The sequence below is a fragment of the Hippoglossus hippoglossus genome, chromosome 24, assembly GCF_009819705.1.
Source record: "Hippoglossus hippoglossus isolate fHipHip1 chromosome 24, fHipHip1.pri, whole genome shotgun sequence".
NCBI classification, from domain to species: domain Eukaryota; kingdom Metazoa; phylum Chordata; class Actinopteri; order Pleuronectiformes; family Pleuronectidae; genus Hippoglossus; species Hippoglossus hippoglossus.
Genome location: NC_047174.1, coordinates 16,121,027 through 16,193,115, shown reverse-complemented (window position 1 = coordinate 16,193,115; position 72,089 = coordinate 16,121,027). Strand labels below are relative to the sequence as shown.

Here is a 72,089-nt window from a genome sequence, read left to right as displayed (position 1 = left end):
ATTTGGTGTGGAAAGTAAAGGGACTGTTGTGCCCTGGCGGAGGTATGCACTCTAATGAGTATCGTTCCAGATGACTAATGGTTTCTGCTCTTGAAGCTTTAGGTTAGCTTCATTACAATAAGTGACTCAGATCAGATAAAAAGCATTCTTCCTTTCTCCTTGTTGTGTTTTGAGGGTGTCCTGCTCCTGAAGCAGCTACTTTCTGCTGCAGCATTTACTCTTCCTCCCTTTCTCATTCAGAAGGGACATAAATTCCCTCTCTTGATCTATGAGTGGTTTCAGAGGTAGAGGAGGAAAAAACCCCGGTGCTCTGTGAGTTCTGCTCCTCTTATTTACATCAGTGTGTCAGAGGTCGCTGCGCTAATTCAGCTGGTTCCAGTGTTTCTGGGCGGAGAGTAAATCACTTCAGTTTGGGTTAAACATCCATTACCGAGGCCTGCTGGCCTCCAGGTTTGAAATTGTTTACACACTTGCCCAAACTTATCACAAGGCCGGGTGCTTCTCCTTTGCCTGGAGACGCTTTGGGGCTTGAGAGGACGTCGTCGCTTTCATCTGTGAATTCTCTGCAGCCACTAACTTTATAATTACATGTTGTGAACTGCTGAACTCAGATTACAATAGGCAGAGTGCTGTAACACATTTTCATCTATGAATGAACCTTCATTTGCACATTAACTATTAAATTAACTCACTGAAAATTCATTGAATGGTCTCTTTCCGTAATTTGTCTTCTGTTGATTTCAGATTGAGATGCTTTTACAGTCTAATGTCAGCAGGTGATTTGTTGAAAACACACGGTGAGCGTCGGCTGAGCTTGGTTTAGCCAAGATTTTCAATCTCACATACTGTAGAACAAAACACAATGTGAAACCTATGGAAAGTACACATTTTAGTTACACTGCTGGCGTTTAGGACAGTACAGTAGTACAGTGGCACACAGTGAGGAAGTTTTTTTCCTCTGGACTTTGAATGTTCTCTCTGTCTGTGTGGGTTTCATCTGGATACTCCAGCTTCATCCTACAGTGTAAAAACATGCAGATTGGTTGGAGGTTATTTGAGGTGTGAATAAGATTAATGGATTTCTGTACGTTGGCCCTTGTGATACGCTGATGACCCCAATTTAAACTACCATGAGATGGATTGCTATGAAAACAGTTTATTGATGTTCATGGTCCCTGGAGGAGGATTTCTAATGACTTTGATTATCCCCTGACTTTTCCATTACAATACATGTGCTATTGTAATGATGAGGTCCATATTTGTGATTTTGAATTAAGAGTCTCAGCTTTTGGCTGGATTGCCATGATATTAAGTCCAAACATCCCTTAATGTTTGATCTATGATCAAGTCAAATTTCATTTTCTTCTCTTTTAGAAAAAAACAAAACAAAAAACTAATGACATTGTTTCCATCTGCCCTGAGCTGTACTTTGTGTAGTTAGCAAATGTTATTATAGTAACACAATGATATGGGATCTAAAACATTACGTTTGCATTTTAGCATCGTGATGTTAGCTTTTACCTCAAACCAGTGCTTTGCCAATGTACAGAGCTGCTAGCATGCCCGCAACTTCTAGTATTACTGAAAACAAAAAAGACTGCATGTCAAATCAATTCACGTTGTGCAACATGTGCAACTCACTTCACTATTATTGAAATTAAACTATGCACTACGAAGAATAAACCCTTAAAACCACCAATTTAATTTTTCCATTCATGTTTTTTAGCTAGAAATCACCCAAAAGGCTGTTCTAATGTATCAGTGAACATTGAATACACAACTTTTTTTTTTTACATAAAATATGACATCAATACTCTTAACTTGATTAGGTTGTGCCAACGCTGCAAAACCTCTGCGATGGACTGACATATGTGAGCACATGTTCGTTTTAAAAGCCTCCCAGAGGGTTGGAAAATCAGAAATTGCGATCCAGGTCTTATTTTGATGGCTCAGATTTCCAATAAGTGATGCACTGAAAGCCTTGTCTGTCTGAATAGCCCTGACTCCTTGAGATGAGAAATGTATGCTACGAGGCTCGGTTTAAGGAGTGTGAGAATAAAAGAGGATCTATTCTGGAGACCAGTGTGAGGTATTTGAAGTTGAGATCTTAAAATGAATCAGTAATGGAGGCTGTGACTTCACTTTCCTCCCATAAGTGTGTGAAAGCACACTAAACGATAGCATTCGGTAACTCCACCTCAAAATGTAAACTTGATTGATGGTAAAAAAAAAAAGTGGCTCATCCTTTTTAAAACGTGCTTTAAACCCATTAAAGCTAAACTCTGTTTGACATGAGAAACAATTGCTGCTCTCTCCTGGGAAAGGAAACAGCTTATAAGTGACAAATGAATGCAGGTATTAGTAATAAATAATGTGGCGGTAATAAATGGAAGTGACATATTTTCTCTCAGAAAGCTTTGGGAAAAAACCTCCACTTTGTTTTGTGGCTCGGGATTTTTTTATTTTTATTGATGTGATTACTGGCCACCAAGAAATGACACAGAAACTTTTAATTAAGTCCATTAATTAAAATATTTGAAAAAAAGCCACAGTCCATTGGCAGCTGTACGCCGCTCTGCCTCCGTGCCAGATGACATCAGGTCACTATCAACCCGCTTGATTATTGCCTTAATTGAAACCCGCGTTTGGTGTCTCAGCTTGTCGTTTCACATTAATCAACATGTACTTTATTGTGAACAAAAGATAAAAAAAAGATCCAATGACATGGAAGTTAATGGTGTTCATATTCACAAGGTTCCAGACCCCTGTTTGTGATTAGAAAGAAAGAGTTCTGCACAGAACCAATGCAGGCACGAACAAACAGACTCTGCTAATAGTTTATTTTGTAAGGCCGATGCTAGTGTTGTGAAGTCTGTTATTATAATCAGGAGAGGGTAGAAATGTCACATATGGCCATTGTCTCCAAAACACAATAGCTGTTAACATTCCCATGATTTCAGCAGCCTTGTGCCACCCTGAGCTCCACTGAACACAGGACCGATAGACAGAAAGGCATATTCTCATGGATTCAAGCTAAATGGCAAAGTTCTTTCCACTTCTTGTGACTTTCTCCGAAAAGACTCTGGCCTACTTGGGGAAGAAAGATTAGAAAAAGACAGAACATCCCACATGGACTTAGAGTGATTTTCTTCCCCATCACAGTGCCCACAACTCGGTAATTGTCTTTGCATCCAGGCTCTTAAGGGAAACGGGAGAAAAACCCACTCCAGCCCATTGCTCTATTTGTCCCAACTTTCAATCGGATGAAGGAATAATGTTCTGAGCAGCCTCAATCTTTGAGCTTAAGAGAGGGTGATTGAAGCCCTGCTGGCTTAACAGATGAGACAGGCAGCTGAGTGCCTGAATGTTGTTTCCACCAATTTCATGTGAAGCACAGACCAAAATATTCTGCTACTACCAATATTCAGCTCATAAATAACAAATATACCAATAAGTATATACACTAACATTGGGGGAAATGCATTTCATATGAATTTTTTTTTTAAGTCATAGAGTAAAGTAGCTTTCCAGAAGTTTGTGATGATGGAGTTTGTAATTCTTTGCTTCAATAAAGTCACAGTAATTACTTGTTTTATATTAAAGTGAAACTTCAACCCCAAAATTTTGCTGACGTGCATTTTACCTGATTCAAAAAATGCCTGATGGCTGATTTATGCTTCTGCGTCCAAGCTGCGCAGTAGGTGCACACGTAACCTAAGCACAGGGGCCGAGCATTCATAGTTGTGCGTAGGTGTATGTGAGACACACTGCAATTACACCACAGCATATATCTATTAAAAAAGAGCAAAGCATTAAGCACCGAAGTCGTCCATGACTATTGGACTAATGAGGTGGGCAGGAAAACAACTCCACAATAACTTGGCTTCATAACTGTCGGGTGTGTAAGCAAGTTTGCCAAATTCAATTTTAGGTGATAATAAATCAGTGTTGACAGCCTGTGTCCACATCCGAAGTGCCACAAAAAGAAAGTTTGAAGTTAAGTTTAAAGTCATTAAAGAAAGTTCCCTAACTCTGAAACAACTTATTTCCAGCTGTCCTTTGTGGGGAAATATTGGAATTGTAAGGTGAGCGCACATGAACGAGCCAGAAAAGTGAGAAATGCATCTCTTAAAGTTTAAACTCTGGGTTTGTTTTATTTTCAAACACAGGAAATTTGGTTTTATTTATTATTTATAATAGTTCTGCCTGCACAATGAAATTGGGATTACAAAGAAAAAAGTGAAAACAAAAAAGAGCAACAGCAACTTTAATGAAAAATGTAAATAAATTCCTCCCTCCAAAGTGTCAGCCAACCTCGAGCCCTCAGTGAGAAACACTACCAAAGAGCCTTTGTAGTTTAATGAAGGCTTCATCATCTCCACACGCCTAACAAACATGTACTGTAAATATACTGAGATGTAATATGAGTAGGTGTCCCTGGTGTTTGTCTGCAAACACAAACAACATTTTGACTGAGGAACAAAAGCCAGGGAAGAATAAATAAAGCCAAACATTTACTCAGGAATCAAACAAGTGAAAAGGCCAAGTTAATCTGATAGACTATGATCACATGCCCTTTGATGTGTGCCAGAGTTCAAATTTAAATACAAATATATATATATATAACCATTGATTTGATAATGTATTTCAAGATTTAGATTTATTATCCAGTCACATACATTATTAAAAATCTAGTCTAAGCCTAGGATATAGTGGAGACTTAATGACAATACAATCAATGCTGTGTTTCCAGTCATGAATGCCAAACATTCTCAAAATTGAAGTATAATTATGTGATGACACAGCCGACGAGTTTCATGTTGCAATACTGAGAATATTTAGAAGAGGAGTTATTGAACAGCAACTTTTTGCTGGCAGCAGCTTGTTATTTGAACCACCAATCCCAATGAACTACAACTGTATAGTTTTGTAACTGATTAAAGAGCAATGTTTTAAGGAGAGATTAAAGGATTTAAAATATCTACGGATTAGCTACAGTTTATAGTCGTGTAAGCAGCCCTGTGGTCTCAGCTAAAAGCTTATATGCTAGCGATGCTAATGTGTTTGATATAGCAGTGCTAGCATGCTGATGTTAAGCGGGCATCTACCATGGCATTTACTATCTTGGTCACTTTGGTTTAGCACGTTGCTCATTGGCTATATGTTTGTTATGGTAACTGTATCGCATATCTGTCTCTATAGTATTGTTAGGTCTCAACCCTACTATAGGAAGTGTTCGTTGTGCTATGATGCGATTCGGTGTTATACAATTTTATTGAAATGAATATAATTTCAATTTGAAAACTAGCACACGGACAGAGTCTACCAACCCTGCAGCCCTGTTGTTAGCATGTCTGAGAAACTAGAGATTAGTGATGGTTTGTCGGAACCTACAAAAATCTCTGTAGTGTCTCAACATCTTATACTGTGTGTGAATGACAACCCCTGACCCTCCTCCTAATAGGTAGACTGAAAATGATTACGGACAGTTTAAGAGGTCAGCTTCTCTCTCTGAATCTGATGAAGCGTAAGCCAGTGTCAGACCTGGCAACGACTTCCCTGCTGACTCCATGAATGTCTGCATCCAGCAGACAGCACACACCAATCCCCATCAGCTACAAACCCAACCCCGGAGCGATCATCCCAGGCAGGCCTCCTCCACCCTCTGCCAACCGCAGCTGCCGCCGAATCTCGTGCCTTCCCCTTTAAAGTTCACCCGCAGATGATGTGAAGCTGTGTCTGTTCATTCCTGCTTGTTTTCGTTTAGCACTCTGTAGCTGCCATAAAACAACCCGATCAGCACTCTCTGCAATTACCGAATAGACTGAGGAAGCAGTGGCTTGATTTAGCAGACTGCGGGGACTGCCATTTTCTATTATCCTTGGGTCTGTGATGATTTATGCCGCATGTGTGCGAATGCACGTGTGCTCGCCTCTCCTTCTGTCTCACACACTTTCTCCTCTTCCCTTTCCTTCCTGTCTGTCTTTACCTCTCGCTCCCTCTTTCTCCACATGCTAATATCTCATCTTCTCTCCTGAGCGGGGCCCCCGACCCAACATCCACAATACCAGATGTCTGTACGACTTTAGCAAGAGGAAGTCCTGGCTTCATGATATGGAAATGAAAACTAAGATGGTGTTCGATAGCCCTCATGCTGTTCTGCTGAAATAAACAATAGACTGGAAGCTGAGATATAATATGAACCATTCCTCTAAGGATTCCCACACAAAGCAAATAATTTCACCGTGTGACTGTTCCGTATACAGTTACATACACTACAGAAGGGACCCCAGTGTGTTAGCTACTCAGTGTCACACAGACTGCAACAATTGCAAGCTGTTCACCAGTGCCCTGGGGAAAGGAGCATGCGCCATACTCTATAATAAATCACGTTTCCTATTCTGTAATTAAAGTATCTAAGTACATACAGCTAAAAACAACAGAACGCCTAGGGAAGGGCACATTATGTTAATATTCATCACCACATAGCTACGTTGCACCAAATTAAATGACAAATAACGTATATGAGCCTGCAATCAAAGCAGCTTAAGTACATGGTGTGCACCACTTCCTGGTTGGGAAAGGAGAGCTGCAGAAAGACACAGAGCTGAATTTAGCCAAAAGCGTTGACATACTCAAAACCTTCCAGTAGCCACAAGACCTTCCTTCCTGCGTCTCCCCAAACTCGACCCAGCAGGCCGTGCTGTTCCAGTAATTGAGCGAGTAATGGACTTATTCCGCTGAGTGGTTCTCTGGGTGTATTCAATACCGGGATGTAAATCCTGTGGCAAATGGCAGATTAGAAAGGGAGAGGGGGGAAAAGAAATACTTGAAAGAAATAAATAAAAGTGAAAAAAGAAAATACACAAACAAAAGAAAATCCATACTGCAATTATTCCCACGCAGTAAATTCAGCTGAGGTCTCAGCTTCGGCCCCTTTCATCAGCCTTCTGCTCAAATCTGAGGAGTCCACTGTTCTCTCCTCTTTTTTTTTTGAGGTTGTCTGATGATACTGCGGAAAGACCACTGGGTTCGCGTTCATCCTCTCTCTGTCTCCCATATAACCTCCTCTTTGTCCCTCCGTCCAAACATACTATCCTCCAAAAGCCCAGGCTGAACACTGGACTTCTGCCACTCATTCCACCGGTGGGATCCACTGATCGGACTAATCCCTTTTCTCCAAACGCACCATGCAGCCTAGATCCTCTAACAATTAGCTCGTACAATAAACCCATTATCCATAAATCCATCAGAGGTCTCAGCTCCAGCCCATCCCTACCAAGTCCTCAGCATAACACAGCCTTGTGTGCTTTCTTGTGGCTTCCTGTCACTATTAACTAACAACACATTGAGGTTTGCATCTGGATTACCACACATCCTCAAAACGGCGCTCATCATCTCTCAATCTGTCCACCTCTCTTCCATTTCCACGTGAATGAATTACTCTATTATTCCAGTTTTCCTCCTCTGTATCTTCCTCGGCCCCCCCTCACTTTCTCGGCCCGGCGACCACCCTGCTTAAACAGCGAGACCCACACCATACACTTCACTGGAAGAATCGGCTGATTGAAATAATCCCTTTCTTCAAAACACACCATTCTGTCCAGATCCCCTCACAATTAGCAGCCCAAGGCCACGGAGCCTATAGTGAAAATAAGCGTCCTCGAGTCAAAACAAACACATGCAGGCGAAGGGTGCAGAAACCCACAGCGGGCCGCCAAGCGAAATATTTTTGGGCCGACTTGTCATGCAGATGCTACAATGGAGATGGTAGCAGTGATCTCATCTGCTAAATATTGTTTTTGCCATGTAGGCTACGGGATCGCTTTCCCCTTGTTCTGCACACACAAATGGAGTGTATTCTTAACGCCAGGCCTATAAATTAATGTTTTTGTGGGAGCCTGTTGCTAAGGGCTGGAAAGGTTTGCGGAGCGAAGGAAGGGGGGTGTGGTGGCCGGGGGCCAATTAAAATACAGATGTCTGAATGTCGGTGTAATTCCATTCAGCCATGATTTACATTTAGAACAGTCAACCAAGGCCTGCCACTCTGTGCTCGCGCAGGAAATCGAAGCTGACTCCAACCTAATGAGAAAAGTGAACCTCCCGAACTTTTACGAGACTCTCGTCTGAAAGGAGCCCTGCAACTTTGGCCATAATATGAAAGCCCTCTCAGCTAATCACCCATTGACGGGAGGGGGGGGACCGGGACCGGTGTATTAGGAGCACAGCAACCAATTTCACTTTGTGCTGCTGGTGTGAAAAATGCATTGCAGGAACATTGTCCTTTGTTCATACTCCAGCTGGGCTCCTATGGATAATCTCAGTCAAATCGTTTACCTCATTTGGAGCAGCATGCTCAAGAATGTACTTTAGTGGGGATAAAGGACTTTATTGAGCTTGAAAGACCAAAATAGCCCTTTTGTTGTTTTTATTTTCATTAATAACTTCAAAATGTGCACATGATCCCCATGTTGGAACACTAGCATTTAAGATTATGTATATCCTCTCTTGCTGGCTGCCTCCTTCCAGACAGAATATTTAAAAAGCACAATATATTATGTGGTTATACCAAAGATCAGTGAGGGAATAGGGAGGTTAAGGAGGAACGAGGGACAGAGACCGACTGACACATTCACTATCACTTTTATGAAAACGTATTTTAGCATTAAATAAAAAGCTCACCAGGGTCTTTCCAAAGGAAACCAAACTTGTCTGTGTGTACCTCCTAAAGGTTTTATATCTTGTCTGTTTAATCTGTACAATCAATAATGTTCTGTTTTATGGGGGGGATATATGTCTGAGAACAATAACTTGGGCTTTACACTTTGCTGGTTGCCTGGCAACTCGTCCCAGTCAAGGAGCAGTTTGGCACATAATCCCTCGTAAAAACGTTGAACTGTCGTTTCTGCGGATGACTCCAACGGGATACAACACCTTAATTAGAACGGTTTAGCTGTGTCGGCAGGGAGATTTTCTACTTGTTTACAGTGTTGGTGATAAACTATGATAACCACCTGTATATTCAGATGTAAGGTACAAACAAAAGAATGGTTTCAATCTGGGAAGAAAGAGAATAAGAGCATTTCCAACAAAAATCTAACATTTCCTTCGATCCTCTCAACATTAAGGAGATGCATACAAGCTATGAGCAGCAGAAAGGATTTTTGTGCTTATTATGTGAGTTTTGTTGGGAAATTACTTTCATTACCTTTATATGCCAATGGGCATCTATGTAATAAAATTTATAGCACACACAAAAGTTCTGTTTTTCTTCTCTAATATAGAGTGGTGTCTTGACTTTTATAGGCACTTAGCCACAGCACATTTGGTCACGTGAAGGCCACATAAAGCACACTGAGTACATGCTGTGCTGTGCTTGTCAATAACGGTAATCCCGTATATGGAAAGGAGCAGGATATATGCTGTCCACGGCAATAACTCACAACTTTCTTTACCATCCGCTGTTTTATATCAGTGCTTTACTTTAATAAAGTGTCCCTGTCCGACAAATGTCTTGATAGTCCCGGCCAAAGCCGCCCTTTCATTTACACCCAACCTCCCGTGCAAATCAGCTCTGGCTTTTGATTCCCATTTTTATAAGGAAAGGTCAGTACAGCAGTGATTTATCATCCGTTCTCGTGTAAACTCAACAAGGTAATCCATCAACCTAAAAAAAAAAAGAGCTCCATAATAAACATTTGGCTCCTCAAAAGCCTGTGTGAGTGAATACTCAGGAGGGGCATGTTTTCATATACAAGATTGAGAAATATATTTGACATTCAAAAAACATCCAACAAAAAAAGATTCTGCACAGGAAATTCAGTGCCGCTAAAATCATCTGCACAGACAAAAGAAGGTTGGCCGGTTGTCAGGAGACTGATTGTTTTGTTTGGACATCTGTTTATTAATTTCTTTTTTCTTTATTCCTTATCTGCTTTAAAAGTCCCAAATTCGAGGCACGACCAGTGTAATCAGAGTCGCTGTTGCCAGCCATTCTTCTGCAGCTCATCCAGCTGTAATAAACAGGATACTCTCCTCGGACAATGCAGCCAGGAAACACACTCCTGTCCACTGGTCCCTGCGGAGTTCATCCGGGGCACGGGGGCACTCGCACTTTCTACTCTTCACGGTCAAGATGTGCAAGTCATGCTCAAAAATAGAAGATGCACTCAAAGCCGGTGCAATGCTGAGCTTGCCTTCAAACAATACCTCTGACCTAACCTCTGGTGTAAATCATCGGGGGCTTTGACTGGATGTGGAGAACAAAGAACGGTGATCTCAAATGGTATTTTCTTTGTCACAGTCCGCGGAGGGGGGGCCGCATGTGTTCGCCGAGCTCCTGCACTTCCAAAAAGTATTACTAAGGGGGGAAACATGAAAACAGTAAAAGTTGTGGAACTTTTACTGTTTTCCCCGCGCCTCCTCCCTGCAGACATGAAGAAATTACATCTTGTAAGATTTTCCCTGTGCTGCACATTCCTGCATGTGGGCGGCTTGTGGGATTAATGCAAACGGGTGACTTGTCTTATTGATCAAGGAGGGAGAGCGGCTTCGTTGCGAGGGAGCCAATCTCTGAACATAATATGACCCTTTGGATGGAAGAACCGAGGCCCGCTTTGGCACCATATCCCACATCTGAGCTCGCGAGCGTGGGCCCTCATCCCTCTTTATGCTTTTCCTGTGCCCTGCCGCACAGCGTGGTGCGGCAGAGACGGACAGACAGTGACAGCGGTGAGCGAGGGCAGGCGGCAGGAACTTCTGAGGCGAACCTCGTCTCTAATAAAGGGGGTGATCAAACATGTTCTTTCCCTGTGAAGGAAAATATTATTCTAGAGAATGGCAGAACGGGGGTGATGAAGGAGGGAAAGGCCGCGCTATGTGCCAATTTTGCCTCCAATGCGATTGCTCTGATTTGGTTTCAGGGATCGTTGCGGGAAATTGAAAACAAATGTGCAGCTTTTGATGCGCTACCCCTCATGGATCCCTTTCCTTTTTTCTCAGCTCCTCTTACTGCCTTGTTTTGCATCACTTCTTTCCTGGCTGCTCTTCACAATGGAAACTCGCATTCCACGTCCAACAAGGCCATTCCAAAACACACATTTTCCCACAAACAAAGACTTTCTCTCATCGCACTCAAAGTCTGACGGACTGCGCAAACAAGCAGAATATCCATAGAGACAGATCCTCTTCTTCCTCTCAGGATCCTCGAGTAGGAAGTGCGTGACTGGTGGAATTACACTATAATTTTATTGTTGACATGGTGGAGCTGCCATGTGAAGCAGGTAGCTTCAGTTTTGAAACCCGGACGTGGTAAAAACAACCTTGAATGCTTTCTCCAATGCTCTTTTTAATATATTCACTATGGTGCATCTATGTCATTGTGGTTAGCAGTACTTTCCCAACACACATACACAAACACACAGAGCCTACACCCAGCTTACTCAGCAGGACGGCAGCGATGATGCGTTCTCCGGGGCAGGGACACACGTGTGCGGAGGAGCTGACTGGCGTCCAGCTCAAAGCGGGATGACATCATCCCCAGGGCGCTAATGATTGGGTGACCTCCTCCCACTGGCTACGCCGCCTGCCGTGCACATGCATAGCAGACAGTCTCCTCACACAGCCTCCTCTGTGCGACTACTGTACTTACTTTTTTGACGCGTTGACTCACGCTCGGGAAAACCCAACGCAGCAGAGCCAAACAGCGCTCAGCATAGGTCTGTATTATATCTGCAATCTGAATCTAATTAACAGAAAACCCCACACAGAGTTCAAGCGCCGGGGGGTTGGGACGGGGGGGTGCAGGGAGGGCGGAGGATGGAAGGTGAGCCTGTGCGTGTGTGTATCAGGGAAGGCAGCGGTGGAAATATCCTGGGAGATGAAACGGCAGGAGAGAAACAAATCACACCATCTTTCCAGCCTTTTATTGAGAATTCTTCAGCCCTTTGTGTGACATTCAACAATAGCTTTGGTTCTCTGAGAAGGGGGAAGGCGGGCGAAGGCTCACCTTTATCTGCTGAATTCCCCGACAGTACCAAAATGGCAAAGAACAGAATCCCCCCCCCCCCTTCCTTTATTTAATCTCGCTTTTCATTCGCTGGGTCACCGGAGTAGCGGGGAATCACTCCTCTCTCAGTGCCAGGGAAATGAAAACAAAGACATGTTTGCATGCACGTTTTCTGCTGTTCTCTCATCCTCTGTTGATACGGGGACATGGCCATCACACACAAAAGGCAGAATAGATGAGGCAGTGACAGCCTGGGCTTGACTGTGCTGCGGCAGGATATGGTAATGTGAACCAAATGAGTCTCATACGCATGGTGAGTGGCCCTCGAGACAGATCCCTTCCTATGAAAGGGGTGTTGAAACATACAGTAATTGCTTTCAGTGTCGTTTGGCAGCCGTGCCCCTCCTGACTTCAGGGGCTTTTTATAGACAGGGTAATTCTCCATTATTCTGCCAGCGTTACGTTTCAAACGACGGGAGACGATGGGGAAAACCGGGGCGCCTCTTACTTAAAAAACTTGAGAAGTGATAAAAAAAAATGGGAAATTGGGGAGGTAAAAACACTTCCAATGGAAATAATTCATGTACTGGTTTGGTCACGGCACAGGAGCAGGCGCTGTTACTCAGGACCAAAGGGAATGTAATTTTTTTCCATTCCTCTGATAGAAACCTAATACTTTAGAAAAGTGGCTGCACCGCGAGTTGAGAGTAGGACAATTATACTGCAAGGTGCTACGGTAACAAACACTGAGATAAACACAGAAGAAAACATGGCTGCCTCCTGTCTGTGGATCTGAATTATTAAAGAACTGCAGGGAAACAGCAGCTGGCGAGTTGAGCAAGACCCAATATGTGTTTTTGTGTAGCAGCTTTTTTCAATTTTCTCTGACTTTCACATCTCCGGCACACATCTGAGTCGACTGTCTCGAGACGGAGTGAGTGTCAGCCTCCTTTTCATGGCAAACTGATTTGTGTGAGATTTTGACACAAAATGGCTGCCATGAATCACCCGCGCAGGACTGGCAGGTTGCTGGACGGATGAAGTGCCTTCCACTCCTGCCTCACCTCCGTCTTCACATTCTCAGATGCGGAGAGACCACCTTTATGGTTCAATCATAATGCAATCAGCCTTTGTGAATAATGCCAGTGGTTAGCGCTATGTCTCATCACAGCTTGAAGGAGGAAAGTCTTGCTGCACCTCATCACTTTCAGGTTCCGTCCTGTGAAATGTCACCATGTGTCACTGTGCAGAGGATTTACTTGAGAGGTGATGTGTTGTACCGCCGGAGCAGATCATTTGATGTTGGACTAGTTTGAATCCAGCACTTTGTGTACATGTATCACTTCTCTTTTCCTCTTACTGTTTCCTCAACACTACTCCAGTGTCTGGCAATGCAGAGTTGGCATTGAAGTTTACTTTATTTTTATTTTTTTTTAAAGGATGACATCAGGAGTGGAGATGAGAAATGCCTGGCAGCGTTCTCGGAGGCTGCGGTCATGGCTGAGTGAAGTGGAGCTCCATCCTGAAATGCAGACTGGGAGCCAGGAGGCTGGAGAAGACACCATGGTACGTCCAACACGTTTGATCAGGTTATATAAACTGTACCAGAGATATACTGGTGAGAGATGGACACACAGATAAACAGCCTGTCTCTGTTGTGATATTTGTTTTATTTACATATTTACACATACATTTGATTTCAGGTTAATAAGTGCCCCAAACCCGCACCACGTAATGATTCTTCACAGGTTTGGTGTGTGTCATGGTGTTCGAAATATAAAGGTGGCATAATCACGTATATGCAAAACACACAGAATACATACTAAAGTGTCAGTGGTCACTGATCTCCCACAGTGCAATGCACATATAGGAAACGAAGAAGCTGCTCGCTGCTGAAAAAAAAAGAAGAAAAAACCTGTGAAAGAAATTAAAATAAATAGCTACTGGTGGTGTGACAACCCCAGACAATTCTTGGAAACTAAAAATATAATATTAAATCGTAGGAAAACATTTTGCTGTCGATTTGTGAACATTCATTTCCAGTGACATTGTAAAGTCACGGTTGACTGAGAGCTGATGTTGCACACATGGCATCACTTCATGTTGGTGTAGAATTGGGACATGTTTGAGCTGCTGAAAAAGTATATAAAGAGTATAGTATATAGTACGAAGTGTAATCGACGGTAAATGTATACTATTGATTTTGGTCACACTATAGCAGCATGGCCACACAGAAGTTGTAGCATTACAGTTTAGCATACAGCATACAGTACCTAAAGAGTCAGTCCCAACAGCTCTATGAGGCGATGTTTAGACCTCCCTATATGATCTCAATGACAGTGCTAATGTACAGCAGGTGGCGGGTTAGCAGCATGCTAACATTTGATTAGATTAGAGACAATTGACACTGATGGAAATGTCGTTAGTTTTGCAGGGGTTCGGTCATAAGTTTAAACAAGGCTACTGGGAAAAATACAACTTTGACCAGACACTGTTGCCAGATGAAAAGTGCTTGATGACGTTTCAACATGAGGGGAACATTAACGACGGCACCAAATTTCATGGCGATCCACTCGATAGCTGTTAATACATTTGTGTGAAAACCGCAAATGTCCTCCTCATGTCGAAGGATCACCAGACTCAGGAGGGCTCTCTCTCTAAGGAACGAGCATGTGTGAACAGCATTCAATGGCAATCTGTCCAATAATTGAAATTTCCCATCGGACCAAAGTGGTGGTTCTACTGGCCAGCACTAACATCCCTAGAGCCCCATTGCTACCGTGGCTCAACAACAGCACAACCGATTTCAGCTGACACAGTCATATTTTGTAAGCATGTGATTTTCAGATCATTTCTCTTGGGTTACATGTGTGTTGTCTTTAAGCTTATATTCGACAATAATCTACACCATCGTAATGAGTCTGCCTACTTTTATTTACAGAAAAGCTTTAGAATTTGAAATTATTAGGACGCGTATCTCACAAATTTTATTTTGGAATCTATTTCCTCCTTGGACTCTTAACCGTCCCAACCCAGCCGCTGTAAAAAAAAAAACGTATCAGATGATCGGAGTGGTATTTAAATGTCTCAGTGTGATGACGTTGCACTTCCTCACCCAGTGGTTCAGGCTTCTGAAGCGGCACAGAAAGTGCAAGCAAAGTACTGTGAGAGAAGTGGAAGAGTGGAACAATGTTTGTCAGGGAGATTAGTGTAACATAAACAAGGAAAATCGTGAGAGTGATAAGCTGCTCACAAACCATTTGGCTGTCGGCTGAAAAGTAAAGTTGACCAGACCAATCAAATGCGTGGCATTCAGAAGAGCTGAGAGGAGCTGGCCAGGGAAAGTAAATCTCTCAGGCTCATAGGATTTGACGCTGATCCAGGTAGGAAGATGCCAAAGTATCAAAACACAGCATTTCAAACAGCTTTAGAACATAAGACGAAAACCACTGTTAAAACTCAAACTTCCTGACAGCTCATGGAAGAAATGACTCACTGCGGTGGGCTGTTTATCGGCTCCTTTTCTTAATTATATGCTCTTATTTTCTGTTTTCAAACAGCCATGGGATTCTTTGTTACAATAAAAATGTATTGTAAATGTTATTTCCATCATAAATTTGAAGCCTGTTCATAAAAGCCTGACGAGCCCTATATCTTCCAACAGTTCCCACAAGTTCCATCACAGCCCTGCTATCTCTCTCCTGCACTTTATTACTCCCAGATGCTATAAAACTCTGCAGCCCTGTTGTCACCCAGGGTGACGATTACAATCATGCAACAGCTCCTTTCCCCGTGACAGACAGTCAGATCTCACGTACAGTATCATAAACATTGTCTTATCGCGGCTCGTCATTGACGGCCTCATTCAGGGAGCCTCGGCTGCCTCCCCACTTCAAATACACGGTTTCGTACATACCGCACATTCCTGTGCTGCTCCTGCTGCTTGAAAAATGACAGGTCTGCTCTTCTTTTTTGCATTTGCTCTAATCCATGTTTATATACTTTGGCATGCATTCAGAGTGTTGTGTGTGCGGTTGGGGAGAGTGGATGCCTGCATATGTGCATGTGGGAGTGTTTCTGCGGAGGAGAAGTAATACAAATGTGTGTGTGTGTGTAGGCACTGTGTTTCCTGTCAGGTGCTTGATAAGTCCATCACTGTAGGCACTGTGTTTCCTGTCAGGCTCCAGGGCTTGATGGAAGCAAAGTCCATCAGGCGGCCCGGCAGCAGGCAGGCACTGCTGTGGGCTTACTGAATGTTGGTTCAGGCCTGCAGGGAGGGACTGCTCAGGCTTCCTTAATCACAGCACAAATGCCTTTATTCATCTTCAGAACAGTGCAATTAATTTCAGTGCCGGTGTCAGAACCTTTGGGGAAATCTGACCTGTTATTGGCTCTCAGAGCCGTGCATGTTCTTTCTCTCACTCCACGCACCAGACAGGCATTCTAAACTAATTTCAAGGCTAATATTGTATTCACATTCACGGCTTGCGGAGGCCTCACTAAAGTTTCTTTGTTTTACATGGACAACGGAGCTGTTCATCACGGACTCGGCTATTGTACAAAAAAGCTCAGAGAACCAGAACAACACTATTGAAAAACTCAGCTTGTCAGCACCTAAGTGGGTTTCTGATTAATTAAAAAAGTATACTTGAGTATACCAATTGTGATTCAGGTTACACTCACACAATCAATCTATAAGGATACAGATGAATTATTCTCAAACCTGTTCAATGTCTTATTTTTCTAACTTTCAACAGATCTCACTAAATGATGAAAAGCCCTTTGTTGCCACTGAAGACAGAAATCTATACATTCTGGTAACAAATAAATCGTTGTATTAAACAGCAGCAGTGTGTGTGAGACATTAAACACAGTACCCAGGTCATTTACTGACATTAATAATAAATAGAGATTATTACCAGTTATCCTGAAAATGATTGATTATTATAATAAATTGATTATTAGACTTTGTAGATTGTAGAAACTGCGTTTTAGCTGTAATATCATGTTACTGAATAACCAATAATTATTGATAACTGAAATTTGTTTTGTCAGATAAACATTTGCATTATTAGGAGCAAAAAACCATAACTGGAGAACAGAACCACAAGGAAATGGTTTGGTGGTTATGTTTTGAAAACATCATCTGGTAGCTTGATAATTAATTTGAATCTAATGTTTTGATATCTCATAGAATTATGTATTGTAGAAGAAGAAATATTAAAACATAAGCCTGCTTGCTCTTTGTACCATAATTCCAGTAATTTATTGCTAAACTAAATACCACTAAATACTTACCAGCTTCTACAAATCCCCCACTTTGCTTCTGCACTAAAACTGAATGTCAGAAGAAAAATATCTTTAAGATAAGCAATAATTCTTTATACAATTAAAAAAAAAATATATATATATATATATATATAACAAAATACTTTCCAAGATTGCAAAACCGTACAAGGCTGTACTTGTGATCTCTGGAGATTCTGATCCTCAAGATATTTGAGGGCGTCCAAGCTGCGGTGCTGTTTCTCTGGGTGAATCATGACATAGATTGATTTAAACCTGAGAGAAACCAGATGCAACCACAGCAGTTATGAATAACTGGGGCCCAGATTTCTGGCCATACGGCTTCAATAACTGCCATAATCACCAGCCTCCTGAATATTGAAGTGCTTCATGAGGGTCAACCAAGGTTATTAAACATGCAACGTGTTATTTATAGAAGATGATATGCCTGGGTTTTACGGTGCGTGTGGACATGGTGAGATTTGCTGATATGGTTTATGGCTAAATTAAAGCACTGAGTCATAACCATCATTCTTATAGGTCCAGTGTGTAGGATTGATCGGAGCATAATAGTAATGGAATGTAATAATTATTAATTTATATTTTCATTTGAGAATTATCACCTTCATATCTACATACGGAGCAGGTCCTATCTCATGGAGCCCTTCATGTTGACATCCATTTCCACAGTAGCCCGGAACTAACAAAACAAAGAGAGGCTCCAGAGAGGTCAATTTGTATTTTTACATTTCCTACGGTCACTGTAGATTCTCCTACACGCTTGGAAAGGTCAAGATTAATATTCTTCTTCAGTTTTTTTTTTTTAAGGTGGTTGGAAAACAACCTTTAGGCGCATTATTCCCCTTTTAAGTACCAGTCAACTATATAGAATAAATAGGAGCTAATACTCAAGCTATCATGGAATAATTCTAGTTGTTTACCTCTAAATACTCTATTTCATCACACAGCTCAAGCCCTCTTGATAAAAGCACAGTTCAAAAAGTCAGTTCACTCTCGCAGTGTTAAATATTTGCTACCGTGTTGAAAGTGTTTTGCTCAGGCCCAAACAGGAGCCAGGAGACAGCTCCGGGAGTTGACAGGACAAATATCAAGATGCAGGGAGAAAAAAAAACAAAACATGACTCGTCCTCCAGTGACTCCCAGAGGATGTCTGCTGAGGGTGTGTGTAGTTGTTATTGTGCATGTGTGGATTTGTGTGAGCATCTGCATGTGTGTACAAGCATGTGTGTGCATGCTGTTTATTAATGCGCACACGTGTCTGCCAAACATCTGGCCTCACCTCAGTGTTTGAACATTTACACAGTACACTCGGGTCAAAACAACAACTGCCAAATAAGTCATTAGGAGTGAGTTTATGAAAGTAACGGCATATGTTCCCAAGAGCCATTCGTTATTCACCTCCATGTGTTTCCTTCCTCCAGATTTTGCCCAAATCACTTATAGATGACCCCATTTTCATCCACTCGTCTAACAGGCAGTAGAACAGCCCAGCTCGCTGCACACTCCTAATATTTACATTGTAATGGAAGGTGATCTGACGTTTTTTTGTCCAATCTCTTTTTTCCAGACAAACGATTCTTTAAGCAGCGAGAACCCAACGTGCACAAAAAGGCATTTCATCTCGCGTCTGTCATGGCACAGATCCTGCTTATTCCCTCATCTCTTTCTAATTATGCAGCACGACGTATTTTAAATTGCTCCATAAAATGTGTTTCATGTAAAAAAAGTAAGGGCAAAGAACCCAATTAGCGCTGGAGCAATGAGAAAGCATGCTGTTCCTGCTCAATAGAGTCAATTATAACTGGACGTGGAGGTGTGTGTGTGTGTGTGCGTATGTGTGTGTGTGTGTGTGTGTGTGTGCATGCATGCGTGTGCAAGTTCGTGTGCGAGTGCGTGTGTGAGTTTGTGTGTGTGCGTGTGTGTGTGTGTGTGGATGTGGGTGTGGGTGTAAGAGTGAAATGAGCCACATGGGACTCGTCTCCACCTGAATTGACCGAATCACACAGCCAGTGCCTGGGCCATATTTTCATGGGGCATTAGGAACTGGTATTTAATTGCAAGCAGATCCAGTAAATTGATTTTGATTTAAATTGACCTGCAAATGTGGTATTTAGTACAAAAGATAAGCTTGATCTAGTAACTTATTCCCTTTAGGCTGAACAACCCCCCTGTCCTTTTGATTTAAGGTTGAATAAATGTAAGGCACTTCTGATATGGTGAGCACATGAGAGAGATGACTGCTCCAACCTAGCTTCTTTATTTCTGCTTAGTTATGACCAGGTAGGAATACTTTCAGGTTTACATCTAAAGTTCAGCTAAGAGTTACTTTTTGTGTTGTCGCCATAGACTGTATATAATGTGACATGACAGCTCCCGAAAACTGAAGCCAAAACATCTCGATTGAGCGCTGCAAAAGATGGTTTCTGACATTTTAACTAATTCTTGTCACACTGATTTACATCCATGTGTTCATTTTTCCAATATGTTTGGTTTTATTGTCATTATTATGTATTTGCCTTGAAATTAGTTATTGATGCTGTCAAAATGGGAATAGTCATGTGACAGACTGACTGGTGATTGGTTGAGCGTATCTATCGGTGGAACCTTGTGGCTACACTCCATGATCTGGTGCTGGCTCAGGTTGTGGTTCCAAATGATGTCAAAAGCTCAAAATGGCGGCACGTATATATCCAGGATATTTCGACTTAACTTTTGTACAGTGGGAAGAAGTGGAGATGTGTCACCCATCTTGGCTGTCACTAACACTTCTTCTATCTTATAATGATGAATACAGTGTTATTGTAATTGTTGGCAAACACAGCAATTATTCTATTGTGTTGCTTTAAAAATCAACTCTCTCCTCCTTCAAGGTCTCAAAAGTCATCTTCAGCGAGTGTGTATTGAGCTGTTTGGAGCCTGTAGGAGGGTTAAACTCGTGTCTTTCACAGCTGGGTCCTGACAGAACCAAACTAGTGTCATGTGCACAAGCTTGGTTTTTGTGAATGAGGGTTTTGATTTTGGTTTTGATTGTTTTCTGCTGTGAAAATAACGGAAGAAAGAAAAAAAACTAAAACATTTTCTCTCCAGGGCCAGTAGCAGACAACACTGTTGCCATTACTGATTTCATCTCGCGGCTTGGTCTCACACAGAGTGATGCACACGCGTGCGCACACACACACACACACGCACACGCACACACACACACTGGCAGCCAGATAGGTTGTAGTTAGCCATTCTGAGGCTGTGTGTTAGCAAGGATTGCTTTGGCTATTGATCTTCTCTCCTCAATAACTAATGCATCTCCTGACCTTGGCTACATATTAAGCGGAGTTTGGCCCATTCAGAGTGGAGAATGGGAATGAAGCATCAACAACTGATTTGGCACAGACTGCCTCACAGAAGCGATTAAAGCTCCAGATTTCAATGAGCCATTTAGCCCCTTCCTTTGCTTTCGGGTGGAGCGCTCAATGTGAGATTAATTGTTCTATCTGAGCCACAGTGCTGGAGATGACTACAACTTTCTTCTTTCTCACTCTGCAGCAGAGGGGGGGGGGACTTTGTTCATCTTGCTAATGGTCACATTGTCGTTACCTGTTAACGTGCATGTTTGTAACTGTCTAGCCTGCAAATATGTTTTTACTGACATTTAAGTGTTACTATGCTCTATTAAGTATAAAATTAAGTATAAAAATACCTGGCATCACACATACTCATTTATGTGTTGTGTTATTTATGAGTATTTATTAACCTCCACTCCTTTCATTAAATGTAAAAAAATTGAGAGAAAATGAAGATATTCACATTCTTAACTCCCCCTGAGTCAGAGTACATTTGTGTCGACGAGGCAGGTGCAGGTCAGTCGTGTTAATCATGTCCTTCATTCTTTTTTTCCATCTTCATTTTTGCACCTCACTTCCCGCTGCCACTCCATTCGCAGGTCAACGGCACTATTGATTTACACCCCTAACCTAATCACTTAGGTAACATTTCCCTGGCGGCTGCTTTTTCCCCCTCATGATTCATAGCCAAGCAGTGAAATCTCCCAGTTGCCACTAATTAAGCGTAAGGTCAGCCTTTAATCATCACCTGCTTGTGCAGCGGCAGCGACTGCCCTTGCTGATCCAACGCCTTGCTGAAAGGCTCTGCAAGATGAGACCTGTCGCGGGGAGGAAAAAAGGGCATATTTTTACTCAAGCTGTGATGAATGATTATAAGTTCTGTCACTTCAGCGGCTTGAAAGGCATCCATTTTGTTGTTGGGGGGGGGGGGGGAGCGAAAGAAACAAATGAAAGAGAAATACTGCGGAAAAATGGATATTTTCTCGGCTTGATAATTGAACTTGATGCAAGCAGATGCTTGACTGACTCGTCTGTCTGCTTTTAATCTTCTCTGCTTCTCTCCCACAAGTGCACACACACTTGACACACACATTCACCAGTATGCATATTCTACTGGCTGCCCAGGACCAACTCATTCCAACTGACGTTTATGCGCTATAAGTGCCACTTTGGTCCTATGTGCGATGATTTAACCGCTTTCGACTGTAGCCAAGAGCCTCCTCTCCCCCTCTCCTCCATCTCACACCCACACACACACATATTAGCCGATCCACACCGGGAACTCTGTAATGAGTGACTGCACGCATTAGAAGTTTAACCTTTAGTGTGTGTGTGTGTGAAGAGAGAGTGAAAGAGTAGCCTTTTATTTATCCCACAAATGGGAGTTCTCGCTTTGCTCTCCTGATTCCACAGGGAGGTCAAAGGTCAGGGCAGGCTACAGAGCTGATTAATGTTCTTGGGGATTATTGTGACTCTTGGGATTTCCAATAAACGCAACTAAACATACAGATCACGTGTGGCCACAACAGCCCCGGCTCATTTAATCCATTCATGTATTCATTCATTCATTCATGCCAACAGTCGGTATCCTGCACAACCGTACATGTCTGACATCTGTGTAAACAGCTTGCTTTGTCATTAAGAATCCAGGCAGTGTGATATTTCCTTTCAGATGGATTCATGTGCCATTTGGGATGTTATACTGTGTCATTTGTCACACACTACATTTGCAATTGCTGTTATTTACATCTTAGCATGCCTGCGAGTCTTTTCATGATAAATTGAAGCTAAAATGGGAAAGCTCGGCACTTCAAGCAAGATTCATTTTTCATTATTTTCCAGCCTTGCATCTGCAGTTTTAGAAATTGCCAGCAAATCCGGAAGTTTGATTCAAACAAAAAATGTTTTGCCGTGAACTAGTTCTCCTTCAAAGCCAAATGAGTTCCTGCAGTTTGGTCACAAATCTTAGTTCACTTCCCATGGCACTCTCAGGGGGTCAAACATTGGTGCTTTATGGAGGAACACTGCAGGAAGGGAGCATTTAGAGCCACATATGACTGGTCGCTGGCCATCACAATCAATTCCTGTAGTGGCAGAACATTGGGGGAAAAAAAGTCCACCAGTGTCCCAGGTGATGTATGTCTGTGCAGGGGGTAATTGCAACAGGCACAGGGAGATGACTGCAGTGCACGGAGGCAGCATACGGCCAGCGAAAGCAGCAGACAGGCAGGGAACAGGCGTAGAAGTGGTCCATCCGCTGGGGAGAGGGCTGGTGATGGATGGGGTGCAGGAATGCCAGACTCCCTCCAAGAGATTGAAAGCCATTCTCTCGGTGCCAAAGTGGCAGAAACAAATGGGTGAGATAGAGTTTGGGTCACATTGTTAAGAACTCCCAGGCACTGATGCCTTTCAGGTCGTGTGGCCTCTCTGGGGGTTTTGGGAGACCTGGCTGACTGTCGAGACACATCAAACCCTCTCAGCAAAGAAGAGGGCCAGACTCAGCCAGTATTAAGTGCAGTGGGTGTCTTCATAATCATGACCATTTCCTGGCAATGGCTGAGGCGGAATCATTTGACATTCTTTTCCTAAAGTGAAAATCCATAATCAAACCAAGTTCACATGTGTTTTTCTACGATCTCGGGAAGTTGAGGGACTTTTTTTTTTTACAGTAACAAGGTCCTGGCCCCCAAAAAAACAGGGGCAGAAGAAAAACATTAGTCTCCAAATGCATCGGATGACCACACTTCATTGAAAATTGAGTGAAAATGATTTTGCGGCCACTGTGACAGCACCCATGGGTGACTGGTTGAATATGAGACATGTTTCTCACGTCTGGTAGAATCGAAGCCAGATGAATATAAAAGTGAAAATTGCTCCTTAAAGTACATTTTTAACCTAACATCAAATCGCGAGTCGGCATTTTTGGTTTTGACTCATGCGTGTTCCAAGACAAGCAACTATCAAACTTGTGTCATTATTTGACTTAGAATAAATCTAGCCGACAGGTACAGGTGGTGGATACATTGTTTTCAGAGAGGGAAAGTGTAAAGACATTAAATGGCTACCGCATAATAAATGCCAGTCTTAAATCCTGTCAGAAATTGGGTTTGACATCGTAAAAATGATACATAAGGATTTACATTTTTAATATCCTAAGCTTTGCCTCAAGTATTTCTCCATAAAATGTAATATTCATGACTAAATAAGCAACACTTCAAATTTTGTAAGTTATTGATGAAGAGTTCAGGATTTTAAAACATGGCTAATCTTCTTCATCAGGACTGTGTGTTTGTCGTTTGATCAGATTTGATTGGCTGGTGTCTGCCAACCGGCACAGACATTTGTGAAATCCTCTTCAAACCAATAAGAAGAAAGACCCAAAAAAAGAAATGATAACTACATATTTCATGCGAAGCCAACAAAGGAGAAAAAAAGCACAAGGATCATTAGAATTCCAATCTGCTTTCGCTTGATATCCTCCTTTAACATGATTCAGGTTGTTAACCCCAGAGGACGAACCAATTCATTATCCCAAAAAATGAAAAATCAGAAATGTGCGGCAAACATTTCCAGGTGATCATCTCTCTTCCATTTCCATATTGGAAACCTATTCTATCGGACTGATTTCCCTGGGAGACTTGTCAGTTCTCATTCATTTTTCAATTTGCAATTGCATCAGCGCAGGCCCGCAGCCTTTGTTGAATCATAAAAAGGCTGTTTTCTTGGCCGCTGCTCTGCATCCCAACAGCAAACCTATGATCTTGCTGCCAAATCAACCATGTGATATATTGCTCTGATGCTGAACTGTGACAACTTAGCGACAGATAGCAGGCTGTCTGAAAAGACAGAAGGGACGACGCCAGTCCTCAATTGTTGTCTTTGACATGATTGTGCCCTTGGTTGATTTCATTCCTTAGTGATTTTGGGTGCTGTTTAAAAGTCTGTCCCCATTTCCCTGGCTTCTTTCTCGCTGTCAAAGACAGACAGGCTCAGAACAGCCTTTGTCTTGATGTATTAATTACATGGCACTTCTTTCACCACCAGCACGAACCAAAGGGGGGACGATGGGGGCTGTTCCTTTCGAGCATGGGGAACAGTTCTGTCCTCCTCCTCTCACCACAGTGGCAGAAGGTGCAGCAGATTAGGTGTCAGATGATATTTAATGTGAAGAGGGCCTGTCTCTTTCCCTGACATCCTCTCCTGGGTGCACTGCTGCACGGCACCGATACTCCACTGCTCTCAATCCAGGTCTCATCAAATGGCACTCAAGCCGAAGGCAGAGAGAGAGAGAGAGAGAGTGTGAGGGAGAGAGTGAGAGCGAGGGAAAGTGAACATATGGCAAGGAGGAAGAACAAAGATAGCCGGGGACAGAAAAAAGAGGCTGAAGAGAGGAGGAGATGTGAGATGGGGAATGGAAGTCATTAAGAGAAAGTGAAAGAAAGAGAAAGAAAAAGTAAAAGTGTGGACGAGAGATGTGAAGGGAAGGCACACTGAGAAGGCAGGCGAAGAAAAGAGCAGGATGTAATGTTAGAAGAAAAAGGATGGAGGGAGAGAAGGAAACATTCCCAGTTTTTCTGTGGAAAACACTGTGAGCTCCCAGTCTGTGCCGAAGCCTCCAGGAGCTGAATAGTTGTGACAGTGTGGGAGATAAGAGAATGAGACGGGGATGTCCATGGAAGAGCTGGGAAATACACTGGGTTGAAAATACCTTGTGAGAAAAGGGAAGGGAAGGAGCCATAGCTCTCCTCAGAGGTGCCGGGTCCCTGGATGGGAATTGCAGAGGACTGGAGCTCCTGGAGAGCGTGACAGGATGCAGGCCCGCAGGTCGTGGAATCAATTTAAATGGTATCACTCCTCCCCACCTCTTTCTACTTCTCCTCCTACTCCACCTCCTTTTTCATGTTCCACTCTTTCTGCCACAAAGCCTTTTCTCTTCGCTTTCTCTCCGCTCGCCTTATTCCTCTGTTTCGCAGGAGAGAACACTCAATGGCAGCCAGCAGTGCAGCTTTGCTTTGAATGCCGAATTTACTGCTCTTTACACATCTGAGTGCCCTTTTTCTGCACCAATTATATTTTAAAAAGACATCAGGGGAAGCCACGCACACGGGTAAAGTAGGTTGTTGGTGTGTCTCTGTCTTCGACTTGAGATTTTCTGCCCTTTGCAAGCCTGAAAATGAATACTGAGGGGGAAAAAAGGGATATTTCAAGCAGCTGTGTCCATTGACTCCAAAGAAAGGAATGGATTGGGCCTGCTCTCTGTATCAGCTGAAAATGATTCTCAACTATATATACTGTATTGACAGGGGCAAGACAAATATCAGCTCATCTCTGACTTGATAGTTTCATCAAGAAAGCCAATGACCTGTGATGGCTTCAGATACATCTCCCTTAAAAAGTCACCGCACCTCCCCTGAGTGTTGCCCGCGGAGCTGCTGTGGGTACGAGTAACAAAATGAATGATGCGAGATCCATTTGTGGCTCATGATAGGCATGTAACTGACATTGTGACTTCTGTGTCCTGTCGTTATAGCTGTTTTGGCCAGGAGACTAGTGCGGCTACAGGCACTACAGGCCTATCAGTCAGTGGTTTTGCCGTTTCGTCCAACACCTTATTCTAAAGAAAGTAATATGACAACTACTTCATATTTTCACAAACAAATGTCAGCTTCCCAGATGATGAATTGGGGATTTAGTGATCACCTGACATTTTATTTGACATCACCAGCAGGTTAGAAAGTCCTCTTGATAGGAAAAAAAGGTTCTCCACCCCTGCATGTGTAACTCTAAGCACGCTAATTTGCAAACATGTATTTAGATTTATCATGCAGGGCTGCTAGCCAGGGTGCAGCTTGGCCCGGCAATTTTCTCTCTGAACTTTAATGAGCCCAAGAGAGAATTAGCCAAGCCCGACCCAAACCCAACAGGTATTCTGATCAATGTGTCCAAACCCGACCTGAGCCCGATGTTTTCCCTAATTGCAGTGTTACAACTCAAGTAGTGGACAGTCTGGATGTTTGAGTGAATCATGTAGCTGAAATGGGATGATTGACAGAAGAGCGCCCAATGGGAGCTCCACTGAAGCATCTTCGTTAAGAGCAAGATAGCTTTCCGCTTCTATCGATGCCGTATTCAATTTGCAGCACACTTAGGTCTGTTTATGTCTGTGTTCCGCTGCTTTCATTGGTTGTTTCTCAGCTTTGTGAAAGTCAATAATGCCCTGTGGAAAAATTAACTGAAGGTCCCAGTCCTATACCAGGCTACAAATTATCTTTATCTTTACAACATACTTGAAAAACGTTTTCTAGTTATATATTCTGTAATGAATTAGAATTACACCTGAAAATGTATTGTAATCAATTTGGAATAGGCCCACTACTACGATACTAGAATTATTCCCTGAATTGCTAACTAGCAAATAGAGCATCAGTAAATTCTGAAAATGTTGGATTTAAAGAATTTACAAACTATTTCCAAAGATATGGTCCAGCTGAAGTTTTAACTTTGTCAGAATCTTTCCACGTGTGCCCACACTCACCCACCCTAGAGATGCTGCACAGGGGAATAACACCTTTGGATTTACAAGTGAACTGGCAGATGGTCAACTCTGATTGAATTCTCGGCCCAAATCTCTTGTCTGCCTCCACAAGCTTCAGCGCACGTTTCACATCTTGGCCAATACTGTCCTTCGTGTCCCACGTGGGTGGAAAAGCAAAGGCTAGCTGATCTACACACAAGTCAATGCCCCGCAGCTCCCTCCGGCTCTGGGCACTGTCCCGAATCAAAGAAATAAAATCTTTAGACTTGATTCACCCTTATTCCCCCCCGACAAATGGCCTCAGACAGCCCTCAGTCTTTCTCTGGCACAGCTCTGCACTGAAGTAAGACAAAGGAAAAAAAGTCTATATTTGTGTTCATTTCTTGAAATGGAAAGGATTCGTCTCTCTCTGTGTTTTTTGTGCATCAGGATGAGGCCTTTCGCCCATGATTATATAGGTGTGTGTGCGTCTTTCTGCGTGAGTGCATGTTTATGTGTCTGTGCGCTCATGCTGGCATCAAGAGCCAGAGTCTGCCTGCGGGGCGTAGCCCTGTCTGTCCATCTGTCAAACCTGGAGAGCTCCCACTCTGCGACTCCTGTGGCTGTCAGGGCACTTTGCCCTCCACAGTGTGTTGCTCCCCTCCCCTCCCTCCCTCCATCGTCTTCCTTCCCTCCCCCCTGCTTCCACCTCTCCTCCTCCTCACAGCTGCCTCCTCAGCTGTGTCCACTGGCCATCGTCCCACTCCTCGGAGCATGTCCTGTTTATCTCACACACTTGGAGCGGCGATCACACCCGCACGTTAACACACAAGATGCTCACAAATACTGTAAGCATGCGGACACACTTAGAAGGGTATACACTTCAAATGAAGCTCACAGTGACCCACACACAACACTTCACTCACTCCCCATACATGTATTATTGAGACCGATTCAACCAGACACGACAGCACCTCACCTCACTGGTTTGATTCCACTTGAAATGGAGTAACTACACCTGTCAGATTGATATTGAACAAAACATCAGTGTTGTTGCTCCGTATAATCGCTGATCCTGCACTATGATCACTGTACATGCAAACAGAATCCATTTTTGCTTTCAGCGCGATACACAAAGAGGACAGCTTTGTTAACCATAACCAGTCAGCACTCAGTCATCGTCTTACAATCATCTTCACGTGCTGTCGCTCACATATTTATCTGACAGGCGTTATTCATCAGACTGAAACAAGCAATTTACAACTCAATTGTGCAGTTCAGTGAGTTTAACACTGAATAAGAACAAGTCTCACAGTAAAAATTTTTTTTAATGTTTTAGGACCAAAATACAAACATGGTCTTGCATGGGGTTTGAGTAAGGACAGAGCTGAACTACTTAAAGAAATGAATAAATAATGGTCCCTTGTTTGGTAAAGTGATGTTGTCACTACACAACTTTCTAAGTAGTCAGATTAATGTGAAGTTCCCTCTACACAAATTGCTGACCTGTGATCGGGAATCCTGCAGCAGTTGTAAGTGTCACGCACTGCACGATCTTTCACCATAGGAAACCCCCCCGACTGGTGCCAACCAACCGATCCTCCCACTCTTCTGTCATTCCAGCAGACTGGTAATCTGATTGGAGAGCTACTTTCAAAACTCATCGGCAACTGGCAAATCGGGCTGAAAATCATAAAGTGTGAACTATAGTAAAATATAAAATTCTTTATTAAAGTGCCATTTAGTGCAATGTACTTACTGTACTTAACTATCACATTATATTAGATATTACATTTATTTGAGAAACTGTGTTTTTAAAATTTTTATGAAGCATTTGAGTCCATCTAAGCTTGTATAGCTGTAATTATCATCATCACGACAAAATCTAAATTATGCACACTCAAGCCAAAGGTGTACGGCAGAGCTGTCCTCCAACAGATGAGTGGGCAGCCACAATTAAACAGATTTAATAAAAGTGGAGTTAGTCTGGCCTGCTCTTTCTCTCTGAATTGAGAAAAGCTTGTTTCCTCCACAACCCCAAGTAAGGAGAACTCAGCCCAGGGCCAGAACGCGTCTCTGCATTCATCTCCAAGGTAAACAAACACCCAGTGGGAAAAAAAGGGGGCTGAGAGTAATATATGGACTAACTTGCCTTAAGCATTCTTATCATTGCAATAATACTGTTTCCCATGGTTAGAAAGCTGTGGCCTGAGCTGAGTTGTTCTGCTCAAATGAAATTTATATCTGGGTGGGGATACGAAAGCAGCGGCGTGAGGGGAAGTACACCAGCCAGATTTAACATGTCATAAATTACACACATATTCTTCGCTCAGCTTGCTTTGATTAGCGGCCTCAGCAAATATATCACATTTTCCAGTCGAGGCAAATGAGTAGAGCAGTCAGTGCATTGACACGGTCTCACTGCCCTTGTGGAAGGTAAACACTTTGCTAAGCTAGACTTCCCTTTTGTGAGTAATGCACGATGACGAGGGAAAGAGAATGTTTATGAAAACAAATTCAAATCCACAGCTTTAATCTCATCAGTAAGTAAGAGCATCCTGTGTGTTTGAGATGCATTCCTTTAATTAAGAAATGTATTGACGTCTCTCTCCGCAGCGGCAGCCAGAACCGGGGCCGCGAATGGTGTTTTCGGGAATGATAGCAGACTTTGAAATGCTACACTGGCTTGTTGAGATTCGCCAATCACACTGACTTCTCCTGGCTCTGTTTCCCGACCGCAGCGTGATCACGAATCTGAGCCGGAAAATGCAGCTGGATTTGGCAGATGAAAAACTTTGAAATTGAGTTTGACAGTGTTAGAGTAGCAGTGAATGATACTTAATACCACGGAGAGGAGGGAGAGGACAGAAGACGAGGTGAGGGATGCTGCAGATCTGGATGGTTTGTGCCTCCATGCTGCGAGGCATCTCTGCCAAAACAACAAATACACATCAGGCTAAACACGTTGTGCACACATGTGTACAGGCACAGATGTGCGGGCACACAAACACACACGCATATGGTGTACCCAAGGATAGTTGGATTATTGCACGGGCCTACTGGGCACGGGCCTCAAATAGAAACAGGCGCCCAAAACAAATGAATTATTTACTTTTCTTGTTGCAAAGTCAAAAAGTTTAAACAAAAGTAAAAACTTGTTTATTGCCCCCAATATAATTAACTTTTTGATCCTATTCATTCTACTGAGTCTATGTGAATAGTTGGGCTACAGTCACTTTACATCCATAGTGTGTTTTAAATTGAAACAGCATTTTAAAACTAAAATAATGTCTGTCCCCACAAGTGTTTTGGCTCCATATCAGTTTTAATCCCTGTCCATTGTTGCAGATTGCTCCAATACAAGCTTGTCTCCTACGCATGTAAACGGTTTGTATCATTGTAAAATGGAGATGCTGAACAAACAGGGGTCAGCAACACTTGAAATCAATTATCCATGTTGCGCTCTACACTGTTCGCCGAGGCTGATGCTGGTTGTTGTCTTCTGAAGGGGGGTTATGTAATTGAAGCCTGATGAACCAGCAAAGCTTACATCGTGACCGAAAAGACCCAATCAGCAAGCAGTGAGTGTCCCATGTCAATGTTCCCAAACTAACTTGGGGCCTGCAGCATTTCCAAACTATTCCATTTTAGCGGCTCTAAACCTCAGGAGTTAGTTGTGGACGCCACATCAAGATTTGGAATATTAATATGTAATAATTATTATGTTTGACAGCCCAACAGCTCAGACTTAGAAAGTACAACTGGTATCACTGGTTTACTTAAGGTTTTTTATATTATCTTTAGTGTCCTATAGTTTCCAACCCAGACATCCTAAGGGATCGTAAGATAAAGCGATCATGAGATTATGTACAGGACTGTTGATGAGGAAAACCCACGGACGTGTAGACAAGTATAGCTGGATTACTTTGATACTGAAGAAAACATAAACAGACTTCTTTATAAGTGACTGACATCAGATAAAATTATATCCTTGGAAAGATTAAAGTCAACCTTAATCAAAACATATATGTAGCACATTATGTGTCACTGTTTATATGTCATTATCTTCTAGTCTAATAAGTACTCTGGCAGGGCAAAAATAATGATTATTTAATTAAACTCATTAAAACCAACTTAAATGAGCCGCTGCTGATAATAATTAGTAAACACAGGCACAGAGAGCACGAGGTAATATCAAACAGACGACCGTGATTTTTATCTTTCAAAAAGAAAAGAAAGCAACATTAATTAAAGATCAAGCAGAGTAAAAAAGACATGGCGTTCTACCTTTTAGCTTAAAGTGAAGACGTTCCTTGTCACTCTCCTGCTAACTTTCATCTTTGAAATCACACTCTACTGCATCACACTTCACACACACTACACACACACACACACACACACAAAAACACATCATTCAGTAATTTCAGCTCCTTCACACTTCACTATCCTCTTGAGTGTAACTATTAGAAAAAATGAGCACCAACTTGAAGCACTCTGACGTTTGCCGCAATAATTGAGATGATTGATCGTTGGGTTTCTAAATAGCTGGATATTGCATTTAAAGCCCAGAGTAACAATGTGAAACAGCATCAGGGAGAAAACACCACCACGGTTCTCTGCTCGGCTCAAACGCTGCCAATGCCTGTGCACGTGCGCAATATGTTCGTAACCTCATCGGTACGTCCACATACATGGCAAACAGGCGCCTAATCACTCGCAAATAAACTGAAGAAAGTGGAAAAAGCCACAAAGTGCATAGATAAGTGAATGTGTAAATAATAGAATACATTTGTTACTGGTGAAATGGGCTCTGCGGAGGATAAGACTCACAGTGGTAGCCGTCTGAGAGATGAGGAAAAAGGGAGAGGGAGAGGGAAAGACGGAAAGTCAGGGTAGGTAGAATAAGCACAGCTCATCAGCTCGGTGGAGATAGCAGCTCGGAGGGGCGAGATAAAACCATTTTGGCACAGTTAAATCATGCATCCATCACAATGCTTATCTGTCACTCGGGAAAGGTGCCTATAATAAATCGTCAATAGCTCAAAGCAGACAATGGAGGCAGTGGAGCAGTGCTCTGCGCTTGTTTGAACAGTGTGACTTATTTGGAGGGCAATCAAACAGAATGGAGATATTTCTAATGTGAGCTCACTTCATATCTTCGCCAGAGAGAGATATTGAGGACAAGTGATGGCTTCCAGATTCTTAAGCAGGGGGAAAGGTGAAGACGACGACTGACAACCTCTTCAGCTCGTCTCTTCAGTCAGCTGAGACCATGTGCTGGTCAAAAGTTCAGACACCTCGGAGACCGTGCACGCACAGTAATAAGCAGAGAGCCGGGAGGGCTGTTGATGTCAGCTCTCAGTTCAGTCCAGCTGAACATGATCAGCTCAGCTTATAGAGTCAGCTCTAACACTCCATTGAAGATGAATGCAATTTGAGTTGTACAGCTAAAGTACAACAAAAACATAATCAAAGGAGACTTAGACTTAGAGTTTTTGCCTTTAACTTAATTTTATTTAAGATACAACTTTCACAGAGAAGAGTCACAAAATGTAGATATACACATTAAAGAAACAACGTAGAGTCAAGTAAAGTTCATAAAGAGACAGACCTGGTGCACATAATTCATCTCAACGCCTATTTTAACAGCGTTGTCTTTAATTGTTTTTTAAAGGATTCCATAGAATCGGCAAGTCCAACATTCCATTACTTTGGTGCAATTGTCTCAAAAGCTCACCACAAGTCTTGTGACGGGTGCGTGGGATAAGTAAGAGATTTACAGGTCCAGTGTGTAAGATTTAGGTGAAAAGGATCTACTGGCAGAAATTGAATATAAAAAAAAAACAGGTGATGTTTTCACAAGTGTATTTAATCTAAATTGTACGAATTTTTGTTTTCTTTACTTTTTGTCGTTCAACAGACAAAATGCCTCAACAGTTTCATATTATTTAACTTTTTATAAGGATTGCTTGTACTGCATGTGTTTCATGTCAGAATCACCAAACTCTCCCTATTGTACAACATGTAGAATAGCCCCTGTGGTAGTCATGAACAGGATCCTTCATTCGTTAAAGTTGATTGTTATATAAAATCCATGCCTAACAATTGCAGTCTGAAGCTGCCTGTTATGCTCTGTTAGCAGGTCAGACAAATGTAACCCCGGAGTAAAATGAAGAATTCCCCGCCACAGAGGACAGTTGGAAATCAGCAGGCAAGACATGATGATAGATGGTGCGGGGTCAGTAGTTATATTAACTACTTTGATGGCGACGTCAAGAGTCAAGTGGACGTCAAGTGAGAGATGGATGAGAGAATATTACAGCCTGTAGGAGGTAAGGCTGCTCTGTTGGATGAAATGTAAGATGAGTATTTTCCAGAAACCGTCATAAAGACCCAATAAAACTATTAATATATAATCAATCAATTGAATTCTATTATTCTATTCTATATTATGTTTCAAGGTTCAACTTCAGCCTGATCATTGTTGTAATAATTTAGTAACAATAATTTTGCCATGTAGAGTGTACAAACCTTAAATACTAGTGTTTCCTTAAATATAATTAGTGTTGTGCTCTTTGATCAGCACACTTTATTTGCATACTCTTCTAATTAAAGGGAGGGCTGGTTATTTGTTTCTGAAACGCCTTTTAACTTATTCCTTGAAATCCTCCTCATGTCCCAATAGCCAGCATAAATAGTGAAGAAAAAAGGCTGGTGTCTGTGGCCCTAGCCGGACTGTAATAACCGCCAAATGACACGATTCCCCGGGGTAACCTGTCCGTCACAAAACTGACCTGCCTGCCTGTGCGCTCACTGCTTATGACAGTCCAGTCTTCAGCCGGAGAGACACACCGTTGAAGCAGAGATGATAGCCACAAGTTTGCGAGCTTCTAGCGGTTTGTCAGGCGGTGCACGTTAGCTTTAACGAGAGGGCAGATGGGAGCGGGTCGGACGTATCGGTTGCCTATTTTCAAAGAGTAGCCTGCTTTTGCTAGCTTTTCCAGGATTACCAACCCTACATTTAAAGGGCAGGGAACAGGTCAAGCGTAAGTGACTTTTAGGAATGCTTTCTTCTAGTCCACATGGCAAACTTCAAACGCTCTATTGCACTTGAATATTAAATTAAATGTAGAATTCAAACCAGCTCACATTTCTAAATATAAAGGCACGGCTCCATAGTGCAAAGATGGCTCGTCGTAAACCTGAGCGATTGCACTTCTGTCTCTTGCCCCATCACACTCCGCTGTGCCGTGTTCCCAGCTCTCAGCAATCACTCCGCTGGGAGCAATATAATTATAATGATAAAAACGATGGACAAAGCTATGAAAATGTTGTAGATGGTTTTGTTTTTTTCAGTCATGCAATGACCCCATCTGAAATTCTATTCACCTGTGTGTGCTGAGATCGTGAGAGAAATCTTATAGATCTTGGAAGCTGAACACATGACCAGAGAAAACTATAACGCACTCAGAAATGTATTTTTATTATTTACAAAGTTCTGCTTTTCTGGTGTGGTTAAAAAACATTTTTAAATGAGGAAAGAAACACAAATGCATATGATTGAGCTTTCATGAATTCACAGGGTCTTTATCAAATGTTAATACCACATTTAGTGTTCTCATAATATAAATGCAGGTCACAGTCGATACAATAGCTTAAGTACCACCACAGGGATACAAATAATGCATTGTTTGCTTTTCTCTCTCGGTCAGTGGATTTTGCTGTACACACGCAACCCATCACACCAAGTGCTTATTTTTTTTAGCACACACGCTGCCCCCTCTATTTTCATATTGGCAGTGGGAGCAAATCTGCTCTGTAGGGATTGAAACGCTGGCCTTGGAGAGCTGCGCTCGCAAAACAAAGACAGACTGCAATCCTCTGGCAAACCCTGGCTCATCCCAGTCCATCATTACATCTCTGTGACCTGAAGCGCTGCTTCCGAAAACCCCCCACTTCCTCCCCTCCCCTCCCCACCTCCTTCCTTCACTGGCTCGGAGAGAAAGATGATGCTTCCCCCCCCAACCTTATTACCAATTCAAGAGATTCCCCACAAAATCAGTCCACATAGCTCCATATTAGAGCGGTGGCTGGCGGCACCGTGCTCTCCTATTCCAAATGTCTCTCAAAGTTAAGACACTGGGAGCTGAAGCAATATTTTTCTATCCAGCCAAACACCGGGGCAAATGTTCATGACCCGACTTCAAAGTTGCAGCTGGGAGTTCAGGAAGGCTGAACCGTCACACCCCGACTGCACTGCAATCTGGGCCAACACACAGATTCACAGGGAGGAAGGATTTTTATGATTTCCTGTCTCAATATTGCTACTCTCTATTCTCTTTAGTGGCCTCAGCTAAATAACAAGTAATTTTCCCCGGCAGTGAATGCTAAAGCTAAGTTCATTCAATTTGTTGGCGCTCAGTCAAACTTTGATTTAAGCCGTTATCCAATTTAATATAAGCAGCTACATAGCGTCTGGGGTGCATTCTGAGTAGGAATAAATGTGATTTATCCATTTACCCATCTCTTCTGTGACATTTAGGGAACATTTGCTCTGTTCTCGGTTGTCACAAATGGCGCAGCGGTGAATGATCTGTTTTCAGAGCCAAACTGAAACGTGATAATAACACTCAACAATGACTGAACGTCTCCTCTGAAACTACAAAGAAAGCCATGAAGGTGAACTTCACAGGTTTTAAAAAAAAATAAATAAAAAATACTTCACCTCGCCACTTCAAAAGCGTGAATCCTGACACGCTGTGATGTGATTTTTATATTAAAGAAATGCTACAAAAACTATTCCATTTATGTTTCAGTTACAAAGGCATGAAACACTGGTAAGAGGATAAATAATGCTGACGCTTCTTTGCCGAGAGCAAGGGCACTCATTCCATCTGGGGCGTGATTGAAAAGCCCCAATGCCCTGGGTTCAAAGCGCTATTACATGGTGCGGCGTCTGGGCTTTTCATCTCAGATGGGTATCTGGGGGCCGACATGGAGACAGATAGGATATCAGAGCCAAGGATGATACGAGGATCGCCTCTGAAAATCAATCGGCAGACAGTCCTACATTGGTCTCGCCTGTTTACTTCTGCATCACTCTGTGCAAGGCCCTTCATCTGTGCAGGCTTCTGCACAAAGTCCAACACATTGAGCCAGATCTGCTCCCACAGAGCCAGACAGGGAGAGAAAGACAGGCACATGAGATCTCCCCCCCCCCCTTTTTTTTTTTTTACCCCTATTCCCACAGCACATGCAACATTTGATCAGGGCTGCAAAAGAGTCTGTCTCGGTGATTCCCATATTAAAGGTTCAGAGCGTCCCTTAGGCGTCATCCAATGGTTAACAAAACAGGAAATAATGAAAACTTCATATTTCGTCTACACAAATCATTTTTCGGACTTTCCTGTGATTGACCTCTTTAGTCCGTCTAACCAAATAAAAGATAATATCACTCTTTGCTTAAATTGTTTCTCTAATCAGTATAATATAATCAACCACTCTTTTATTTTTTTTTTAGAAACACCTAAAAGTAATTAATTTAGAATCTGGTCAACTTGAATGGCCTGGTTATCACATTCAGAATTTGCATAGAGCTTTGATCATTATCACCGCTGCCGTGGAGGTAATGTTTTCAAGTGTCTGATTGACAACCCATTAACTTTTGGAGCAAATTTGTTTAAGGGGGCGGATCCAGGAATTTATTTCACTTTCTTTAACATTTCAGACAATAGGCTTGGTGGTGTGATGCACGTTTGAAGTGCCCTTATATTTTAATTATTGTAACACATTGTAACTAATGTATTCGAGAGTAACTAATTTTAGAGCAAGACAATGTAACTATGTAAAGAAGAATCAACACATCTCCATCTCTCTTGTTTGAGAGCATTTTATTTAATAAATTAACAAGTAATAAAACTATATTTTGCTATAACAGCCTTTCATAGTCTGGTATGATCACAGTATTAGGTTACCACCATTTGTGCAAGTAAGAGCATTAGATAGCCATAAGCAGAATTTTTAAATTTATTTACGATCTCCATTTAATTCTCCATTTCGTTTCATTTTAGAATGTCACAGATACACATTATGATATTACGAGTTTAATTCCGAAGGTGAACACACTGTGCTTCATAATGGCTGTGCCTAAACTGAGCAGTCCTATTTGAGTGTGTTTGAGGCTGAGATGTGTGTGTGCACACAGTCAATTCCCACAATGCAACGACAATTGTTTCCAGTAGTATCCAGCGGTTCCATCCATTGGTAAATAAAGTCACATAGACCAATTACATTGTTACGACTGTTTCATTTTAAGTGTGAGGACATGATTAGAGTACAAGGTATCTGAAGTACTGAACACCGTTTGCCTAAGCTTGTTCAACTTATGTAGGCTACATTTAGAATATTAATAATAATAGTTTAATATCAGAACATCTCATAAACAAACGACAATTTACAGGAGTCACTGCTGTCCCACAAGGTTTTCCAATTTAGATGCCGCGTATCTGTAACATCATCAATATAGCGTCCGTTTGTTTTCCTGGCTCTGCATGTCAACAGCAGAATTTCTTTCACTTTTCACCTTTCCACTCTGTGGTGAAGAAAGCTGTGTGTAAAGCAAAGACATGAAGCCTGTTCTGCAGACAACGTGACCTTTAGGATTTCAGAACAAAAAAAAAAAAAGTGTAAATATTCCTCACTCAGAAGAACATTACATCTAAAGGTTAACGACACTCCATCTATTCGTCCTGCAAGCCCCACGCTTTCCATTCCTTCACTTGGCAATGAACCTAGCGGAGAAAAGTCTGCATTTGCAAACTAAACACTTCAACTCCTGGAGAATTAACAGGATTAATCATCTCCTAGGCAACTCAGGCAAATGAATAAATAAGACACACTTCCTGGCAGGTGCTTATGAGGAAAAAAGGAAAGTAACAGGTATCTGAACCTTATTAACTGCTCTGAAGTACAACACCAACAGACAGGCCTGTGCAGGTCCATTATCAAGCTGGAGTCAATACAAACCAAATCAAATGTCTGAATTAGTCGCTTATATCCCCTTATTTCTCTTCTAAAACCCATTTCAAGCCCAGGCTTTACTCAACATGGTCTAGTCTGTAAATAATCCTTCATAAGTGAGTTATTGTGAGATAAAGAGTTTGATCGGACTATAACTTTAAAACAAAACCTAAAGCAATACTCATTGCTTTCATTTCGTCAGTCATGGTTTTGGCTGTAAACACAACATTTGCACATTTTGCTTGTCTTTTTGTCTACTTGAGGCTAACACTTTAACAATCTTCATCCGAGGCATCGTCAATCTGCTTCCATCCATCTACGTGTGTGGCCTCTCCCTATGCCAGACACATCTCATTCAGTTCATCACAGTTCGCCACCATGTGGTTTTGTATCAACCTGAAACCACTGCCTGTCTATGAAGCATCTTCGGAGAAACATTAGCATTCATTCAGAGTTGCATGTCTCGCTATGTGGTGAATGTGATTCCAGTATTTAGTCTGTGTTTGTCGCCACCAACTTCCAAGAGAAATATCGGTCCTGGTAGCTGCTGCTGTTTTCACAAGCTCTCTGGTAAAATCTGGCATTTGTTGCTGGACAGGTAGGGAGCAGCGGGCCCTTCTTGGCTGGAAACTGCCCCGATGAAAACAGCAAGACTGAACCAAAACAGCAATATTCTGGGCAGAGCAACCAAAATAATGAGCTAAGAGATGCTAAAATGTGTCGAAGAGCTAAGGGGAGTATAAGCTATATTCAGACATGCACCTGACTCCGTAGAAATTCAGGAGAATTCAATGTGTGTTCACAGCAGGGTATCCTCCGCTGGATTCACCTCGAGCGGTTGGGGCGGTTTGATGACGCTTCTGACACGAGACAGATGCAAAAATGAAGAAAAAAAAAATATCTGCCTGTGAAAAAGCGGTGACACACACACATAGAAGACACCGACAAAGATTTTAAGAGAGTTTGTGGTGATAAGAGATGACATCGTTGTCTGTGTGTTATCAAGAAAACCATGTGATCTCTGCAGCTGAGTTAATAAGTCACTTCCTGTCTCTGTCTGCTGCACCCGGCTGCATCCCCTCTCGCCTGAATAATGTAGAGGGGGTTATGTTGTTGTGGATGTGTCTGTGCAGAGATCCTCCTGCTGTGTCAAAGGCAAGCTGTGGGTAAACTCCGTAGCCAATCCTCCAGAGTTTACCCGCAGGTCATGTCTGAAAACGGTCGTAGTCTGGTGATCATTTTCTGTGGGCTTGACATGATGAGTGATTCCCCCTCACACATACAGTCATTTTTATACGTCGTCACTATAAAAATACAAGTACAGCTTTAAAAGTTAAATATATGGGACTGAGCCCACATCTACTGTACCTCAGACAAAGCTGGTGGCTCACTGTATTCACAGTATGGTTACACAGGATGGATGTAACATACAATAGAATCAAGAAAAAATATGTTTCAACTTCACTCACTTACATTGGATTTGAATTAAAAGAACCGTTATGAGGTACAAAGGCTGACATATCACACTTATTCCCATGATTATTGGATCAAAATTTGATATAAACACAAAGAAAAGTCGGTTAAGGTTTTATGGGTCAAGCAGTAAGAATGTTCCCGACTTGCCAAGTCAGCCGCCGAACAATCCAACAGAGCTTTTCTTTCAGCTGGATGAGGACCTCATTCAAGGCACACCCTCTAATTGACAGTTGGCGCTTTAACCTCACGGTCAGTGTTTCATTCCAGATCCAGTGTGCTGCTGTACAGATGTGTCAGTGGTGTCAGTGGTGAAAGTGATGCCGAGCATTGACAGTGTATTATTGCCTGGCGTCCTCTTCACCAGCTGTCAAGACAAAGTCGATAGCAGGGTTTAGATGAGCATGTGGTAACCTGGATATTGGATCCTGGCCAGGCCCTGGACTTATTGGGGTTAAACCGTTCACATTAACCTGTGATATCTCCAGCTGCCTCCGCGCTGTTGCCAACAAATCCGATAACTGAATGTTCCTTCACACCACAGGGGTGTCCCATCCACTGATTGAACAACCCCCCCTACAGACACACTTAAACAGAAACGCTGGGTTGATTTGTTGATTATTAAAATATAAAATGATCAAAACGATAAAATAAAAAATGGAAAGAAAAAGCTTTGTCATTATGTTGAACTAAATTACCTACATTCCACATTGCTCTCTGCCTCTTATCTTCTTTATCTACCACCCAGCAGCAGGCTTTGTATTTTTAAGTGATGGAAGATACCCGTGCCTGCAGCACCCCGTCTCCATAACGACCCCATATTACCTGTCGCAAGCAAGAACATCTCTCCCTTCTCATTACACCGACAGTCACACACAAAATGTTTACATTGGTCACAGTGACACAAACATTTTCAGTTTAAAGCACGTTGGCGCTCCTTCTTCCTACGGGCGCTAGACTTTCGGCCTCTGCTTGCTCCTCAGGTTATTGGAGCCTGCAGCATCCTCCACAGTATCTGTGTGGCAGCAGATGATATTCTGGGGGATGAGAGGGAGGAAGAGGAGGAGGAGGAGGATGAGGCAGGACCAGGGGAGGACAACGGAGACAATGACTTGGACAAAGATGCAGATCACAGGGAGCTGTCAGGAAGCAACAGTCGAGCCAGGCTCGCTGCCCAAGTCTCTGGAAAGAGGTAAGGGTTCCCTGCCTGCATGTAGTCAGCTTTACTTAGACATGCACACATGCTCATTGGGAATTTTATGTTTTATAAGGATTGTTACATTCCAATGTCAGGTAATCATTGAAATATATTTGATTCCAGCTGCACCTATTTGTAGTGCTTTTGTAAATAGAGGACTGAATTCAAGTATGTCAGATGACCATAGACTGAATATAAAAATAGATGAAGACTCCAGGTCTGTAAATTATTGTCCCATTTTTTTTTTTTTTTTTGAATTATGGGCCTATTTAGGGTTAAATAGATGATAAAGCACAGCATACATTTAGGATACCTGTGATTGATAAAAAAATGTTAATAAGCAAATTTTCCAAAACTTTCAACAATTCAAATTAATTGAAACCTTTGTATCCTGCAACTTAAATTGAATTTCTAATTATTGTTAATGGATTCATTGATACAAAGTTAATCCGATTCTATATTACCTGGAAAAGGCAGCCCAATCACAATGTCTTTCATTTCTTATTGTCTATTTAGACTGAACATTTTAGTTCAGTGTGAGGCACGAGAGAGTTCTCAGGGAAACACATCTGGGTGAAGATAATGACTGTTTATGTGAAATTTACATTATATACTATATGAAGCAATAACTGCAAAGACTGACTATAGCTGCCTCTGCCATTGCACACGCTTTAGACTGTGGTCTCTCATCACTCACTCTGAGAAAGTAATGGGGGCAGGTTTTAAAGGCTAACTCAGCATGATACGACCGCCATATTAAACAGACCCTGGAACACGCATGAGTGTATCGCCTTACACTGAACAATCCCTCTGACCTTGAGATGATCCGGGATAGTTTGATAAGTATGAATCTGTCAGGAGATGGTATCGCATGTCCAAAATTTGACTGCTATTGCTTATATTGGAAAACATGTCTTTCTTTTAAGAGAGAAAAAACATTTTGGTGAAATGATACTGTACGACTGACATAAGTAGTAAAACTCTGCTTTTATCGTTCTCTGCTCTGTTTCTTAGACTCATGCAGTGTTCTCACACTTCTTCATACAAACACACACACACACACACACACACACAGAAACCACAGACACAATTATTATCACAGCTTTCCAGAGGCAGCAAAGCAGCCGCTGTTTCACTTGATCTTTTATAATGGGAACAGCAGCAAAGAGTCAGTAATGACATCTCAGCTCACTGCGCGATTCCAACACTTCCCGTATCATGACCCCAGAGTCGCTGAGAAAAGTCTAACTCAGGCTGTTAAAGGAAAAAAAAATGTTTAAAGATTGAATTATATACTGACAGACACTGGAGGGGATTGTATTGAGGTCTGACTGACATTTACTGAATGTGAGAATCCTGCAAGCTGTAGATTTCATATCACAGGGGGTCCAAATCCCAGAAACACGAGCTACGAGGCCATTTCAACACAGGGGATAGGACTCGATAGATAAATGCTTCACATTTACTGAGTGTACATTTGTGTCCAACGTAGCATCAATACTATATACGGTCTTTTAAAAAAAATGTGTAGATGAACTTCTGAATTCATCAACAAATATTTAGGTGAAAAACATGTATTTCTCACCACTCAGAGATAGTGGTTAACATCAAGTTAAAAGTTAAATGGTGAACTGAGCATTTGCTTATTCGAACCACCAGCAGTTTCAGAGGAACATTAGCATTGATTTGCAGTTGCTTTCCCCATCATGTGGTGAATGTAAGTTCAATATTCACTCACTTGTAGCTCTGTTTTTAATCTCCACCAGTTCCAGAGAAATTATCAGCTGTTGCTATTTGCATCACCGTGTTTGTGATGTGTTTGATAAGAGGCCGTGAGATTGATAGGAGTGAACCAGCACTGAGGCCCGGACGGCTAAACAGTGAAACTGTCTATAAAGCTCTGCCAAGACAAGAGGAGCTGCAGTTAAACTTGTTCATGTTGTCATTCACTACATTGTTGTTATTGCAAACATTAACGGGCTCTCCGCTGGCTGGCTGCAGCATAGGTAATAAACCCCTGCACCCACCATATTAGTGGATGGGACACGGGGCGCAACGAAATAGACTTTTCTTTCCTTAAAAATAATTAATCTTATCTTGTTGTTATTATGCGGAGAGTGCAAGTTTTCATTTTCCCCCTTAGTTTGGTTTTAATTAGTTATTTGATGCTGACAAGCACGATTGACTGCTGACCTTGACTTGTGATTGGGTGGGTGGGTGTATCAACAGGACTTTGACATCAGGAGAGCAAGATGGAATTATGCCAATGGTTTTACTGCGTTTCAACACTGTGGCTGCTGTAAACAAGTGGGAGAATGCAACTTCTCCATGAGGTGAACACAGGTAGGAATTCATCCAAGTAAGCATAAACAAAAGTGTCTTGGCTCTGTTCAAACAGAGTGTGGGAGTGAAAACTGAAAATTTACTGTGAAGAGTCGGTCTAATGTAATACAGTCTCGTTCAAACAGATAAACACTGTCTTTTATGCCAACCTTGCCATAGACAAAAACACATTTAACAGTGGTGACTGTACACAACAAAGTTATCAGGATACTTAAAAGACGACAAAAATGAGACGCTTCACTCACACAAACTAAACTAAGATGTCTTTAGTTTCTAAAACTGAAAAATCAAATGACTTAAATGTGACAAAACAATTTATTTTCAATCACATATCAACTCAATTTACCCTTGTTCTTCTTCAGGTGTTTTATCTCTGCAAAATAAATCTGTTACAAATGGACACAACAGATTGTTTAGTTTTTTTTTACATTAATACGATGCCGCTGCACGCATCATTTGAGAAGAGAGGGGACACAAGAATAAAAATGGAGAAAATTGCTCATTTGTGAGTATCTGCTGTAAAATTGGGGCGGTAAAAAAAGCAATGCACTTCTAATGGGCTGCCGTCTCAACAGCAGCAGCATAGTTAGGGACTCAGCGACGGATTAGGGCTGATGCTGTAATTAATTTTTTTATTTGGTCCATTCAAAGGTTTGCAGAGGAAACATTTTGTGATAACAAAGTGCAGATTTACAGTAAGTGCCAAACTAAACAATACCTGCTAAGGACACAACTGTTGACTATCTGTGGAGAAGCTAGTGCAAGTAAAATGCAAATCCTACCACCCTGGGGCCACAGCGCTAATGCTATGCCAAGCCATCGTTCACGTGAGTGATGTTTTGATTAAATCTTTGACTGGCCATGTTTGACAGATATTGATTTGTCCGACATCATGGCGGAGGAGGGGATTTATTTAATTGTTAAATGAATAAAGGCTGCTGTCGTTTTATTCTTCCCACAAGTTTAAACCTAAGGTCCCCGTACCCGTCTCGGTCGCATTGTACTTTCTACAGCAGGAAATGAGGGTATGAGTTCTGCAGGGCCTCTGTCAAGGACACAGTCAAATAAACAGTCTTTGTAATTTCGAGATAATTTAGTAGCCATGGTTACACTCGTTGCGTCACTGCGTTGGTTGCAGGGATTTTCCCCTGCTCTCATCAGAAAGTGAAAGAAGTTCAATCAGAGGTTTGTTGAGTTTGTGCCCAACTTTTTTTGCCGGTCCTCATTAAAACCAGTGAAATGTGGCAACAACACAACAAGCATATTGCTCTACATAAAGGCTCTTTTGCATCCCCTGTCTATCTCTCCATTATTCATTCCACGAGGGTGAGTTGCAGTCTAATCATAATCACTTATGTCTTCATGAGCTCTTCGTGGGACCCGGGGACAAAAACAATGTAAGGACGTCCTTGTCAAGTCGTTTTTGGCCCTGATCCTGATTTGAGGATTGATATTAACATCTGATCTGAAAGTCATATTTACCTAAATATTGATTGAATATGTATCTGACATTGAGATAGCAGCTGTGGCCTACTATATTTGGCATAACTTATTCTTCTCGAGCGACTTGATCCAAACACTAAAGGTCCTGACTATTAAGATCATGAGCCTGAATTATTGATGCGATGTGAACGAAAGTTTAAGTGGGAGAATGTGACTCCTGAAACTGATGTGACACGACGAGCTGGAGGGGGAGCCGCATCATTCAGCCGGAGCTGTGGGAACTAAAAGCATTCTCAGTCCACTCATGTTAGCAGAGCTGTGTTTCAGAGTGGTGCGTCCTCCCTCACAAACAACCTTTGGCTGAGTACACACACTAGTCTGCGCAGATCACGCAAACCAACAACAGCAAAGTTGCATTCCGGTCCGCCATCACGTTACTTGCAGGAATAGCAGTAAATAGCGACGGCTGATACGACCTGTCCCTGCCAATGCTTGAAAGAAAAGGTCAGCAGTTTTTATTCCTATAATCTTTTAAATTCATCTTGGTAAATCTTGCACAGAAGTACTTATATATTTTTTTAATTTAATGATTTCTTTATTTGACTGGTATAATCTGGTGCTTAAGCAATTTGTGGCTTACTCTAAAATTAAAGATAATCCCATAATATGCATCTAATAATTCCAGAAATCTCTGTCTGACTGAACGAGAACCATTCATCTTATCAGCTTCACCCCTGACGTGTATTATTTACGCCCCAAGGAAGTGCAGAGTTAATTTTGGTGCGATATGGACACGTGCTATGTTCAATATTAATAAACTGTGAATAAACAGCCGAGCTTTGTAGCCGTGAGTGGGGGCGTGGCAGTCTGCCTTCAGTCTGTGGACCGAGGTTCAAATTTCTTCTTCTTTGTCCTTGGATAAACAACAGCTGTGGTCTGTCGCCCTGCGGCCACATTCAGGTCTACAGCTATGACAACTGATTCTCCAGTTCAGGGTTCTGTGGACCGAGTCCTGCAGTCGGTCATCACTTGCTTCTGCTCAATTACTGCAGGTCACTTTAACAGTTTTAGAAAGAAACCTGCAACCAGCATTCACTTGAGGGTTGCTGGGGAGGTGGATCCATTCCCAGCTGACTGACGGTACCGTAGGGCGAGAGGCGTGTTACAGCCTGGACAGAGCGCCCAACATACTGCAGGGCTGACGTACAGAAACAACCACTCACACTCACATTGACACCTCCAACTTAGAGTCTCCGGTTAACCCAAGCTGCATGTCTTTGGACTGTGGGAGGAAACCAGACTGAGACAGTAACCTATTGCTATTAAAATGTTATTCATTATGTGATGCACAGATGATTATTTATGATCAGTTTATGGAGGGGCACGCTGGCATTCTGGCACAGTCCATGAACTGCAAGGTTTGGCTGAGGATCCTTTTTTTTTAATGTTTTCCTGTTTCATTTCTAGTGTCAGCTTTGTAACAAAGATGTTAACTGGCCACAAAATGAATGTGGAGTGAGAATATAAGGAAAGAAATTGGGATAACTGAAGGGCGGTCCTTTGTAAAAAACTTCAAATAGCATTTTTACAACTGTGAACAAGCCCTAAAATCCAAGATTTGCACAAATGCTTGCTCAAAAAATGTCAGCAATAGATATATAAACAGCCTCATCCTCTCCTGCTGCTCGTTCCAGTCCAACATTTTTCTTTCCCTGAAGCTACTTGACTCTTCACGCTCTTGTTGCCTGCTCTGTAAAACTCCTCATCAGTTCATTCATTCGAGTATGGCTAAAGTGTGGTCTCTGATAAAGTGCAGTTGAAAATAATTTGTGGCTATTTATTTTTTTATGATGCATTCATCTCTACAACACCCGCTCCGAGCACCGTAGCCGTTCGTGAGTATCGGCAGCGAAGCCAACGGACCAACATCACTACAGAGTGAATTTGAAACTCACTAGACTGCTGACGGAGTTCTTGTGTATAGATACAGAGAGAGCACTCAGAAACAAAAACACCTAAACAGTTTAGCCTGCAGTGTTGGCATCACACACAGTCTGGTACTGAGTGTCAATTGTTTACAACCTAAATATGAGGTGGGGGGGGGCCTCCAGGCTCTATAGACAGCTGGATCTGGTCTACGGGGAAATGAAAATACAAAAAATATTCTCATGACAGCAGTTATTTCTGTAGTTAATAATTGTGGACTAACATGTCCTTCAGGATGGTCTGTTGAACACAACATGCGCGTGGTGGTTACATATCATTGCTGACTGGCGAGAAAAGAACTGTAGACGTTGAAGAGAAACAAACTAATGATTGTTTTTGTGTCAGGTAAAAGTAAACAGGTGATTCTGGTTTGCAGGGATGTGCTGAAAAAGACCAATGTTGCACATAATTAGAGATGGAAACATGCAGCACGGGATGAGCTCCAAGAATAAATGATCTTGGATTCAGTTAAAAGTCTTCAGTTCGGTTCAGTTTTCACACGACTTCATTCCGACAGAAAAAATGTTATGCAAACGGAGGTTTTTGTGTTGAGCGAGTTAAAAGTTAAGAGGCTGAATCCTCATTCAGGTGGATAATTAGTGAAAGCGCCTTGTTGGAGCTGAAGAGTTGCTCGAACCGCTCAAACTAAAGTGGTCAAAAGTGACAGCTTGTGTCAAAAAAATGTTTCAGAACAGATTGTTGATCTGTAATACGATATATATTGAAAAAAAACATTTACCCTAACCTCACCATATCCCCCTTACCCCAAAGAAGATTACACAAGATTTGAGAGAGTCATGCATGGCACTACCAAAGGTGACAATGGGTTTTAGCAGTTAGCTTTGGCTAAAACCATCTGCAAGAGAAGCGCAACCAGCGATTGTTGTGCGTGCGATCACATCACTGCCAACTTTGATTCAAGGGAGACCTTTGTAGGAAATGTATGTTGTGTGCAAGTGCAACTCTTCAAGAACACAAGCTTGCTATGACGTATGAATGTGTTGATGAGTTTGCAAAAACTCTTCCGGGCATTTGGTAAAACCTTCCAGGGCAGGTTAGAGAAACCTAAGGAACTGAAACTATTTGGCAAGCCTTTAAATATGGTGATGTGCAGGACAATTTACAATCAAAAGCATTGAGCCGCAAAACGGCACCAAGCATAAAAGTACTATTGTTTCACTAGCCTCCCTTTGCTATAGTTCTAAAAAACTTGTTCTGAGGGGAAGTGCACTGAAGTTTGAATCTCAGTTTTGGACAAAATACTGCAGTGAGCATTTCCTTCAAATCTATCAACTTGTGAAAGACTTGGTTCTGTTTCAAGACTGACTGATCAAACCTGGAAACCAGCTGTGAGTAGCATCATCCTCGTCATCATCACCACTACCAGTGTTGTGCCAGTTAACACTTCAAAAGAACTAGTTCAAAGCTCAGTTCATACAGATGTAATAAAGTCGTTCCAAAGATGAACTAGCTCATGTTCATTTGTTCAGTTTTTTTTAGTGGGATGGTTATGATTCAGATGACAAACTTACGATCATGTATTTGGTTATCAATCGATGGTGTTGGATCATGTATCCATGTCGCTCCGGTCACTTTAACACTGAGTCCTAGCTGTGTGCATCAGATCTTGTGTTTTACTGAGTGCGCACGAAAAACGTTGACGACTCACTTTTCATTATGTTTAGTTGCAGCCTCATAAACTCTGGAGCGAATCAATCAAACGCTAAGTAAACTTCATGTACTGATCAGCAGGTGAGTGCATTTTCGCACCCTCCTGGTATTTCACACGATGTCCTATACGATGATGATTTAAAAAAACGGTGTCGTAAAACGTTCATCATTCGTCAACTGAATCCTTCAGTTCAGCTTTCACAAAAATCATGAACCTCTTCAGCACTGACCACCGCCATCTAACATTAGACCCTTCACAAAACAGGGGCACCTCCACCCATTGAATCAGTGCGGTTAGTGTGATATATCTGTTCAATAATTTAGCATGGCCCTTGAAGAATGTTTAAACATTTAAATGGCCCTTGACTGGAAATAGGCTCCACACCCCTGATCCAAGGTGACTTTCTAAACCAAAGGTGGTCAACAAAGATCAGGATGGCCGCTCGGAGAAAAAATTCAAATGTCATTGAGGCTGAAACTTGGTTGTATACTGGAAGGTGTGTTTCCTCAAAGGACTGAAGTAAATTCATCTTCCTGGCAGTTTCAAAGGTCCCCGTGTTATTTTCTTCTCCTCGCCAAATAACAGGAGGGTAATATCGCTCTCCCCTCGCCACGAGTATGTCAGACATCAAACAGTATAAGTCCCAACAATGCAACAATGCGTGCAGTTCACGGTTATTTGATCAGAGCAACCTTAACTGAAATTGCTGTTGGCTGAATTCACATGGCTTTGTTCTGCCGGCTATAGGAAACATGAAAACAGAAAATGACCAAGAGAGAGAATGAAATGAAAAAGGCACTTGGCAGGGATTGGTAGTGTCTGTTGTCCTGCATTCCTATTCAGTCAGCTTGTCCGTACTCTGTGTCGGTGAATTAATAGTCTCTGCGTTAAAGGTCTGGATATTTGGCTTTGATACCCCGTGGCTGACTTTTTGGTTGGGTTATCAGGGTAATGCTCTTTGACAGAGCCGTAATACAAGGCTGCTGGATCAAAAGGCATTTTGTTTTCTTTTCATCTCTCCTACTCTCAGCAAAGACTTCAATGAGAGAGCGGGAAAGAGAGCGAGACACAGACAGACAAAGGGAGACAGGAATAGGAGAGGGGGGGGGGCAAAAAACCCCGACCAGTTGACAGGCAGGTAGTGGAGCAGCCTGCTCTCCTGGATTTGGCCTGTAGATATCTGGGACATTGCTCATCAACACATCCATTTCTCTGGTGAAGTTCTTCCATTAGCTCACACATGAGTGTATTTTGGACGGCGGGTTGCAGATGATTAATGCACTCGCATCAATTGGTCGACTCTGATGGTACGAGTGTTCCTCTCTTGTGAAGTTCACATTTCTGTCTCATCTTTCGTCTTGCAACACTGTACTGTGATGGATAGAGGGTGTGTGTGCGAGTGTGTTGCATGTGTGTGTGTGTGTGTGTGTGTGTGTGTGTGTGTGTGTGTGTGTGTGTGTGTGTGTTTGTGGAGCTCCCGCTGACTCTGTTGGCAAAGACACGTATTAATGTATATAACAGCAACGCTCTTGGTTGTAATGAGGCCATATATTTAACTGGCAGAAAACAATAGTGTGAGTAAGAAGCACTTGGTGTGCTGTGAACCTATTGTACATAGTGACTTCAATGTTTCAGTATGGATACAATACAATGAGATTAAATCTGCTTCATTAAAAACATCAGTGTTAGTTTATACGAGTATATTTTTGAAGATGGTTGCACAGTTGCACACATTCACACCCGAAGGCTGTCCAGTACTACTCCAGTCTGATTTGCCAAGGACCCCCTACAAGATAGAATACATTCCAGGGACCGCCTCATGTATGTCCCTTGGAATAATTTGATAACCTATTTTTTTTACATTTCTACTGAGCTATGTGAAAGATCAACAAAAGGCAAATGTCTTAGAAAGATATAGGTCCTAGAAATGTCACCTTCTCAACACAGAACATATTATTATAATTTTAATGGATGAATCTGGAAACTCTTCACAGACACCCTGGCAGTGTGCCGCAAACACCCATTTGAGAGCCACTGCTTTAGGGGAGCAGCACATGCTGGTTCAACTTTGACAGATTGGTGGCAAAGAGGTTTCACATTCAAAAGTGTTCACGTAATTTGGCAGGACCTTCTGTTTTTTACATAACAGGAATGATTCTCGTGGCCAACGTGGAAAACGTTGTAGATTCTTTCCTAGTACATGAAATATAAAATTGTAAAATATAAACATTTATGTTACACAGCCAATCTGTAGAAATTCAATTTAGAAATGGTTATCAATAAAGACAATCCTCATGGGTATTGCGTCAAAGTGCATGTTTAGAATTCATATTACACCATGTTAGCTTCGACATGTTTTAACTTTACTATAATTTACAGTTGCTTTTGTAACAACACTTACTATCACTTACTTTTAGTTAGGAATATGTTACAGTGAGCACATGAGCAGATTGGAGTACACACACAGCTTTAAGTTAGTTTATTTTCCTTATATAATGTTGCAGTTTAGAACATTGTTAAATTGTTAGTTCGTTTGTCAGCTTGCTGCTCCCTCACTGCAAAGGACAGCTAGCCGCTCAACAAAATCCAAACTGTTTGCCGTCTTGGCTCCCAAATGGTGGAACGAGCTCCCCATTGACATCAGGACAGCAGAAAGTCGACCTATCTTCCTCCACAGGCTAAAAACCCATCTCTTCCGACGACACCTTGGCTTAGAAATCAGTCTAAGCCAAGGTGCACATATATGTAGCACTTTGTAGTTTGGCTTTTTCGAAGCTTATGTACTTAATTTTTTTTTGCTGTTCTGGGTTTGTACCCTCACGGTTGAAAGCACTTATTGGAAGTCGCTTTGGATAAAAGTGTCAGCTAAATGACATGTAATGTGATGTAATAATGTAGGGTAATTTGTGTTGCTTTGTTCACACCCAGCATGCAGTTCAATTGCTTGTAAGGGGGCTGTCCAGCATTTCCTGATGTTTGTAGTATTCTGGATGTCATGGGTGACAAATGGAGGGTTTTAATTTTCCTCTAGGAAGGTTTATTTTGTTTATTTCATGCATTGACAGCAATGTGTGGCTTTTCTTACTTGAAAAGAGCCATGTAGAAATGTGAAAGTGCTTCTGTATTTCTCAAAGAATGTGAGTAGATGTTCTGTGTGTTAAGAGTTCGGTGTTGTATGACCTGCTTTGTTATTGTTCAGGCTGAAGTGGTGTAGACGTGAATTGAATACCCTATGTAAGTAGTTGAATTGTGTTGCTCTCGGAGGAATGGTGAAGAGTTGTCGTAAGAGCAGTTTTCTTACCTTTTCCTTTTTCGTCTATACGTTTCGCATGGACAATACATAAAATCACCTCTAAAAGTCGGCACATTCTTCCTGCCATCTGACCCTTGACCCTCCAGCTTCACTATCTAATAGGTATGTCTGTAACTAGTCATATCAATGCCAAACACTAGTAGATTAAATATGGCAAATTGATATAGAATCCTCCTGGAATAAGGCAATAGATGATACCATCTTATAAGCAATCAGTGCAGAAGCTTCTGTGGGCCGCAACCTACACCAAAACAAAAGACTACCAAATGTAACTACGCTGTTAGCCATGAGCTAGTCCCTCACTGGCTACAAAAATACATCCCACCCCCTCCCATCTGCCCTCTTGTTGAAGCCACGCCTACAAAACAAATGAAGACAATATTTCCGTGACTACAGGCTATCATCACTGTCTTCCTCCCCGGTGAAGACTCTGGTTATGTGCAGTGAGAGCTCGGGCAGGGTGTCCACAGCCAGGTCGGTTAGTGACAGACAGGTACACCGACCTATCCTTTCATTCCATGGTGTGTAATACCATCCTGTGAGGGCCACAGACACCAGCTTTTAACTTTTGTTTTTTTAAGACAACTTTATTTATTGATATCAGGAGGTGAAGAGGATTAGAACAAATAAGATAAAAAGTGTTTCAGAAACAACTCACTAACCCTTTAAACTCAAAGACATGCCCCCGTTTCTCAAAACACTCCCTCTACAGTAACTCGCACACAAATCACTGTCATAGGTGGCTGACATGACTGACAGGCCTCACAGCCTCGAAGCCAAGGCACAGTAGCTGCACTTAACCAGCCAATTTTATTCTTAGCTTCTCCAACTAAATGAAAATGTTATGGTCACACTTAGGATTGTAGTAACTCTTTTCAGTCACAACATTATGATACTTTACACAACCTGCACTAATAATACAATTAATAAACCCATAACGAGGAGAAAGCTCTTTTGTTTTATTATTTATAGTGTAGAATTTCCAACATGTTTCTTTTCCCTTCTTTTCTGAATGTCAATGCAAGGCTAAATTTATCTTCTTTTATACCTTTTGTTTGAATATGCTGTGGTTTTAATAATGAAGTACCACCACAAAGGAATCACGGACCCGGTGTCCCCACATAACAATATAGGTGTGATGTGTTATTGCCCTAAGATGAGCACAATAAAACAGAACCTTGTTTCATATTCACTCAATTTTTAATTTGTTTATTTTTTCCCCCATGGTCTGAAAATATCCAAGTGCTGCTCCACAGTTACTGTGTGTTATCTTAAAGCACATCTGACGGACCTGTAGCTGTGTGTTGCAGGGGCAGCTTCCAGATCTTTACGATCAGGGGCCCCTAACAACAATAAAAGTGCTTTGTAAGTGGCTTCTGTTTCAGAAGCCTAAAACGCCTCACCACCCACTGACCTTCCTGAAAGACCCCATAAGGTTAATCCCCAGGCAAATAATTGAATCTTGACCTGGCTATTATTATCTCCCTCTGACTGTCCTAGTCTGCAGGAAGCTGACCTCGTAAAACGCCCCAGGGCCTCCCTCTGCCCCCCCCCCCCCTCACTTAATGGGCTGATACACACATGTGCACAAACACTTTCGTCCTTGGACAGCGACAGATAGCCATGAACATGGGTCTTTGTCTACATAAGCGAAAGCACACATAAACTACCTGCGGGCGGATCGAACACAGAATGTTACTGCACACAGTTACAAGGTGACAATGAAACACACACACACACACACACACACACAGAGATGATATACTGTACGCCGACACCAGCCCGTACACACACTAGAAGTGAGGGGCGCTCCATCGCCTCCCAGTAGGTGGTTCAAACTGTGTCTAAAGCGATCTTACAGACCCGTGACTGCTGGGAGAATGAAATCACACCTGGCACAGCCCGCCAACTGGTCAGGACACACACACACACACACACACACACACACACACACACACACACACACATACACACACACACACACACACACACTGACAGATGCTTTTTTATGCAATGAATTGAAAGGTACACTTGAGTAGTCAAAGTACGCTTTGACCACACTTGCAGAACATAACGTTTTGTGCATTCACTTAGCCCACATACACACACTAGACACCATATGCACGTGTCTTCTGGTGGTCTCAGCCTTCATGCTCTCCTGGCTTTTATAATTAATTAAAAGTCTTTTTACTCCTGAGGAAGAAAGGAAGTGCATGTTTGAGGTCTTCTGGAGAAAAAAAACAAAATAGGAAATGAAACAAGTGTGGGAAAACTACAGGCCTCACAACCGACCTTGTCCGTTTACCTAAACACATGCACATGCTGTGTGTGCAACATAAGATCCTAAGCGAGCATATCTGTCACGTAGATTAGCATCATAAATCAATTGCTGCCAAAGACACTTTGCATTTTCATACAATCACTGCTAACATACAGTAGCTCGATGCAGTGGTTTGAATTGATCACTGCAGGATATTAAGACTGCATTAAATTATAAGTGGCCACAGCAGCATAATTGTAGAGCTCAGTAGTTGCCGTACTGCAGTTGATCTAAACATTTTCAGACCTGCATTCTAGGTTTAAAGGTAAATGGCACCCTAGCATGAAGTGTGTTAACCATGACCAATCCAGTGTTCGGTTTCTCTACTAGACTTTCTGTGGTTACAAGGTCCCCCCCCCCAGCAAAATCGTTCAGTTGTTGCTCTTGCCCTTAAAATGGGGCCATTGGATTAACTTTATGGCTCAGAATAGTTTGGAATGAGCTTGTGTCGACCTCCTGCTCAAAGCCTTGCGAAGAAAAGGTACTGCACGTGCGCTCTGCACACAGCGCCTCAATATTCGATGGCCTTGAGATTTCTTTCCACTTTTAGTGGCTTCACACTCGAAATTAAAGGGGATTTAATGGATTGTCTGTAAGCTAGAAGCCAAAGCTGTGTGGCAAACCCCAATGGTCATGACCATGAGACAATTTCTGTGCTGAAACAAGATCTAACAGGTGTATGGGGAGACATTCTATCATGGAGCCTTGAGAAATAGTATTAAAGAAAGAAATGTGCAGAACAGACCACCTAGGGATAGGCCTCTAGCAGTTTCTTTGTCACTGTTTCAGAAGAACTCGGCAGCATTAGACAGTTGGAAATGGAAAAGAAAAGCATGACAAACTACTCTGACTCTTCCTGGTAGTCTATCCAACCTGAGCAGCCAGCCAAGACAGACCCCAGCCAGGGAAGTAACATAACAACCCAAGGAGCAGTTAGGGCCCCCATAGAAGATGTTTCTGGAGGAGCCACAATGAGCGCATCATTTTATTACATAGTCTCTGTAGCAGAGTAACAAGAAAGAGGCCAGTCCATGATGCAGAGGTGAAGGCAGCAGCCTTGACTTGGAGCTAAGACGTATGAGAGACGTTTTGGGAGAGCGAGAGGTAGAAGGGACTGTAGTGATGAAATGGAAACTGAATTCTCAGCCATAAACCTAAGCTCTCTGTCAGGCGGAAACTGGGCACAGCTCATTACCCGTCTAATAGCACCCCTACAGCGAAGCATGGTGGTGGCAGCGTCATGCTGTGGAGGGGCCTTTCTGCAGAAGGGACTGGGAGAGTTGTAAGGATAGAGAGAACAATGAATGGAACCAAATGAACACATTTTCTCAGAGAACTTTCTGTGGAGTGCCAAAACCCATAGATGGCCACTTATGTCCTAACAACCCAAATGATGCTGGAATGGCTTCAGAAAAGCACAGCCAAGGTCCTGTAGGAACCCTGAACAGGACATGATTAAAATCCATTGAAAATTCCGCGTAATGGCTTGCTAATGTGACTGAGCTCCAGCTTCCTACTGGGAGTTGAGAAAATTCCAAAAGTTCTGATGGTTATTGTACAGTGTATCGAGTTGGAACTGAGAGGCCATGGAAATTGTGTGTTCTCATTCTTGTCAGTGTATCAGTTGGCAAATATTGGATGGATTTGTGTGAAATCTTTGACATTAATCGGTCATTAAGGGCAAAGATCACTTTGCTTTTCCTCGAGTTCCTCCACTAGTCCCGACTTTTTTGTGTGTCTTTGCAAAGTGTTTGGAAAGATATTGGATCCTTGTCACTATCTCCACCCTGTAGATGGATGGGTACTACATTGTGAATAGATTTCCACAGTGCTCAGATGTTAAAGCCAGCTGACATTGGACTGAATTCATTGACATTCTTTCTGTTTTTAGTGACATGCCATTACAACAGTTGGATGGATTACCAGCAAAACTAGTTGTAGTATTCATGGTTCGCATTCAGAGTAATGTAATGACTATAGAGTGTCCCCCCCTCACTTTACCTCTAGCACTGCCAGCAGGGGGACATTTGGGGTTCAGAATTAAGTATCTTGATAACTGTTTGGTGCATTATCCACCAATCTGTTATCGTCTTTGTGGAGCTTGCCCATTAACCTTAAGCCATCATCTGGTCAAAATTCCAATTCGTCCAGTGGTTTTAATTTAGTTTCATTGCCTTTACATTGGCGTTACAGCCTCACAGAGCCACTAGCATGGCCGTAGATGCTTCTGTAACCTGTTCACAAATCTCACTTTGCTGGAGTCTATTCTGAATTCTGGCTAGAGCGCAACACAATCCAGGAATGAAAGGCTAGGAGGCTCAGCAGGCTACATTTGCATATTGTGTCTCTATGCATTTTTTTCGTTTTCTTTTGACAGCTACCTATAGAGAAAGCAACAAAGCAGCACAGGAATGGGTGATGTATCTTCTGTCTGTGTTAAGATTAAAGTGGAGTGAAAGGACTTTTTGGAGATGCAGCGCAGATATGGTCAATAGCATATGCACACAAACACAATCTCAGTAGTCATGTATGCATGCAAAGGCAGAGACATAAAATCCCCCTGTTTCAAACAAGTAAAGTAATCCATCAATCGCCATTAGAATGAAATGAAAGATATCCCACTGACAGCTATTTGTTTCACTAAATGGTGGCCATATCTGTTTTCCATGATTTATGTGGTGAACCCAAAACACAATTTACAAAGAAACAGAAGTAAACTCAACTGATCATTAGAGGAGAAAAACAAATGTACACCCCATACTGTATATCATTAACCATTATTACCATTAATCATATATTTCCCTCATCTGTTCTCCTCAGGTATCATCAGGAGACGAGTGTAGGTGGAAAACAAATTACTACCAGCGAAGGCATAATAGAAAATGTGTTTACTGCATCAGCATTTATATCTTCTCTTCATCCTAATTGCAACAAATGGTTTCCTAACCTCTATAAATATTTAAAGACTATTATTTGTTTGCAACCATAAAGCAGGACATCAAATACTCTATGATGATTTATGAATACATTTACTGAACATTCACATGAGGATTAGGAATATCTCTCAAAGTTAAAGCTCAAAGCAGGTTTAGAGTCGCATAATGATTATGTGGACCTTAGAGTAGAGGGTGAGAATTCATTAAGGACTGAAGATGTGTTGAAAAAATAAATTGATACATCAGGAATACTGTTCAGAGGAGACAGCGCCTTAATGAATCCCTTAGGATTTAGGAAATACTTGTTTGTGATCAGAAAAAAATTGCTAACAATTTCATTATTTATGAAAAACCTGATTAAACATGTGGGATGTTGATGAATATGAATGCATTATTTAGATATGAACAGATAATGTGCTCTAAACAGTTGTGAACAGCTGCCACATTTTTGCAGTAAGTATTTTTTTTTTTACTTCTTCTTAAGAGTAGTAAATTTAAATATATAACCACCAATCACATACTGCAATCCACCGATTGCAGCAGTGTGACACAAATTTGTCACATTCTGCTGTGGGCTAAAACAAGGAACGGATAGATTTTAATATCTTGACACTCAGAGAAGCTTCTCAATAACGCTTCACTTCCATAAATTGGCATTAAAGCATAGCTCCTTGAAATATCTTCACTGACATGACAGCAGACGAGTAATGGACTGGACTTGCTAATTACAAAATTACTTAAACGGTCTCTTCTTTCTAAGCTTTAAGAGGAAGCAGTAGCAGGTAAATAAGTAAATTACACTGCGGTTTATCATCTCTGTGCAAGATCTGCAGTTTTAAATAGCATATTGTTAAACCAGTCATTGTATACAGGTAAATTGTGCACGTACAGAGTGGGTGTGTGACTGTGAGGCTGGTTACAAGTTACCAGTATAGCTGTAAACTATATGAGCAGTTTGGGCTGGATGACGCATGTCCACAATATCCTGGATGAGAGCACCCCCGTCGTGCCCTTTTGACATCATTTGGATTCCACGCACAGTAATGATTGTGGTGTGGAGACACAGTATTAGCGTCCCACTAATACACGTGCTCAACCTTTTAACATGATGGATTACACATGATCCTTTTCTGTTGCCATTGTTTTTATATATAAAATCATATGTATTGTTATATTATATTTTGTCTTTCTTGTGAAGCAATGTGAAACGGCTGCTTTGGAAAGTCCTGTATAAAATATATAAGTTTCTACAATTTATTGCAAGTCGGTCTCAATTGTCAATGATGATGTTTCACCCTGTTTTATAGCATCAAATAATTAATTAAAACCAAACTAACTGGAAAAATGGCACTGGCACACACACTGTACAGTATGATAACGTACTGTGTGATACGAATTATACCTGAAATAACAAATTACAACTATATTTATTGTTTTACATGTGTGTTTGACTTTTTAGTTTGGTCCATGGCACATCTGCTAACATGTAAGAGGCACTCTTATGACCTATACAGCAGCCAGTCACCAGGGGGCGATCCAATTCATTTGGCTTCGATTTTGGGGAGCTGTCATCTTGTCCTAATATACTGTCCATGCCATGGCCATGCTAACATCAGCAAGTTAGCATGTTGACTTCTGTTTCCATGTAGCTCTACCTTTATGTGCATATAAAGAACATTAAATGGAATTATAAGTGATTTTATAATATGGCCAACTAAACTCAATATTGATAGTTTCTCATTTTTCAGTGCAGCTGAGGATCCAAGGTCTTGTGTTGTAAAGAGTCCATATGTATTGAATTATCCAGTGACTGAACCACTCCAAGTCTCATTTGGAGAACACGTTGCAACAGAGATTCTTTTCAGGCTCTGTCTGGCCCTTCCTTATGTTTCCTCCTGTTGTTCTTGCACCAGCTTTGGTGTGTTTCCCATGTATAGTATCCGGTTCTCCTGCATCCAACTCACCTGCAGACCCGAGGCCAATACCCTAATCACCTCCAACAGTGTATGAGGTCTCGCTTCACATTCACCAGATTGTTTAGTCTGCCTCGGGGTGTTAACTTGAGGCCAACTCTAGTTGCTCGTCTCTTTCTTCGTGTTTGCTTGGTTCAAGCTTAACCCAGAGTATACCTCCAATCCACACCATTCTCTGCTGCTGCTGCTGCTGCTCAAGTGTGCTTGTGTGTAAACTTGCCTCCTTAGGCCCATCTGTTGTCTGCCAGTTCGGCCCGACCTGTCCCACCTGATCTGGCTCCATTCCCCCGGAACCACCACCCCAGCTTCTCCAGTGATCCCCTGCCCTCACGAAACATCATTCAACTTTTGGAAGCCGCACATCTGAGTTCTGCATTTGGATCCAGATCCTTTTTTACTAAAAGTAACCTACAATGAGTCTGTCTCCCAGGAATTACATGCATAGCACGTGTTCCGGATTTCTACACATTATATTCAGATGAAAACTGTGAGCACCATTCACACATAATGTACCCCAACACTTGTCAGGGAATTTAATCACACATACATCACTGTATTTTCACACATCATGGATGTCCTTCCATTTCAGCCTTTCAGAAATGATCCTCCAAAAAGCCTATTATAATAATGATAGGCTATCCAAGAAAACTGATTAGACCTACAATAGCATTAAAGGATAGATATTACAATTGAATTACGTGGGTAAGGACGCCATTATATTTCTTTTGTGAGGAATGAGTCACTTAATTCTCTTTGGCTGCTGGTCACTTAATTCAGTCCGTGGAAAGACGAAACGATTTCATTATCTAAAAAACGATGGCACATGAACTGAGATCATTGCAGGAATAATTCCCGGAGGATAGTGCTGTTATTCTTACTCCTCAGATAGCATGGAAATGTGTATTATTTATTACTGTGGAAGAAGAAAAAAGAAGTGTGTTTTACTGTCCATAAAGAATGATACCCAGCACCACTGGGAACCCATGCAGAAGTCAGCAGTCACAATATCTCCCATAATTCATAAAACTCTCCTGCTTTGAAGTGCTGCCACCTGTTTTTTTTTTTCTCCCCCAGTGCTCTTCCCTCCACGTCGTCCTCGTCCTCCTCCTTCCTCCGGGGACTGTAGCTTTAATGTCCTGTCTCATCTCTCAGGGTTTGAATGCGCGTTTACATTTGGCATTCTCTGTGAAACTGATCGCCCATGTGTGCCGACCTTGCAGCGGACCTGCTCTGCCTGGTAACGCAGTCGGGCCTCGTCTGGAATGCCAAACGCTGCAACAACATGTGACCCTGGGAGGTGTCGTTTTAAGAAAATAAAAATACTATCTGCATGTTTTTTGTGTGTGTATGTGTGCGTGTGCCGTCCCCAAGTGGCTCTGCCATTGAACTATATGTCAAGGCTCCTCATTTTGGCCAAACTAAAATGTATAAAATATTGGATGGTGCTGGGATTTCGATCAGCTTATTTGCATCACAGCAGCAGTCAGTAACAGCAGATCTGAAAATAATTGCTCTCCTAAATGTCACTGCAGTTGTACTATCAGAATTGAATGAACTAGGTAACCTATTCCTCAATTCAATATAAATAATCGGATATTAAATTCTACTGTGTAAAAATATGCACCCACGGAGGTTTTACACAATGTGCTGTGTGATGTACTGGGTCAAAACACTCACATGGACTTCTGTGAACACAAAGTTATGAAACAAATGCATTCGTACGCGTACACACACATACACTTCCAAATTCAAGCTAAATTCTGCTAAAAAAAAAAGTCCTGCAGAAGATGGTAAAAACGTTATGGATGTTTCAATGCGTTTATTTTCCTTCACAGTGCCAGGGGATGTATCCCTCTTAAAAAGCGTTGTAGTTGGGTGACCTGTCGGTGCACTGCTAGCCTCAAGCAGGGGAAAGCGATTGTGTTTTTGACGAACAAACTGATTGTCTGAAGTCAGTGGGCCAGTATTTTTATTTCAAGGGCACACTGTCAAATAGGTGGGAGCAAAATGCATGTTCCCTTGTAACAGACACAGATCAACTGCTTGTGTGGGACGTGAAACTGTTTCCTCTGCAGAGAAGTGCATTTCAATTTCTAAAGGGAATGAGAAATGCCACTCTAATTTGCATGTTACACAAAAAACAGAGCCATGATGAAAAGACGTAGTTGTTTTTTGCTCTCTTTTTTACTTTTTTTCATAGTTCTGAACCATGTTCCTTGTGCAAAAATCTTTTTTCCACCTGCTCAAGTGAAATTTCACTTGCACCATGTGCTTAGATTGGTAAAGACTCAATAGCATTTTGTTTTATTTACTGTATCTGTGTCTTGAATACTCCCTGAAATGCAGACTCTCTATTAGGAAACATGATTCTCAAGGCCTAGTTAAAATAACATCATCGGGGGTTATTCTTTTTTTCTTCGAACGTTTGAAAGCTCCTCCAGAACCAGTAGAAATCCTACTACTGCTTTTACTGTCCTCCCTTGTGATTGGTAAACCGAACCTCTTTGGAAAAATCAGTGGAGAGCCCCTTTAACATAACTTACTTGCAATGTTGTTGTGAGTGTGGTCTTGTACTAACATTAGCATTTAGCTCAAAGCCCCATTTTGCCCACTACTGCCTCACAGAACCACTAGCCCCACTGCGGCCTCCGTTGTGGTGGTTCCTGAGTAATGTCTTGTTGCTATTTTGACTGGAGGCATAGGTCAGAAGACTATTTTCACTCAAGATGGCACCAACAGCAAGACACCTCCACACACTGCAGCTCCATTACCGGCTATTTGGAGCCGACCGCCAAACACCTCATCATCATCGCCGCCTTAACTGTGATTAATGTGCTTTGCCCTGCTGGGGTTAAAACAACCGCAGCGCACGCCGTTTATTGGCTTCCCCTATGTGTTTGTTGACAAGCTGTCCGGGACACACTTAACATATCATCCAACCTGAAGAGGAGGTTGCATTGCAGCTACTTCGGGGTCAAGGGGTCAACTTATTACATTACCATCTGTTAACAATGGACCTTCCTCTGACAGAAAGATAGACATAGGGATGGACGTGCATGGGAATGTTCGCCGTGCGCCATGCGTTGTGGCTTTATGGGATACCGCATCATTGCCAGCAGTCGCAGAGAGATGTGATGCTCTGGCAGCCAATCGGGGAGGGAGAGAGGAATGCCGGATTGTAATCGGAAACACATGCTGGGGAGTGAGAGGGCCGTGTCTGTTGCGGGAGGACACCAGGAGACAGACATAGCTCTACACTGATACACACAAAGGGCTTTGAGAAAACATAGCTAAACAGGGAGATATAGGGCTGGCCATTTATTTTGCCTCAGTCCCGCTCCCTCCTCAGCAGGATTTCCGTCGGAGCTGAAAGGAGAAAGGGGGAGCACAGGCGGCCTGCGCAAGATTTAGCAATAAGGAGCAGTCAGAAATGATAAAGTACGGTTACATGTTCATTTGACATTAAGAATAGTAGCTGTTTCTCCCTCACTGTGGCCGCAACTACAGCTGTCCTCGCCCTCAACAAACCGCGGGGCCTGTGCTATATATACAGGCCGGAGAAACATTGCAAAAAGGCCTGGTCATCCGTCATTTCCCTGTGATGGGCCCTTTGGCATGTGTAACAGAGTTAAGACGGTGCCTACATGCTGACTTTATGTGCTGACAACAAAAGCAAATTGCCTGAATAATGCACAAGCAATAACAGTTTAATTATTAATTATATCACAATGGTGGATTGTACAAGTAAAAGCTGCTCAATAAATACACAAAACACCCACATAAATAAAACCGCTTAAGTTGTATTTCTTTTTTTAATTCCATTTTTCCTCTTTTATCACCTACTGTAAATTGTTATTTATAGTGTTATGCAGTGCTTTCCAAAATTGGACACAGCTAATTTTATTTCCCGGGCTACTAAGCTTAACGATAAAGTGGGCCTGGAATTTATGGTGGTTTCCACTGGCTAACCGGACCGGTGCGACGGCAGTATCAATCAGGGAGGAAACTGCTGCAAGGCCAGTGCTTTGTGGAATGAAGACTCTGCTCCCGACTGCACGGCTCCCCAGTGAAGGGTTACTATTACAATCTGTTAGCTATGGATGTGCCATCCTGCCGGGACAAACTTCCTCTGCACTAGCTGCAAGAGAAGAGAAGAAAAGAGCATGTTTCACATCTATCTCAGTCGTGGAGGAAGAATGTCACACTTTGATTTTTTTTGTTTTGTTTTCGCAGTGAATCAGTTCTCTGAGTGTGCCGTCTCAAAAGCTCCATTCTGAAATGGTGTGTGGAACATTGCTGGCTTCATCAAGCTGTTAAAGTGATGGTGTAAGACATGACAGGACATTTACAGGAGGAGGCCCAGGCTCTAGTATTATCTGACATTATCAGTGCTGGATTACAGCAGTTACTGCCTGAAGAGGAGTGGATCCTGCTTTCTCTAAAATCACAGCACAAATGGATTTTAAACTTGTTTTTCCATTGAAGTGGTAATTAATAACCATCGTGAGCATCAGGGATGCTCGCCACAACTTTCCTGCTTGTGATTCTTCGAGGGAAGTTTCTCAATAATTTCGTATTAGCTGGAGAATTCTGCCTGTATTACCACATGGCTGTCTCACTTATAGTTGATGTGTGTCTGTGGTAATTTTGCATCTCTCCGCGGAAGTTTTTCATCGCTTTGTAGTCGATTTGCATCGCTTTGTTGTCAGTCTGCATCTCTTTGTAGTCATTTCCCATCTCCTTGCAGTTGTTTTGTGTCTCTTAGTTAGCACTTGATTGACTTTCCAACACAAAATGTTAAACCTCACTTCAGACGGAGGCTCTGGCCCTGAAGTCCCCTGACTCCCTCATGACTCTGCTGCAATCATTCAGTAATCCACGCGCGTATGCTGCATGTAAAGAGTTTTGCTGGATATTAATATTTTCATCCATGCAGCTGGTATGTAAAGGAAGGGCACAGCTTCATTGTAGTTGTATTAGTTTCTCTGCTCATGTATCACAGCGGGAAATAGATCTTTTTTTACACTGAACTAACAAGAATCTCTCGAACAATCCAAGCGCGGCTCATCGGCTCACAATTTATGAAACAGATTTTATTTTCTTTGAGCAGATGAGATGACACATGAGAAATGTACCGCGTTGATGTTACTCAAGCGACCAAAAAACGCATTTCTTCCATGTGTGTTTGACCTTAAGCTGCTGAGGCCCTTCTTCTCATCTTGTCATACTGCACTACATTTCATTGTTATCTTTGGATGCTGTCTCCTCTGTAAATTGGATATGACCACCGCTTCTGCGACTAAAATAACCTCCCAGTGCCGTCTTCTCCACTCAGAGAATATGTCGTCCCCGATTCCTACCCTGAAATTACGCTCGCGGTGACCAGTGGGCCGGTGAAGGCGCTGCTGTGGGCCCGCAAAGTGAGCTGGCCTTTGTTTTGCCTCCGTGTGACCAGGCACTGAAGTGCAGCCGGACAAATAGCCAGATCCAGATTTGGTGGCTAATGAGGTGTGATGTAGTGCTGCGTCGAGCCTGTGGACATGAATTGAGTCTGAGGGTGAAATAAAATAAACAGACCGTGCTCGAGCACTGTGATAACATGATCTTCTTTTACATCTCAGCAGTCATAAGTGGATCGGCTTCTGCTGAGGTGTTGGTGTTGAATTGTCTGGTTATTACTTAGCATTTCATATTAGCCCTTGATAAAAGTATTTTTCCCCACAGGGGTTCTTACAACAGAATGGGGGGGGGGGTGGAGGGTTATTCCTGAGGCAAACTCTGCATGGCAAGAAGACACATATTTGTTGTACAGTAGAAAGGATGTTGAACTATTGTAAATTGCTTTAAATCTCTCCACTGGGAGTTTTTAAAGTTCCTACTGAATTTCAGAAATACTGAATCAGTGGTCTCTATTCTTCTGCTCATATGAAAATGCTGTGGGGAATATTGATCTTATGTCTTTTGTCTCACACAAGCGCATTAATGGAAAAAATGAAAAAGCCATGAAACACAACCAAAAAAGCAACACAATGGAAACACAATCACAACGCAAGTGAGTGTGACCGATGTTGACAAAGAAACAAGCAGAGTTACTGTTGTCAAGTGAGCCATCATTTGAGAAACGCGTCCAAGCCAGCCCCTGCTTAAAATGTGACGCTGGTCTGTTTGAGGTGTTACTGTACAGGTGCTTGGAGAAACCAAAAATTATTAAATACAAAACATTGGTGTTCTTCCTTTTTTACAAACATTTTTTAAAACGTGAACAACTTCCTTTCCAGGGAGTTAGAACACAAAGAATGTTACCTAACTTGTGACTTTTTCATTCCTGTTTTCCATTGAATTTGCTTGTGTGAGAAGTGTCAGCCAACGTAGTTCAGTCCTGACATAACAACCATAACCAGGGCATTGAAGGCCTGTCAAGCCTTAAGTGCTCCTGCAATGAGCTTAGGGATTTATCAGGACTGATACTTTGTATCTAAAGTCTTTATAAAAAAAATCAAAAACACAAGATCAAACGTGTAGGGAAAGGATTAACCTCAGTGTTTATCTGCTGTGACTTAAGCTGAAGTGGCTCTTACCTAACGATGGTTGTGACTGTGCTTCACCTCCAAAGCCAAGGACCGCATCAACTAATGACATGAGTTTGTGGGTTTATGTTTAAAATAAAAGCCCTGTTAAAGTCTGACACACACACACACACACACACACACACACACACACACACACACACACACCTTACAGTGCGGGGGCACGTCCTGGATGTTTACAGAGATTAGAGCACCGTGAGCAGCTCTGTCCTGCTAGTTAAATCTCCAGCAGCTTAATCTGAAATAGCTGTTTATTTCCCAAACACAAAACATAATCCTGTGAGGAGCAGCATGTTAATATCTTATCGTTTTCTCCTATCATATGTTTAAAACCAAAACTATTAACCACACCTGAGGATTTTCAAATCTGAACAGATTTTAAAGATGTAGTCTGTGTAACCGATTGTTAATATTTTACGAGTAAGAACAAACACACCAGACAAATCAATGAAAACACAGGACCGCACACTTGGCATCTGAACAAACGATATCTGAGTGACGATTCCACAGCCGGGGGAACTCCCAGAAACCCGTCTGATCAAACGTGACTGCCGGTGTCGCAGCTGGTTGCGCTTGTTTGTGTAATGTTTTGCACAAACAACAGGACACATTAAACGAACACTCATACTGTTGCCACATTTCCAAAGGTTTGTCCTTTTCTACTGTCCACCCGGTACAAGAAACAAAGGTTGTGTTAGGCAGCCATGTTTGGTTCTTAACACCAGTACGCAGCACCTGGTCGGTGATGCTTCCCGGTCCGCTCGCTCCCATTGGCTATTGTTGGTTTTTGCTCACCTGATCTCCCCACCGCCAATCATATGTGTTTAATATTTACAATTTGACATAATTATTCTGTCTGTAAACCCCTCACACTACAGGATAATTTGGCCAGATGGTTTGATCAGCTCTGTGTTGACTCGGCAACGCCCCTGCGGTCACTGAAACGGGTGAATCAGTCCAAAAGTTGGGGGCTGATTATCCTCTGGTGTGGGGCCAGCATTAGTTTAAGGGCTCATTATACAGTTGTGTCATTAGAAATGAGAAGCTCACCTTTATAAACTCTCTCTGAAACCGAGGGTTCAAATATTTACCCTCAAATGCCAAATCCGTTAAACTGCAATATGTGTGATTGGAAAACTGCGGGGAGAAGGAAATCCTTGAGAGGGACGGATGCACACAAGAGGTTTTGATAAAAATTTGCTGCTGAACGTTCGTGCTGTTTTTTCCCCACATGAAGATTGAGACCGATATAAGAGCATTGAGGCGGTTTGCCAACTATTTCAGCTAATAAATGTCCCATTCTTTATCTTTACAGCTCGCTGGATACTAATGTCAAGGAAAGAGCGCGGAAGAGGAGGAGGAGGGGAGTAAGTCAAGAGTCGGAGTGACTTTCTGAGACAGACCAAAGAGGAGAGGCATCCTTGAGGTTGACATCGATGTGGAGAACTAATCTGCCCGTGGGCTGTGATTCAGACCCAAGGTGAGTCCTGTGACATTTTGAGCTGATTAGGAATTTCACCTGTCTTAGCCTTTTGTGTCGTGTCAACGGCTCTGACATTGCATTACGCCGTTTCATTATCATGCAGTCACATCTAATAAGGGCACCGTCCTCCAACCTGGCGTGGGGCATAAAGAGGCCTCCTTAATGCATGGTGGCCTCAGAGGAGGAGCAGAGAAGACAAATCAAGTGCAACTGTTGGATAAGTGCGACTGGGCTTTTGGCCCAGAACAAATTGCATTACTGTCACATTATGTCCCTGGTATGCATGAATTAAGCAATGACTGGGTGACTCTCATCCTCCTCCTGACTCAGTTCCTCGCAAAAAATCTTCCTTGGATTTAGTATAATTTATTTCCATCAGGGAGGAGAGACAGGCCCAGTCACAGACGCTCTGCTCCTCTTTCCACCCTATTTGCATGAGGAACAATTTGACACTTTCTGTGCTCGGCTGCTGGAATGTGAGAATTGCACTGGGAGGAGAGTGTGGCTAGGAGATGGCCTTTCTGTGCTGATTCAGACATTGCAAGGTGATGAGGGGGCTCTGTGGTCACAGTGACTCCTCGGCCAGGACTGCAGCACTGAGACCAGACATGCATTTTTATTCAGGCCAAATGTCAGTCTTTTGCGGGCTTGAAGAATGGTGTTTGGCGCTTGAAAAAAAGGTCTCCGAGCCTCTTGGGCCGGAACGGAAAAGGGCCAGAGACGTTTGGGAGTTAGATTTCTCCCCCACTGGCAAGTCTGAGAGCCCCTTGTCCGACTTCTGCTTCGGCCTTGAAGCGGAGCGATGTGTCACTCCCGGACTGGCATCTCGTCCAAACCGATTAACAGTGAGATATGTCCATATCGTCACACTGGAAGGCAGCCGTCTGAGTGGACAAAAGCAGAACGGCCCGCAGGGACTGAGCTGTCTCTCCCCGTCTCGTCGCTACAGCCTGCGTGTGCACTCATGTATGCGCTCAGACTTGGCTGCTGATGAAGTGAACTCTTTTAGGTGGACAAACAGTCCCTCTGAGTTCACAAAAGTCACATCCTGCAGAAGAATGCGAACGCGAGATATGAATTCGACCAAACGGAGCGAGAGCGACTTTGGATGACCGAGTGGCGAGAGGGGAAGGACAGAACAATGTCTTTCTGCAAAAACCTGAATTGGGCTTGTCTATATCTGTTGAATTGTTTGTTTCCTGAGTGATAAAGCCAAGACGCTGACACAATGAGACCGGAAAGAGGGTGGAGATGGGTTCAATGCAGCACACAATCCTCTCTTTTCTGTTTAAGAGGGGAAACGTGACCTGCCGGCTGTCTTTGCATGATGAATACGAATAATGGGACCTGCAGGCTAACATATAGGACCAGAATATGCTGCACCACAGATTCCACGTCTTGTCATCTCTCTCCTCTCCGTCTCTCGGTGTCTCTCGCTCTCCTGCCGTAAGCACAGAACGCCTGCTATTCTTAGCTGACTCCCCCGCAGGTGAATTATGGATGAGATGAAAAGCTCATAATGATATTTGGCTGATCGGGTATCACGGTAAAATGCCACTTAAAGTGTGATACAGCTCTCGGGGATAGAATGCTTTCTCTGCCACCTCTCCCTGAAGATGCGGGGCGCCGCAGACCCGTGGCAGGAAGGGGGAGAGTCGTATCCTCGTGGCGGCTGAGCAGACGAGATATGAGGCAGACACAGAGGGTGACAGGCAAACAGCCGTGGTCAATGGGGGCAAGCAGCAGGGAGAAACGCAGTCTGGCCGTAGATAATAGGCTACCACCTCACAGGGTTATTACTGCAGCACGTGCAGTGGCAGATCCCACAGAGACCTCAATTCTCTGTCACTCAGAGGCACGGGGAGCCCGTCAGTGGGCGACGCGTGACTCAGCCAGGTGTGTCCTATTAATTTTCAGATTTATGACTTTGACTTTTTCCTGATTCTTAAACGTGCTCCCATGAGGACCCACTTCATAGAGCGCGCTCATGCACTTACGTAGGTGTAAATGTGTGTTCATGCATGAATCCCCCCCCCCCCCTTCCTCCCTTTTTGCTTGTATGATTTTTCCAGCATCTACATGTATGTCACCTTAACCAAGGTTACAAGCCCCTCCAGATCAGTGTGTGTTACCTGTAAGTGAGAGACATGATGTATTCCTGGAGGTTTTCGTGCTCAACTTGCTCCATCTTAAGTCGTGACCTTGAAACGTTACAGGATGAATAAGCTGGCGCAGGATTGTTTTGTCATTTGCGCGTGTTTCTGTGTTGACATCAATCAGCTTTTATATGCAGCTGAAGGTAGAAGGTCAACGCTCCACATATCCGCGATCTGCGGTGGCCCTGCCAGCGCTGCACTTTAAGATCACACAATGCAATAGACAGAACACACAAAAGTAGAAAAAAACATCAACACACAGAATTTAAAAGAAGACTGCTGCCAACAAGTAAAGCACTAACTCGAGAGACACATTCACCAATTTGACAATACAAATACATGAAATGACCTGCAGTGCAGTTATAGACAGCACAACAAAATCCCAAAATGTGCCATGAATTCTTACAACACAGACTAATTTCTGAGTTTGTGTTACATTTCTGTATTTGGTTTTCTCCACATTTTCAGGCATTTAACCCTGTGCGTCGATGTAGCTGCACAGGCTGTTTTTATCCCTGTGTGTGTGTGTGTGTGTGTGTGTGTGTGTGTGTGTGTGTGTGTGTGTGTGTGTGTGTGTGTGTGTGTGTGTGTGTGTGTGTGTGTGTGTGTGTGTGTGTGTGTGTGTGTGGGGACAAAAATGTATAGACCACATTTTAACAAAACTCGGATTAGAATATAATTTGGATATCTCCAGAACTTTGGGTTTGGCTCCAGGTTTGGCTCCGGCTCCCCCTGTGACCCCTAAATATGATAAGTGGCATAGAAGATGGATGAATGATATCATATGATAAGTGACGTCATGGATGAGATCATGCATAGTACAAAAACATCTCTGCATCCTATAGGACTATAGAGCCAATCGAAAGCTTAGAGAGATGACAAAAACACCACAATGTCATCATGAGGTCATAAAATTACATTATTTATTTAGCAATACATTAACCTTGCAACCAATAATATTAGAAAGACAGCATATACAGCTTATTTGGATAAACCAATTAGTCACCGTGTATAAATAATGTCATGTAGAGGCGGCTGTGGCTCAGGGGGTAGAGCGGGTCATGCTCTAACCAGAAGGTCAGCGGTTCAATCCTAATTCCCCGTTCCGCATGCTGAAGTGTGCTCGGGCAAGATACTGAACCTAAATTGCTCCTGACGGCTGTGACGTCCTCATCGACCAAAGTGCTGCCCATAGAATGACAGGAAATGTCCTTTTTTACAAAAAGTTAGCCTTGCTTTGTTGGAGTATGTTACGTCCATTTTACTTTTGCTATGCGGTGTGTGTGTGTGTGTGTGTGTGTGTGTGTTATCTAATGATGAAGTCGGCTTGATTGTTTGTTGTGTTTATTGTTTGTGTTTTGTGCAGTTGCAGTGTTTTGAGCTCTCATGGCTGCCATGGCTTTTAATGTCAATTCTAGATTTTTGAAACCAATCGTGAAACAGTTATTCTTCTACTGTCCAATTGTTTTACCCAAGGCTGCCACTGATCGTAGTGCTCGTGCCCATGAAAGAAAACAACTGTGTGAGGTGTCCTAGCATAAGTTGCAGTGATAGAAACAGAATCATTTTGCATTTTACAAGAGTAAGATGTCAACAGAGAAGTGAAAGACAGACACATTAAAAGAGAGAATTGTGTGAGTGGGGGGGATGTTGTCCAAAACAAGCCTTGGTTGTTTCAACATTCTCACGCAGTGGATACTTTTGAGCCGCTACTTAAACTTCTGCATATGTGTGAATTTAATTACCTCCTCTGGGGATTATCTTTGCGGTGATTGCCACTTTTCAAAGCCTCCTTGATGCCAAGCACAACATGACCCATGCAGGTGCGGGGCCACTGTTCACAGGGAACTGTTCTGGCTGAGCGGAAAGTGTTTAGCAAGGGGTGCTAAAGGAAATCATCTCAACCATGAATACTAAATGACCCAAGGTGTTCATTGGTACATCTCAAATATGTGCTTGGCCCCGCTCCGGCGGAAAGGAAATATGACTCCTGCTGCATAATGTATAGCAAACGAAAGGCTGTAATGGTATTGACATTGGATTTGTGAGGTTTCTTTAGCGTCGCTGGAAATTTGTCTTGATTCCGCGGTGTGTATGAGATTCCTCCTTTTTTTGGAAATGGATTTGGGGGAAAACTCCGTGGGGGCTGCGAGATCGCTGTCGGATGTGACTCAGTGTAAGCTGCTGTTTGTTTTCACAGCTTCTTTTCATCGTCAATGAGTGTGCTGCGACATGACAGATGCCAGTGAGAACATCAGTCTAGTGTGCCCTTCAGAGATGTCCCTTGGAAATTAGTAATTGTCGCATACACAGAGAAAAACACAATTCAACTCCTCCGTCCTCACTGCCACTTTCATGTTTCTTCCATGTTGCTCGTGTTTTTGTGGTTTTTCCTCCTGAAATAAATCACACATTCGCACTGCAAATGTGCTCCACTCGCCCAGGTTGTACCCAAGTGCATTGGGACCACTTATTCACTCAGCTTATAAGTTATAGCATCTCCTACCACAGGACATGATGAAATTTAACCTCTAAAAACTAATAATATAAATACACAGGCAGGAGCAGCAGCAGAAGTCATAGCATCTAAATGATATTGTGAGAAAAAAGAAAAAAAAAATCTATCCACCGTGCTATGTAAATGTATCCAGAGCCAAAATCACTTTGGCCCTTGCCATTCAGGTTATTTACGAGCTCTCATTAGCAAATGCCTTTCACTCGGGCCTGTATACCGTATCCTCTCCGCTTTCTCTTCGCACTGTTAAAAGGAAAATCCACAGAATTAATGTTCTGGAAAATATAGTTGCAATAAAAAGTGTTGCGAGCTTCTCGTGTGCCTCCAAAAAATAAAAAATAAAAAATAAATGCTTCACTCAAATCAGCACAATTAACCTGCAGGAGAGAACACGTTGTTTTAATTCATTACCGCCCACAGCACAACAACGGGCATCTGTTTAGTGGGTCTGCTTCGCGGAGCCGCAGACTGACGGGGATTCGTACACTTATTACTGTTGTTACGGC

General features: G+C 42.4%; 1 long non-coding RNA gene across 1 annotated transcript; it reads left to right on the top strand.

The window, feature by feature from the left end:
- Positions 1 to 40,769: 40,769 nt before the first annotated feature.
- On the top strand, positions 40,770 to 67,139 carry LOC117758281. Its single transcript, XR_004613258.1, has 3 exons — positions 40,770 to 40,850; positions 66,745 to 66,909; positions 67,016 to 67,139. It is a non-coding gene; the product is annotated as an uncharacterized LOC117758281 (long non-coding RNA).
- The last annotated feature ends 4,950 nt before the right edge of the window (positions 67,140 to 72,089 follow it).